The sequence below is a fragment of the Strongylocentrotus purpuratus genome, unplaced genomic scaffold (genome assembly GCF_000002235.5).
Source record: "Strongylocentrotus purpuratus isolate Spur 01 unplaced genomic scaffold, Spur_5.0 spur5_scaffold_19, whole genome shotgun sequence".
NCBI lineage: Eukaryota > Metazoa > Echinodermata > Echinoidea > Camarodonta > Strongylocentrotidae > Strongylocentrotus > Strongylocentrotus purpuratus.
The window spans coordinates 10951793-11023881 of record NW_022145604.1 but is presented as its reverse complement, the minus strand read 5'-3'; the positions used below and the strand labels follow the sequence as shown (position 1 = coordinate 11023881).

The 72089-nt window shown below is 37.9% G+C and overlaps 3 protein-coding genes and 1 long non-coding RNA gene across 4 annotated transcripts; all 4 read left to right on the top strand.

Annotated features, from left to right (window-relative positions):
• The first annotated feature begins 3062 nt into the window (after window positions 1-3062).
• LOC105439468 (E-selectin-like) lies at window positions 3063-16520 on the top strand. Its single transcript, XM_030990928.1, has 11 exons — window positions 3063-3141; window positions 4456-4692; window positions 7650-7844; window positions 8399-8593; window positions 8960-9228; window positions 9828-10026; window positions 10854-10957; window positions 11348-11519; window positions 14341-14565; window positions 14969-15157; window positions 16300-16520. The coding sequence occupies exons 1-11, from the start codon at window positions 3063-3065 to the stop codon at window positions 16518-16520; spliced, it is 2085 nt and encodes a 694-aa protein (XP_030846788.1).
• Window positions 16521-36138: 19618 nt separating this feature from the next.
• On the top strand, window positions 36139-42122 carry LOC115926235 (fibropellin-1-like). The gene is made up of 8 exons (XM_030990927.1): window positions 36139-36297; window positions 36958-37225; window positions 37543-37842; window positions 38242-38386; window positions 39739-39859; window positions 40426-40559; window positions 40918-41137; window positions 41819-42122. The coding sequence occupies exons 1-8, from the start codon at window positions 36185-36187 to the stop codon at window positions 42120-42122; spliced, it is 1605 nt and encodes a 534-aa protein (XP_030846787.1). The 5' UTR covers window positions 36139-36184.
• A 2696-nt stretch (window positions 42123-44818) lies between these two features.
• On the top strand, window positions 44819-47280 carry LOC115925912. The gene is made up of 3 exons (XR_004064851.1): window positions 44819-44975; window positions 45941-46116; window positions 47181-47280. It is a non-coding gene; the product is annotated as an uncharacterized LOC115925912 (long non-coding RNA).
• Window positions 47281-47730: 450 nt separating this feature from the next.
• On the top strand, window positions 47731-51661 carry LOC115926234. The gene is made up of 5 exons (XM_030990926.1): window positions 47731-47737; window positions 48005-48193; window positions 48758-48931; window positions 49691-49826; window positions 50866-51661. The coding sequence occupies exons 1-5, from the start codon at window positions 47731-47733 to the stop codon at window positions 51074-51076; spliced, it is 717 nt and encodes a 238-aa protein (XP_030846786.1). The 3' UTR covers window positions 51077-51661.
• Window positions 51662-72089: the final 20428 nt, after the last annotated feature.

The window sequence follows — 72089 nt, the reverse complement described above, 5'->3', positions numbered from 1 at the left end:
CTTTGCCACTGAATCATGACTGTACGCAGCGAGGGCTAGGGTAGGGGGCAGCCCCCACAAATAAAAAATGCCAAGAAAATGCATGAATTATCAATAATTCATTGCATATTCCCCGGTCCCCAACAGAGAAAAGTTACTCTTTGCGGCCATGCTTTAACCATAATACATGACCGGGGGATTTAATTTTTAAAAAAAATAATTTGTTGCATTTTCTTGGATTTTTTGTGGGGGCTGCCCCTATCCTAGCCCCCGCTGCGAACAGTCATCATTCAGTGGCAAAGCAATGGCCTCGTAAAATTGAGGCCCCAGGATCAAAATTGTGTCGATGTGCTATATAAGTGCCCTTTTATGAAGCATTAATCCTCCTTACTGTCACTTATGACTTAAGGACGTAGGTCCCCTAGTTGATAAGCTCGCAACTTGTTATTCAATAAAATCTGAGAATGGATACTATTATCTAGATCTATTAGGAATAAATCATGGTCGAAATCATCCAATAAACTGGGGTAAAAAATATTATTCCACCTTTATGACCAACCGTGTATATAATAATTTTTAAAAAAATGAGATTAAAAAAGCATAATAATTACATTATGAAAACATACCAAATAAACATTGGTAGGACCCCTAAGAAAGCAAATCTTATTAGGAGGGGCCCTATACAAATATAAAACAAAATAAATTAACATAAATGATATTTTGATTAAAATTGATCAACAAGCGTTAGTTATAAAAAACAAAAACTTACACCCATTCATCATAATACATGTACTACACCCGTTTTCACACACACACGAACACACACCAAAAAATAAAACACTCAGCATTTATTGCATGTGAATTACACAGTGAATCAATATTCAATCAATAATGTTTAAATATAACGATTTAAAATAGTCCTATGAGCCCTTCATTTAGTCTTCTGACTCTTGCTCATTTCGCCATCTTTTATTTGTATCCTCTTCTAATTCGTTGTAATGATACGTAGACGATGTGATAAAGACCCAATGTCCCAATAACCCGGTATTCCACAATTTCACACGCATACAGTCTCAACTCAATATGTGTATACCGTTTATATATATCGTCATATTAATTATATTTATATTGGCCGCTATAAACTTGTATTATGTGTTTAGAAACAGCGAAGTGATAGGTATCAATGATGTTTATAAAGATACAATATTTGTCATTCAAAGTCCGGTGACCATTATTATGTGATGAAATTGGTCACAATAATATTTGGGAGTTACAAGTGTCCGTGTGCCCACACAATTCATCTTCCCCTCTTTGTATTTTCCATTTAGATACGGTTGCTCCATCATTCATAAAATGCCCGCATGATCTTGGGACGTATACTATAACAACACCAACAACACGCGTGACGTGGGATGTACCAACTGCTTATGATGACTTCCAAGGGGGAAATACTGTGGTAGAGTAAGTCACAATTATGATGTTGTTGCTGTTGTTTGAAGGCCAAGGGCGAATTAATTCTTCGACAATAATTTCACCTTTATCTCTTATCTCTCTATGGGTGGCTTCTCAATATATGTGGTGTTATACTTTAATATCTAAAGAACAATTTGAACAATGTACTCCTATTCTTAATCTTTATGATGGTGAAAAGGGTTTTTAAGGTCTTCTGAATCTCGTGCAGAATAGTACTATCATTTTTATAACTACCCTACTAGATGGTGACAGAGCTCGAACAAATCGTTAAGTAACAATTATTTTGATACTGAAAACTATAATCTAGAATGTGTTTTTAAGACTGTGCGTATTCCTGATATCTTGAGAAAACAACTTGTTTTCTCCATTTTAGTCCTCCTCATGGGCCAGGTCCTGGTTCTGTTTTTGGCGAAGGATATCACTACACTACATATACTACGCGTGATAATGCCGGAAATCAAGCGAACTGCTTTGTCAGTTTGAATGTTCAAGGTAAGGAGAGCACCAATCAGTTCATTTACAAACAGTATCTCGGTATCTCAAGAAGTATCAGGGAGCTACGCCAGTTTTCGTACATTTTCTATAGGCTTCTAACTTAAAGGCTAAATCTACTCCAAAAATATATTGCTTTTAATAGATGCAGAAGAAAAAGAGCAAACAAATTTGAGTTTAATCGGATAACTAATAAGGAAGTTATGAATTTTTGACAAAGTATGAAAAAGCATGGAACAATGGAAATCACTACACAAATTGCCAATTCCATTATAAGTTTGTGACGTCATTGCCTCACTATTTACCAATTGCTTTATATGTTTTTATTCTTTTAATTTCCCTCTTTAACCCCCAAAACTTGATTTCCCCCATGCTTTTGCCCAGGTTACATGATTTCTATCATATTCGTGCATGACATTTCACAATATCTCTTATAACCTTTGAAGAATTGATACTTTTATCTGATTTTTCTGCTTCTATTAAAAGTAAGTTATTTATGGCGTGGACTTGCCCTTTAAGTGTCGAGTTATTTGGACCCAACACTATAGGGAGAGATGGGGTGCATTTCACGAATGACCCTCTTCCTTTCCTGTCCTTCATTAATTACGACTTGATAATTTACGAAATCTGTGTTACTCGACCCGACACAAAGATCCTATGCAACGAAATAATACCGCAGTTAAGAATACACACGTTCAACGCATGAACTCGACGGCGCTGAATTCCTTAAACGATTTTCCCCTTTTATTAAGGGCATGACTAACCTGCAGGGTAACTATTCATATGAATACAGGTATAATTTAAATTTCCTCTTGACACGTCTATGTACAGCATTATCAAGATGAACATCTTCTTGAACTATATATTAATGTTGATGATAACGATGAGGATAAGAAATGTAATCATAATATTATTGATATGAAGAAATAATGCCCGTACACCAAGTTGTCATTCTTGAAGAAAATAATCACGTTCATATTTCATTGTTCATTTTGATAGTTGTGAGATGTAGAGCTCTCTCGCATCCGAGCAACGGTTATGTAATATGCACTAATGGTTTAGCCGTGGGCTCCAATTGCAGTTACTACTGTATCGATGGCTACGGTTTGAACAAAGAAATGCTTCGTGAATGTAGGAGAAGTGACCAGAATGAACAGTTGCTTGGACAGTGGTCTGGGGAAGAGGCTTATTGTGAAGGTATGACACACTCGCAGGTATATTTGACTGTCTATATCTTTAAAGTTGATATCCTGTGGGGTCGAACAGGTATAAGAGGAAACATTCAACCAGTAAAGCTTTCAGATTTTGTTTTGTTAATCTACTCTTTAGTGCCTTTCATTGCAGTTACAAAAAGCTAATTCCCAATAATGCTCCACATCTATTTGAGCCATTCACACAAGGATATATAGGACTTGGCAAAAGAATCTTTGGTATATTTGAGGGGATCCCTTGTTAATACTTTTTTATACTGTCAGTTTCCAACTTGTTCACCTTTGGAATGTGTGAACACTGTTTTCCGGTGTCTGAATCATTCAAAATGCGTTTATTAAATTCTAGGCAAACATGTCAGCATAGTGTACGCTGCCCATTGGAAATGTGTAGACTATATGTTCTCACTATTTTTTTCACAAACAATAATTTGCCGATCAACAAATTACAATGACAGTCAGTATTACATTTCATCTAAATAAAAAAAAAACTTCAAATTAATACTTCTTTTTTTGATAGTGATACTCTGTCCTGACGTCATTGAAGTGCCCCCTGACGGTGACGTAACATGTACAAATGGTAATTACCAACAGAGTGTGTGCACTTACTCATGTCAGGCTGGATACGCGATACCACCCAGTCAAAGCCAGTATCGTATTTGTACCTCGACAGGATGGACTGGAACTCAATCATCATGCGAAGGTAAGCGGGACCTTTGAACTTTGACAAGACATATGTTAGGTATATACTGTCGTTGGTGCGCTTCATCGATTCTTCACGGTGCAATAAGCTTGTAGGCCTATTCCATCTGATGTTGAGGCACCTTGCAACATAGACCTATTTAACGGGGAAGTGATCCAATCCAATCCAGCCCCATACAAAAGGAATATGGCGCCCTTTCCTTACAGCTACAGAGTGCTGCACGTCGCACACTGTGATTGGGCCACTACAGTGTTTAATAATGTGAGAAGTAAATAGGGGTCGTAATCATTGGCCTGTCACTGAATTGACAAAGGGAAGCCTACGACCTGGGGTTGCCGATATATACGTGTATGGCGAGCAACACGTGACGTACGTTGACTCACTGCAACTTTTAATTAGTTTTGGGGGTGGGGGGGGGGGTAGGGGCGTAAGAAAGAATCGGAGTCTATGGCACATTGGCTACCCCAAACGGTGGGTATAACGTTGCTGATGGTCCATTGATTATCATGAGTCAAGATACATAAAATATTTTACGACCATCTTTTTTCTTACCTTTAACTAATTCGCACAATCATAACTTTTAAGATTCATCGGCTCCAGTGTTCGACTCCTGTCCTCCGTCGCAGATCATTTACGCGGACGAGCTAGAGGATACAGCAGTAGTGACCTGGGTGGAGCCAACAGCATCCGACAATTCTGGCGAGACTGTGATTCCCGTACAAACACAGGGCTATCCGTCTGGTTCAAGATTCAGCCAGAACTACCATGTCATTAAGTACACGGTATCTGATAGCTCTGGATTATCCTCCACTTGCACCTTTACCTTTACCGTGCAAGGTACTTCCTCAACTCAGTTAATATCAATACTCCTTATTTTTACCTTTTCGAGATTTCTGCCTTTGTGCAAGTATCGCTTGAATTAAGTTTGACAATTTGATTTTTCTTCAACTGAGGAGGTCACCCCCCCCCACCCCCACTCAGACAGCCCCATCCACGTAAGCGAAGAACGCGCTGCTTCTGTCTGTCTTTCATTGTGCCCCCCCCCCCACCCCCCCCCCCATTTTCAAAATGCCTTGTGCACATGTTTGTATGGGTGTGTGTGTGTTACAGCCTAATGTAAATCACTTGCTGATACTATACAGCTCCTCTTAAAGTGTTGGAAGCCCAAAATTCATTGAAAATTTTATGGCAAACTTTCACTGAAATTGTATCATACTGTGCAAAGATTTCCCCAAAACAAAATTCTTTGAAGACAAATAATGATAAAATAATACAAAATTTGGGTATTCTGTTGTACGCAGAAAACCTCATCAATGTATTCTTTCATTGCAGAAATGTGTCTTAAATGACATCCTCGATCTTTCACATTATTTCAGGGAAATTTTACCATCAAATTTGTAGGGCTCCCAACACTGTAGAGGGCTTTAAACTTCATTAAACAATAATACTTTTCGATGAATCGAACGTAAAAATTTACCAACACGGTTCAACGATTGCTTTTCCATACAGTGATTATGTGTCGAAGCATTCCGATCTACCCGGGTCTTCTAGTCAGCTGTCCCAATGGAAATATTCGAGGGTCTGTATGCACGTTTACCTGCACGACTGGGTATCGTCTTGATGGGACCGATTCCATAACCTGCGAGAAAATTGTTAATGCTGGAAAATGGACAGACAGCGCATCACAGTGTCAGAGTAAGTATTAATTGGTGACGAGAGAGGGTCTGCCTCCAAATTCGCAAAATAATCGAAGATTTTTCGCACGAAATAAACCATTTTTAATACAGGAACTACTTTCTGTTTACATATTGCTTCGGTTGTCTCATTTTCGTTCGCTGGACCATTGCCAGCACAAACGTAGCTAGTTCGACGGCACTACCAAACTAGAATGTTCCACTGTGTTGCCGGGTGTTTGCCATTAGGTGAAGCGGGTGTGCGGAAATAGTGTGTTGGGGAAGGGAAGTGAGAGTGTTCGTGTGTGTGGTAATTGTATGTATATGAACAGATAAAGACTAAAAATGACAGATGGCTAATCATAAGTCTACAATGACGAGTAAACTGTCGATCTACATCACAGTCCACAGATAAATGTGTCTTGAGCGTATATAGCAGACGGCAATCGGCGGATTAGACGACACTTGGTAGTGATTTTGTATGTGAGATTGCTTTGCTAAATATAAAATACAAGAACATTATCCATAACTTTAAACTATCATTGATAACTGATAATTAAACAGTTATTAAAATAAACCTACCAAACTTCATAATACAATGATATACCTAACTTAAAGTAGGGGAGTTTAATGTGGTGCACAATTGCACCCCTCTGTAAATAATCGAATAGTCTATGGCGATCATGAATATTCATGTTTTTGCTTACCTCGGCAAAATGCTTGCCTATACTAAATGGAAAAGTTACGGTGGGGGTTGGCTGATAATCATAATGAACCGATCAGAACTGATCTATGATAATTCATGCTTGTTATCCTTCTTGTGCTTGACCTATAACCTCACAATCGCGTGGCAAATTGCGTCCAAAGTTCGACTTGTTTCACATGTGTTATATAGGCAATGGCGAGCTAGCGACTTATTTTGACCAAATTACGGTGGCTGAACTTTCAAAATTCAATGGGACATGAGGGTTCCCATGAAAGAGCTAGTGTCAACGTACGTCGGGGTGGATGTGCTTTTCGTTTAAACAAAAAATGGATTTTTTACGATTTTTTTGTTGGTAAAAGTCCGTAGGCTAACATGTTAGGCATCTGACTCTGACAATAGGGGGCGTTGTCCAGTGAGACTATTCGGAGCCATATGTTTATATTGGAGTTATATAACGTAGTGCAGTCAATTATGGTAGGGTCCTTACATAAAGAAAATTACTGAGCGGGCCCTCTGCCCCCCCCCCCACTCTGTGTTATTTAGGGTACGCATATGCGTGTTCCCAGCGACCCCCCCCCCCCCCCCCCTTTCAGCAAAAGTCCGATGTTTGAAGTCAATAAGGGTCGACCTTTTTCTTGAGCCTTTATCAACACCCCCACCCCCCCCCCCCCCCCTTTCAGCAAAAGTCCGGTGTGTAAAGTCAATACGGGTAGACCTTTTTTCTTTTGTTACGAGCCGGAGAGTTTGGGAACACGCATGGTATCCATCATTTCACGGCGTGGGGGCCGGGGCGCGAAATTTTTATTCCCAAACAGGTTTGCAATTTCTTATATTTCCGTTCTTCTCAATGGCTGATATGTTCTACGTCATTAGCAGCTTGGAAAGAGATTAGACTTTGATTTTTTTATTGCCTTGCCTCACTATTTATAAAGGCATAAAAAACTGAATAAACTGAGACTTGAACCACAACTCTAAAATGGTATTACGCTGACCTTACCGATTGAGCCAACGATGGGTTAATGAAAGGTGATTCTGCATGATCTCTATAACCCTATCACTCACCCTAACGGTTACGTCATTGCTAATGACGTAACATATCAGCCAATCGGATGACCAGAAATATTAGCATTGGCAAACCTGTTTGGGAAAAAAAACGGCCGGGGCCCCGTGCTCGTGGTCAAGTCTGCATAACAAGAAGAAGCCAATCTGAATCACTTTATGTGATACATCAATAGGAAAAGATTTGTTCTAATTATGGGCTTATCTAGGCAGGTATTGTCAAGGAACGTGATTGAGCCTCTAGTTATCTTTTCACTATATTTCAACATATAAATTTTTAGTACGACAAAATACAATCAAACTACACTTAAAGCGAGTAGATATTAATCTAGATTTACCTTTTGTCATAATTCTAGTTTTGGAGTGCCCAGTGCTTGATGCCCCTGACAATGGAGATTACGTTGGCGGTCAACCATGTCAACGGAGTTACGGATCATCCTGTTACTTCATGTGTAACGCTGGGTACTTCATCGATAACAACGTCTTGAGATGCGAAGCTCAACCCGGAAGTGAAGAGGCATTGTGGATGGGTACTCCACCTACTTGCACAGGTATACGGCGTTGCTTACCAATTATTTAAAAATATTGATTGCATTCTTACTGCCATATTAAGTAAAATTACTCATTACTTGCGTTTATCATCCAATCTCAACAGCGCATTGCATTAGACTAATTCATAATCACCGAACAATATACTACAACATATTTTTGTCTTTCTTGAAACGTTTTAATGTCACTTATCCTTTTCAAGTTCTAAACATGTAACGCGTTTACGTTATGTTTTAAATCAATGTATTACATCAAGATCAGGCTAGACTCAATAAGCTTCGCTTTTTCAAACCCCATCTACATTACTTACCTTTTTATGTTTCAATGTTGATGTTTGTTAACTGATGTAGATTTTCATTGCTCTTTTATGCTTATGTATCTGTTTTCATTTGCTCTATGTGTCAAATGTGTCCAATGTATTCTGTTACCTTGTATATTTTTCTGGTTTTTAATGTGAAAAATAAATGAAATGAAATGAAATGAAAAGAAATGAAATGAAATTAAATTAAATTAAATTAAAACTGTCCCATTTTTACCATTGAAACTCTGACATCAGTTGAGACGTGTGAAGTACCTCCATTGGACAACGGAATGCAATACGTTATCAACACGACATGCACAGAGCAGAGTCAATTGGAGCTGGGAGAGGAGTGCGAGTTCGAATGTGGTAATGGGTTCAACCTGCATGGATCTGAAATCTTGACTTGTGGGATAGACGGGGAGTGGCAACAGCAGGCTCCTGTTTGTGAAGGTAAATATGAATATCTTGATTAAACATAGAGTAGAGACAAAGCCAACGTTAATAAGTTACAGTAGACGTTTCGAATATCAATCATGAAGCCAATTTTGATGAGGTAGTAAGTTTTCTCAGGGTTTCTTTCCCAATATCTCTTCTTTCTTTATCTGCATTTTGAACTTACGATGGGGCAAGTGTCCTCATTTCTACAATAATAATATGATACTGATATAATTGAACCAAGGCAGCCTCATCAACTCTTTGTACAATGAGTTTACAGCTAAGGATTATATAATTCGTGACAAACATATAAAGTTCAGTCCCATTTTGCCGACTGGTGATAATTTGTTCTTTTTTTAATCTCTGCAATCTGTTTATCAGTTGTGACATGTATCAACAGCGATATACCCAAACCTCTGCACGGTATAAAGAGCGGATGTCCATATGATGATGAGAAATATGGAACAGTGTGCCGATTTACTTGTGATATCGGCTATCTCCCTTCTGGGTCGGTACCTCGAACTTGCTTGGATGATGGCGACGGTAATGGAGTGTGGAGTGGCGGACCGGTCTCATGTACAGGTGAAAATAAAGTTCTTGGAATCGCCAGTAGCTTAGATTCCCGACTATTTTACTGTGGACGTTGGACAGTAAACAGACTGAAAAAGAGACCGACAGCCCAGTAGACCGACAATGTCTGTCCTGTAACCTTCCGAACAGTTGCAAGAATGTTTATGGCTATGTGGGCTTTAAAAATGTTGAAGGTTCACACCATAGACCCGTATTGTGGATCTACTGGGATGTTACGTCCAGGCATGAACAGTGATTTAAAAACTTGAATCTCTGACAGATAAATCTCATTCATTGTCTCTCTGTACTGCTTTTCATTTCTTTGATTTTGTTTTACGTTTCAAGTAAATTTATAAATGCCTACTACAGGTAAATCAATATATACTCTCAAAAATTCATCACAAAGATTCTTTTTTTCATTTCATAAGGAAAATATGACCTTTAGTTTTCTTTTTGTTTTCATGCTGTTAAAAGAAATTGAAAAGGTTATAGAACTGACCGTAAATTGCTTTCTGTTTTAAATCATCAATGAATAAATGATAACATATCAAATCAAAATAAGCATAACTCTCAACGATCAATTTATTTTAGTGAAAGAACGAAATGAAATGCCTTTTGATACCGTAGGATGGTGATGACATGTATTATTCTTTTTTCATACTGACAACCAGTTGTTCAGTGCAATCCCCTCGAGGTACCTGTGAACGGGTTTATTGAATCCTGTCGACTAGGCGGAGAAGAGACGGATGTTTCCACGAAGCAGGATTATGGAACTACGTGCAATGTTCTGTGTAACTCTGGCTACACAGCTCAGGGTGCAACATCGAGACGTTGTCTGGCAGACGAAGGGTGGGATGGCATTGCTCAAAGCTGCCTCGGTAAGGATATATTTTATAATCCATTAACAAGAGAAATTATATCTATGTCTCTGTAGGAATGATATATTTTGTGAGCTGTATGATGTTGTAGAATGAATGCTGCATATTCTCCTTTTGGGGGGGGAGGGGGGGGGTTGTTCCAATCCGCGGAAGGGAAGAACATACATGTCCTAATCTAACAGTCCAACCATGACTGTTTTTAAGTTTTGGCCCCATCGCATACATTTTTCAAAATGGGGAGCTATTAACGAACTTGACCAAGTTTGATTTCGAAACACGTTTAGGGTTAAATAGTGTCAGTATGATTAATGATCCATCCTCTTCAGAAGCATGATTATTTGTTAGTTTTATCTGATTGCTAAGAACGCATGTGCATGAGAATAAGTAAACGATCGGGGGCCGACGGTTTTAACTCCTCTCCGAGTGAATTGATAATGAGGATTAATGCCCTACGAAAGGGCATAATGTTATCGACTTGGTTTCGAACCCGGGACCTCCCAGTTACGACTTCTACCACTTAGCCATTGCACCTCCTGTAGGGAACTATGCATCAACAAATAACAAATTCGAACTACAGATATGAGGAATAATTGTCCTCACAAAATTCACTTGCAAAGTTAGCTGTATTTTATGAAACATTCGATACCGAACCTGTTCAATAAATGCAAACGAAATGCTCATTTGTGGCGTTACTATAGTTTAATATTGCATATCGTTGGACATGTTAGAAGACAGTCATTGATAAACAAATAACGATTAAATTGGCCATTGTTATATTCCGTTTGATGCTCATGTGTAGTTGTTTTTTTCATTTGTTACCGTATCAGACCTTACTCCTCCCGTCTTAAATTGTCCACCTGACCGAGTGATATTTGCTCTGGCTGGTCAATCAAAAGCTGAACTACACTGGGAAGACTGGGAACCTGTTAAGGTAAAGATCTATCTTAGTCTATCACCTCGAACTTGATTGATTTGAAATTTGATTTAATGAGCAAGGAACGATAATCATTGCAGATTAGATGTTGACACACAACCCAAAAAGCTTTTACTAAAATGACTTTAGGAGCAGTAATATCTTTACTTACAGGTTAAAGTCAAATGATCACTCTCATTATCGATCTGACCCAGATCTGATCTGACCATACGACCCGCAAAATATCTTCTTCGAGTACTCCATTTGAGCGATGTCCCATTTTACGGCACTGTATGTTGGGTTCTTTCCGACATTCATATTCGGAAACGGAATAAATCTTTTCAGATAATCCTAACATAAGTCATGAGATTAACTACATTGCATGCGTTTACTTTTCAATAATACCAGGCAATTGATGGTAGTATCCAAATAACGGCAACTCTAGTCTCAATAGACTCTGTCCCAGTCTCTGGTAACAACAGGCCTGCTTTTTCCGATGAAGGATCTCACATTATTTCCTATCGTGCGACTGACATGGCTGGCTTCATGGCTACATGTTCTTTTGAAGTAGAGGTCAAAGGTAAAACTCTTTGTGGTACTGGTGTTACTTTTATATAGCAATCGTCAATGCAAATTTTAAAAGTCAAGGTAAATGCCAGCTTAATCTCATAGGATGCTTTACCTGTATCCAAGTATTTATAACCGTTATTCATAATTACATATCGGATATTTATAAAGATATTAAAATGTTTTTTCAAGCAAATGTGTAGTCCATGCCTTTGAATGTTTGAAACAGATAAAATATGGAGCCATACAAGTGCTGTGAATCTGTAAGTGGTACGCTCGAAAAAGGAAGACAGGGCTAGGTTTCCGCTTAGTTGCATAAACTCAACGATATGCCAGTTGAGCAATTTTATTCAACCTGAAAGTAGAATAAAAATAAACATCCTCAGTATACATGTCTATAACACACAAAATATACTGCACTAAATCAGTATGCATTTATCCGGTAATGTATAATCAAAAGCCTTAAATAGCATTCATTAAAAGTCTTGACTCTATATCCCAAAACTCTCTAAAAGGCCTAAACCCCCATTAATCTCTATGTCAAAATAACATATCTTGACAGAAATACTGCTCTCATAAAAACCCAAGTAACCAAGGTCCCTAGCCCAAATAAATTCCTAGTCAAGACTACCTTTAAATATATGCTTAATAAATAAATCATATCTTACTCAAAGTATGTCAATCTTGTCATTCTTATTTAGACTCATTGAAACTTTCATCATAAATTCCAAAAACCTGACTATACCTCAGTCTTTTTCTTTCATATCTCTTATTTATCTGACACTTATTTCAATACCAACATTTGTCAACTAAAACAACCTTAAATCAACCTCTGAGTAATGTCATTATTACTCGGTGATTTCAAAAGCACAAAATTCCTCTTTATAAATGTGTGAATTAAACAGTAACTAAATACGGCACGTACTTTCAATGTAAACGTACACATTACGCTGCACACTTATATACACATTAACATGCACATTACTAACACATCTTCATACTCGAATGTGACACCAAATAATCATTAATTTCCACCAATTCATTATCATACACTTCATAATATCTTATCCAAGCTTTACTCACTTCTTTTGCGGAAATTGCTAGCGACTCTGAAATACCGTTGCCATTTTCCTAAACCTGGAATTCTGGCCTTTAAATAAGCGTAAAAAATGATATGTCAGATCACATCCATGGAAAAATGTGCTCTGCAACGTATACACTTACATGACCCTAGAAGTAGGTCAGGGTCAATACGGTATCTTACAAAAATCTTGGAAAAAGCAAATAACTTTCATGTTTCACTGAAACAGTAAATAACATTTGATATTTCATTCGGTCATTCGCCTGATAAAAAGGGTTGATGATTGCGGAAAATTGAAAGGGCAATCCCTTGTAACAATTAATTTGTATGAAATCAGAAATATAAGATAAATAAATAGGCGAAATTTTGAAATAACTTGGACCTATAAATATACAAAAATATATATATGAATGTTTGAAATATGATATCGCTAAGTCTATGCAAACCTCAAAATAAAAGTTTGGTCAGTAGATTGTAACGTAGTCGATGCAAAGCTCTCCCGTTTGTCGTGTACACAAATATCACTGACTTATGTTTGTATCCTACGTGCTTTCTCCCTTGTAGCACTATTCAAATACACTGTCGCTTATAAAGTTGGAATATTTGATTTACCCAAATTTATGGAATTATTTTGACAATGATTTATTCCTAATAGATCTAAATAATAGTTTACATCCTCCAATTTAATTGAATAATAATTTGCCAGTGTTACGTTTTGCGCAAGCGCGTACGCAGGGGGGGGGGGGGGGTTGAACACCCCCCCCCCCCCTCCCTTGGTATTTTTATGTGTGTAAACCCCCCTAAAAAATGACCTGACCCCCCCCCCCCCCCCAACGAAGAAAAATGTCAAATTTTCAAATTTCGAGACCTAAAAAAAAAAAAAAGTGTCCTCTTACCCCCGTATATTTGCATAGTTGAATGGCTGTACCTTTCCTGCGTTCTGATTGGTTTACACTTTACGCCCATTCGATGGCTTTATACACTGTAGGTCATAAGGGTGGAATAATTATTTTTACCCCAATTTATGGAATGTTTTTGACAATGATTTATTCCTAATAGATCTAGATAATAGTATACATTTTATTGAATAATATTTTGCGAGTAATTGTTTTGCGAGACTGCTAAAGCATGTGTGTGCTACTATGCTAATCAACGAGGGGACGTACGTCTATAAGTCATAACTGACAGTAATGAGGATCAATGCATCACAAAAGGGCACTAATATAGCTGATCGACACTGTTTTGATCCTGGGGCCTCACAGTAACGAGGCCATTGCTTAGCCACTAAATCATAACTATACGCAGCGGGGGCTAGGGTACGTCGCCGCCCCCACAAATACAAAAAACAAAGAAATTGCAATAAATTATCAATAATTCATTGTATTTTGCCCCAATCCCCAACAGAAAAAAATCCTCTGTGTGACCATGCCTTGGCCATAATGTATGGCCCTACAGATGAACTTATGGACGTAGGTCTTTTAGTTGAGTAGCAATGTATGCTCTAGCAGTCACGCAAAACAAACACTCACAAATTATTATTCAATAAAATCTGAGAAAGTATACTATAATCTAGATCTATTAGGAATAAATCATTGTCAAAATCATTCCATAAATTGGGGTAAAAATAATAATTCCACCATTATGACCAACGGTGTAGTTGTATCGTAAGTTGTAAGAATAATCGCCTGTAATTCCCGTGATACCCCTACAACTTTATTATAATATTGGGGATATCTTCTTTTCTTTTTAAAAGTTACTCGCTGTGCCCCACTTTACCCACCCTCAAATGGCGACGTCACACTCTACCTGGGTCAAGGGTCATGCGAGGGTGGCGCAGTCTATGGATCTGGCTGTCTGATCAAGTGTGACAAGGGGTATATAATATCAGACGGCAATTTAACAACTGAGCGATATTGCTTAAGAATGTCTGACACAACCACAGTTGGGTACTGGAACGGAACGCAGCCAGAATGCGATGGTAAGTTCTATGACTAACGATTGAAATTATCAAAAAAGTATATATTACATATAATGATAATCAATATTACTAAAAAGAAGATAATTTGTCCTTTGATTTGGTCTGCACTTGAATACGCAATTCGTAATAACGTGTGAGAGATATTCTGTTGAAAACTTGGTGACGTAGCTTTATGACTTTAACGTTATCCAAGAAAAACGAATAAATATAAAAATAACTATTTGTTAATAGTTTTCCGATCTTAAGTCGTTGCACTATCGGAATCAATGAATATAAACGTACAAATTAGTAACAAAACAGGAGAATAGAATGCCGTTTCCAGCTACATATCTTGAGTATTTACCATCAAGTAGGCCCTAATAGGCTAATGAGGCATTTTCAATTTCTTTCTGTTCTGTTCCAGCTGTGACATGCGCAGTACCCGATATCATGAACGGTCACGTGACAGGCTGTCCGCCCATAGAAGCACAGTATCAAGACCAGTGCGAATTTGAATGTGATGACGGCTATCGATCAAGTACCACTGATAAGGTCATATTAAGGTCATGTCAAGCCAATGCAACCTGGGGCAACATCGAACTACTTTGTGACAGTATGTTAAAGGAACAGTTGGGTGTTGGTATAGAGGGCGCTATACAAATATTTTTTTGTGAAATAATGAAAGACTGAGTGTCAAATTTGAAAAAACATACAATTTAAATGACAAAATCTGAATGAATATTTGTGGGGCTCCTAAAATATTCAATAATTTTGAACCAGGCTTTAACAGGCTTATCGCTAAGTCGTTTGTAATTTGTGTAAACCTTTCGAGCATCGTGCAGTTATAACTATTAGTTTGTAATGTAATGGCGCAGGTTATGGTTACTAATTTCGGTTTGACCAAAACTGTTCTCTTTATAGAAAAACTAAAATATTCTTACAAAAATTGGCTGTTGTTGTCCTCCAAAGGTGTTGGGGGAATTGCCCAACAAGAACATTTTCAAATGAAAATTGGATAGATATAGACCTTCTTATATTTAGTGAAACCCCAATGGCAATGCCTGGTCTGGACAAAATTGACAAAGATGTTAGAAAAGTAAATATTTTCAATACCCGAAACCACTTTATGTACTGACATTACATGCTCTTTGGCATACCTGTCATGTCGAAAAGTTTAAACGTGTAAGACACACAATAGGGGCGTTCACACCTACATGCACAAGTGAGATTTAAAAATCGATTTTTGCATCGACATAAGAAAAATCCTAGATTTTGTTTGCGTGTATGGACAGAATAATTTCACTAATTTTCGCGATGCGCATCACGATCCAATTTGCAGTAAGTCTTGCGATTTTTCAGAATAATCGCGATAGTTTGCCGGGCGTTGTGTGTATGAATGAAATCGAGAATCAAATATCGATTTATTTGATTCCAGGATTCAAAGCGTGCAAACATCGTCGAGATTCACGCATGCGCAGTTCAGACGTTCTAGTCGTCGAGCGAGAATTCTCTCTGTGTGTGAATGGTCGCCAACAAAAATATTTGCATCGCGATTCGATTTGCACTAAATTGACATGTGTACACGGTGGCCCAAAAAAATTGATCTTTGCATCGCGATCCAAATCGCACAAACTATAATTTGTAAACGGGCCTAATGGCTAACTAGTCCGTGTTTAAAGAACATCGCTTGAGGCACTCTATAATTTACATTTATTTATTTACTTGTCTTTGAATTCATTCTTTTCTTTTGTGCAGTCATCGTGAGTTGTCCCGCCAATATCAGCCTTAAGTACGGAAGTGTTACCCCTGACATCTGCACCAAGCCTGACCCCGTGCCCTTTGACACTGAATGTAACTTCCAATGTGAGAGTGGATTCCGTATGTATGGTCCCTATTCCCAGATATGCACTTCAGATGGATCTTGGAACAATCAAAGAAGTGTCAGATGCGAGGGTAAATATTGGGTTTATGAATAGATTATTGATTGTGAGATCTGTAAATTAATCATATTGCTCCGGTTGTCTCATATTCGCCAGCACAAACGTAGCTAGTTCGCGTATATAGCAGACGGCAATCGGCGGATCAGACGACACTTGATAGTGATTTTTATGTGAGATTGCTTTGCTAAATATAAAATACAAGAACTTTTTTCCATATCTTTAAACTATCATTGATATCTGATAATTAAACAGTTATTAAAAAAAACCTACCAAACTACATAATATAATGAAATACTTGACTGAAAATAGGGGAGTTTGGTGTGGTGCACAATTCAATTGCACCCCTCTGTTAAAATAGTCGAATAGTCCATGGTGTTCATGAATATTCATGTTTTTTGCTCACCTCAGCAACATATTGCTCCGTTTATTCTCATTTCACAACGCAAATGCTTGCCTATAGTAAATGGAAAAATTACGGTGGGGGGGGGGGGGGTTGGCTGAACTGAACATAATGAACAAATCAGAACTGATCTATGATAATTCATGCTTGTTACCGTTCGTGTTCTTGACTTATAACTTTACAATCGAGTGGTAAATAGCGTCCAAAGTTCGACTTGTTGCACATGTGTTATAGGCAATGGCGAGCTGGCGACCTATTTTGACCAAATTACGGTGAGTAAACTCTCAAAAGTCAATAGGACATGAGGGTTCCAATGGAAGAGCTAGTGATAACGTACGTCGGGGTGGATGTGCTTTTCGTTTAAACAAAAAATGAATTTTTAACGATTTTTGTTTTTTGTTTTTGGTAAAAGTCCATAGGCTAACATGTTAATAGGCTGCTGGACTCTGACGATAAGGGGCGTTGTCAAATGAGACTAAACGGAGCTATGTGCAAATCTATGGAGAAAAGGAATTGAATAAAAATAGAGAATGTTTGAGAAAAATGTCCATTATTAAGAAAAGAAGGATTCGTTTGACTTGTTTTAAACTATTAGATGATAACATTGATACATTTGAATAAAGCTTCAGTCATCCTTGGTTGGTAAATCCTATCAGTCTTGTACTACAACAGTGATCATTTAATCAGATAGGCCTGAGTTTATATTTCACTTTTGATCAAAACACCAGTGTGTTTTGTTTAAATGAAAACATATTGTTGGAGTTAATAGTGGCAACAGTTCATATTTCTGGAAATTAAACCTCGAAAGAAAATTACAGCGCACTTGTAGATATTTTTCAAAAGTAATTCCGTTATTTTGCATATTTTGCTAATTTTTTACCTTTGCAGACGTGCAGTCTCCTGTGTTTGATCATACATGTCCGATTTATGTTTACGAAAACGCTGAGAGAAAGACAACTCACGCAACAGTTTGGTACGATGATATTACAGCCATCGATAACTCTGGATTCGTTACTATTGTAAAGTAAGAGTGCTGTTATTTTCATATATTAGTACAGTTATTACTCTACATGTTACAAGCCACACCCACTTCGTGTACTAAGCACTTGTTAATTTGTTTCTACTTAAAATCCTCTTAAATGTTATCTTTCACGGTAAATTAGGTCGTGCTACTGAGCATTATGTTACAGTTCCATTGAAATTCCATTAAAGAGCATAAATGCAACAGTTATTTCCATGTATTTCTTTCAAGGCAAGTAAGTTGATTTATGAAGTTTGAAATCATAAGCAGTAAATGCTGCTATTTTTATTCTTCATTGTCTAGAAAATGTTTAACCAATATTAACATTTGATCATCATCCATATATAACGTCAGTGGGATGGGAGGTCGGTGAGATATTGGCCACAACTTCCGTGAAAATTGCTAATGTTATATTTAAACAAATTTGGTTTAAAGTTGAGTCTAACATACATTTTCAATTTGGCATAGGGCCTGTGTAGTTTAACCCCACCTCGCCCATACCAAAATGATGTTTAAAATTGCTTATTATAATCACATAGTATAAAGTGAAAAATCTATATAAAAAAAAACGAAAGATAATATTCATATACATGAAGGAATAGTTAAATGTTGAAGAGTGTCTACTTTTTCTCAATATTTTAGAGTTATCGATCATTTAGGTCCAGGGAGTAATTTCAGTGAAGGTTCCACGACAATTCCTTATATCGCTACAGACATGTCTGGAAATTCCGGGAAATGTGAAGTTATTGTGACAGTTCAAGGTAAATTTGATTTCTGTACATACGAACGATAATGTGATTTCTCCTGAACATAAGAACGATAATGAGATATCTCCTGACCATAAGAACGGTAATGGGATATCTCCTGTACATAAGAACGATAATGGGATATCTCCTGTACATAAGAATGATAATGGGATATCTTGTTTACATAAGAACGATTATGAGATATCTTCTTTACATAATAACGATAATGGTTTATCTTATGTGCATACAAAATACAGAATTATTACTGTACAATTTAAATTTTAGTTTTTCTATATTTTGATTCTTCAAATCATTATTATTTGCAGGTGTAATATTTGAAATCCATACTTAATAAAAACGTATAAAACAAACAACAACTTTTTCTCCTAACAATTTTATCAGTAACAACATAAGTTAGAACAAAATACTTTTATACAATATAGATTAATTCCTGTATCCCAATTCAGCTGTAAAAAAATAAAGGTAGGGCAGAAATGGTGAGGAAATTGTTGTAAAAGCTTCCTCTGTCGGCAGATACACATTCCTTCAGTATTCATTTTTTTCAATTATGGTTAAGCGTATGCTCATATGAATCTTTGACATAAAATATGAAAAGTAAATAATGCCTTTTACATTGATTATGTTGAGCAGTTTTCCGATGTCCCAGACTGCAAGCACCGTCAAGGGGTTCGATAGCAAACTGCAGCGATCCAGTGTACGGCGCCGAGTGCACCTTCAGTTGTAACAAGGGTTATGAGTTAATTGGCTCATCGTCACGTGAGTGCGTTCTCCAGAACGGTCTGGCTCCTGCTTCCTGGGATGGTACCCAACCAGTCTGTCAAGGTATATGATAATCCATAGCTTAACAATCAACAATTCCAAATTGCAATTTATAATGGGAATGTGTCATTCCCAACCTAAAACCTTACACATTATATAGCGTATCCGGACACCTACCCCCTGGAAATCCACCCCCCGGATAACCACCCCCAGTCAACTACCCCTCGGACAACTACCCCCTAAGATAGTTGTCCTAGAGGGGGGTTGTCGTAGGGGGTAGTTGTCTGGGGGTAGTAGTCCGGAGGGTAGTTGTCCAAAGGGTAGTTGTCCTAGGGGGTAGTTGTCCGGGGGTAGTTGTCCTAGAGGGTGGTTGCCCTAGGGGGTAGTTGTCCTATTGGGGGTTGTTGTCCTAGGGGGTAGTTGCCTGGGGTGGTCATCCGGGGGATGGATGTCCAGGGGGTAGGTGTCCTGGAACCATTATATACATACATAACCGCTCGATATTGAACAAGATCGCAAGGACTTTCAAGAAAATGTTATTTCCCGATTATATTGAATGCCTAGGGCTATATAATGCATGTTCGAATCATGTAACAGGTCACTGCCATGCTCAAGAATGTAAAGCGGTGACGCACAAGGCTGTTAGAATTGCCTTAGGTTGATTTCTTAAAGGTCTTGATCGTGATATTGCCGAAATATCAGTAATTTCATAATTCTACCTGCACGACTTTGCTTCTACGAATGCTTAATAAATTATTTGTATTCTATAATAATCATACATTATATCTATATTCTGTTTACAAACTAACAAAGAACAATGTTTAGTACAAGTATTTCTCGCACATAATATTCTATGTATATTCCTCCTGGCACACACTTTACGAGTATCCGTCGATTCAATTGCTTGCATAAAGTTTTTTGGAATGAACCTCAGAATCTTTATTGTCCACTGTCCCGCCTCTCTTCTAATTTCCCTGAGCACACATTCTCGTCTCTCCTTCTTTGATTTATATTGATGTTTTGACTACCTAACACTACAACAGTCAAATCTTGCGAGGCTTTGTCTACCGCGCCCCTCGTCATAAAATCCGGCTGCAGTGCCGTCCCGCCGGACACAGAACCCTACGGTACTCTCTGTTCCTTATACTGCCCCTATGGCTATGGCGGCGTGGGAGATAGCCAGAAAAGATGTCAGGACGACAGAACGTGGAGTAGCACCAACTTCATTTGTGAAGGTAAGGACTAGTCGATAATTGACACATGTATCCATTAATCCAACATTTATCAGAAGAAAATAATTTGACAATATCAAACATTATTCTACTTTTGATGAAGAGCGAAAAAAATCCTCTATGTGGGCACGCCTTGAACCATAATGCATAGCCCTACAAAGGAATTTTTCCTGTTGTGGAGGGGGAAAATGCAATGAATTATTGATGATTTAATGCATTTTCTTTGTGTTTTTGTTTTGTCTTTGTGGGGGCGGCAACGTATACTAGCCCCCGCTGCGTACAGTAATGATTCAGTGGCTAAGCAATGGCCTCGTTACTGTGAGGCCCCAGAATAAGAACCGTGTCGATCAGCTATATTAGTGCCCTTTTGTGAAGCATTAATCCTCATTACTGTCAGTTATGACTTACGGACGCAGGTCTCCTAGATGATTAGCATAGTAGCACACATATGCTTTTAATAGCAGTCACGCAAAACAAACACTCGCAAATTATTATTCAATAAAATCTGAGAATGTTTACTATCATTCAGATATATTATGAATAACTCATTGTCAAAATCATTCCATAAATTGGGGTAAAAATAATTATTCCACCTTTATGACCAACAGTGTATGGTACATTTATGAAAACAAGCTGACAGGTGATTGATGACAATTACTAATAACAGAGGTCCAAGTATTGAACCTTGAGGTATACCATGTGTTATTTTCATTTCCTTCAAAGCAGTGACTATTGTTCTTTCAGTTAGGTAACTTTCAAACCAGAGAGTTTCACATTGCACCAATGGAAGGCAGCTTTTCAAAAGGCTATTATGATCTACCAATAAACCCCTCAGTGGTGATAGGAAAAAAACTGATATATGTTCTACTATCAAAAGTGTCAAAAGGGACGTATTGTAACATCCTATTATATGTATTTGATATTATGTAGTATCATTAATTGATTTCCAATCGTGCAGTTAACGGTAGACACTCTCATTGCATGATAAATGTGTATTGATATTATATATTATGTTGTTTCTTTTGTCAGTAGGGATATTTAATGTGTGTGTGTGTGTATTTATTTTTTTTAATGCGGATCAATAAATTACATATCTTGATCTTACCAAGATCAACCTAATTTTTGTAATGGTCTTAAATAAATGTCCTTTGTTATCCAGCAACGAGATGCGAACCACTGGTTCTCTCAGCTCGAATGCAAGTCACCCCCTCGGAGTGCACAGACGATCCTGCTTTCGGAGAGACATGTCTGATCAGCTGTGATGCGGGAGGCTACACTGTAGACCCACAACACTTTTCCTATACAACATGCCTCGGGAATGGCCAGTGGTCGCGTGACATATCGCAGGCATCGTGCAAAGGTCTGTTTAAAACATATGGAGTGAAGGGGTATATTTACACGTTTGTGGGTCTTCTAAACATCTAAAGCCGTTCTTATTACCCAAAACAAGAAAATATGTAGCTTTACAAATTGAGAAATGGCTAATGGGTTCGTATATCACATGCATAACAAAACGACAAGAAAAACTATATGTTAAGGAAACCGATGGAAGGCATTTCCGCATAATTAATGCTTGTCATCTGCGCTTGTGAAGATGTCTGTACGCAGTCAGCTTCGTTCATAAATTACCCAATAAATTGTCCTTAGTTTGATATTTCATGGCAAATAACATTGCTTTTTAGAACATAATAGAAAACTTGTATAAACATCACCATCCCAGTATCATTTTGATCAGCCTTTAATGTGATTATATGTACAGATGGTTTTGAGAGGTAATATAATTCATCCTTTGGATTGCTTTCTCGATTTACCTCTTGACTTCAGACTTCAAGCCGCCTACATTTACATATTGCCCATATGACTTCATAGTATACGCATCGCGAGGGGAAATCGAAGCTGATGTCACCTGGAATGTTACGGCGTATGATAACGAAGGACTATCCCCATCGATCAGTTGCAATTTACAACAAGGCATGATGATAGAAGGTGACTACTCAGTCACGTGTGTCGCCATTGATACATCTGGGAATTCCGCGAGATGCTCATTCGACGTATCAGTGAAAAGTAAGGAAGTGATAGTGTAATAATCACCTTCCATGTTTGAAGTCATTGTTTCTGTGCCCCGTAATGGTAATATAAAAATTGTCAAACGATTTGAAAATGAAGTACAAACTCACACCAGCACACTTCCATGCACAGAATTGTTTTACTTGGTCTATATGTACAAAGATTTCATGTTTGATTAGGAAAGTCCGCAGCAAGGCTCATGAACATTTCAAAGGAATATATAACTTTCTATACTGAAAAGGCCTATTTATTGTTGTCATTGAAAATTGGATGTCATTTGTTATTCCTTCTCTAGTCCGACGCTGCACTTCTCTGTCGCCTCCCATTTTCGGGGAGTTTAAGGGATCTACTCCTTGTGACAACGTTTGGGGCAGCCTCTGTTCTGTGACCTGCTCTGTAGGACACACCCTAGTCGGTCCATCTGAAACTACTTGCGAGTACGATGGCACCAGGATGAAATGGGATCGCCCATCGATACCATACTGTGACGGTAACTTTCTTGAATTGTTTAAAATCGGAAACCAATGCACATTCACTTTGAAACGTTATTATGTAATGCTTATAAGTTCACTATAGTTCCTGCCTTAAATTCCATATCTTGCTTTCCAACTATGAAACAAAGAATAAATATGTCACATAATTTCTTACGATCAAATATTATGAATAGCTTCAAATTCCATTTTATCCCTTTCTTCCGTTAAGCATTGAAATCCTGTTTTAAGCCCCTCACGATCAATTCCAAACGCTCTTCATCACTTCTGCCTATTCTCTACGTAAATTTCATATGATTTGTTTTTGTGAATGTTGGGCTCTATTGCTCTGCCGGACCTCCTCGGCTCTGCACTGTTTGTCTATCATGGATTCAAATGTTATTACCATGCAGTGTAAAAAGGGTGGAATTCTGGTAGTGACATATCCTCCACTTCTTTCTCTGGTTTGTTTATTACTCTGTTATCGTATGTTTCAGTCCAAAACTGCAAGGAAGATGTCATTTATTATCAGTTGCATCGTAAGTTTGATATAGTTGTGTGAGAATGTATTTTCGTTTCTCATTCCGTCACACATTATAACATTTCCTTATTGTTTTCTTTTTAGAAACGCAATGTCCAGCTCTAACCATTCCTGAAAACGTTTACGTCTACCCCACGATGTGCACCGGTACGGGAAAGCTGTACTATGGCACAACCTGTTCCTTCTTCTGCAACGATGGGTTAACCTTAGAGGGCGCTGTTGCACCTGTCAGCTGCCTCAGTAATGGCACCTGGGATCGGACAGTGAATGAAAACACAAAGATTGCGTGCGTCGGTAAGAACAAAAAGAGCCACCTATCTAGACATAGTTTGGCATACTTGCATGGATCACTTCGTCACAACATAACTTTTTTTTTTTGAAGCAGTATGCGCCATATTGTGTTCGATTCCAACCGGGTTATCAAAACCCGCCTAATCAAAATCTCTGAGAACGAGAAGACTTGAGGATGAGACTATACGGAAGTCAGTCAGACGTTTTTTTTTAAATCTCTAAATACCTCTTACAGGACATTTATCTGCACAGAACACGAAATCGTAAAAATGTGTCGCGCTTTCACATGTTCCCTATAACATTTCACTTTCGATCAGTTAAAAACATGTAAAAATATCATTCATCCGAATATCGTGTACCATATATCATGCATGTCTAGTATTCAAAATATATGTTTTGCTTCATATTTTTGTTGCGTGGATAGATCGAATTTCTCCCACCCTCCTTTCCTGTCCTGGACCAATTTCAGCAATGCGCACAGAGATTTTTGGAGTGGAAGTCGTCTTCGATGTCCCTGTGGCAACTGACAACTATGACGGCAATCTGGAGATCGTGACAACTCCTAAGAATCTTTCTTCTCCATTCAACTTTACAATCGACACGTTGTGTATTTACGAGTTCTATGACGACAATGGCAATAGTGTATTCTGTGCTTTTCAAATCTACGTCGAAGGTATTCTTCTTTTTACCGCTATGGTTGGATATTGCGCTCAGTGATGTAATTATGGGCGTGCTAATTCTTTAACCCCATCGATGTATTTCAGCTATTATTTTGTTTCGCCCTTAATGATAATTTTCTTTCGCATGTACCGTGTTTTTTAAAACGTTTGAAGCTAAATTGACCCTATTGAAGAAAATGCATCAGTCATGCTCTGTGCACACAAGATATTATATATCCCATATCTCTGTGCAGCTGGTATCGTTCCACCACTGTGTATTGTGGACCGCGACGAGACTATAGGCAACACAGTTCTCAAACTGAATCATCTCACTAAAAAACTTGCGCTCGGCAAAGATGTAATTGTCTTACATCTTGGATACGCGGGAGATAACATTGATCAATCTAAACGAGCCTCATATAGTTGGAAAGATAAAATTACATCGACAAATGAATTTTTCAAACTAAAAAAATAGAAGAAGGCGGTATGCCAAATTGTGACATGGTAATAAAGCTCTGCCGCCCGACCCATTGATTTTACACAAATAACGAGCTAAAAATAACACTAAATTGACTATTTTAACAAATAATACGCGATAGTATAAATGAAATTGTGATTTTATTTTGCTTTATCCAAAAGAACATAGTCTTTGTCTTATTATACTAATCAAACTAGGCAAAATATGTGGTACTACTTTTAGCAGAATTAAGATGGATGTAAAAAAAGAAGAGAGACGTGTTTTTCACGTCATTTTCCATAGAACTTTTTTAGTAATAAAACAAGCACTGTTTAGTGACTCAAACGTTTAGATATGAGAGGAATATGAACGCTAAAGGAGCTGAATGAAATAGGGCTATTCTAAAGTATGAAATCATGTTAAATTGCTTTCATTCAAAATGGATCAATCAGACTTTTGCACTTAGTCTTTAGGAATACCTTCAAGACCCTTCAAAATACCCCTGCTGGAACTTAACATTATTTGTTCTAAAAATCTCCTAATTTGCTTATATTAATGTAGATGCCTTGGAACCTATCGTTGAATTTTGTCCTGTTAACATGAACGTCACTTCGAGTCAACGCCTGACTGAAGTAAATTGGGAAGAGCCCGAGTTCTATGAAGTGACTGGTGACCCTCTAGAAATCACCAGTAACTATGACAACCCGTCTGAGCTATCTTGGGGAACCGTAGTTGTTGTCTATACGGCTATCAATACCGATAACGGAAAGGTTGCCATATGCCAGTTTAGCGTAGATGTCAAACGTGAGTGAAAATTTGGTTAGATGGAATTTTAAATTTAGAACTTACGCATGATGGGAAGACTACGTGCAATTGATCTGCATATATAAGGAACCCTTTCTGCAAGGTGTTCTAAATAGGTAATAATCACATCTAATTTAAAGAATTTCTTTTCTTTTTATATCAAACCGCTGTGTTTTTTCTGTTCGTATGTTAAAATTTAACTGGAATTGACATTTTACCTTTAATTACTGAAATGTCTCGTAGTTGTAAGATCTCCAGGTAGTTTACACACAAAATTCAGATTCAGGTCTAGTACGAGGCAACACGACCCAGCCAACAATGATTTTGAGACCATACCTTTTATCAGGAGAATTTCTCCCTGGACAATCACCCCCGTAAAGTTCCCCCCCCCCCCTCCCCCCCCCCCCCCGGAAATGAATACAGATTTTTGAAGTTTTTAGTTAAGGGCAAATGGGAGGGGAACTCGCATTATACGTCACAGCGTTGCAAATTTGAGTTTCAATTAAAAAATTCTTAACTCGCTCATTTATAATTGGATTTTTCTCAAACTTTCACTAGCTTGTTTATCTGGGTATTTCCCCTGCTTTATTGAAACCAATTTATTATGAACAGGTCTGGGGTAAATTTTCCGGGGGTAGTTTTCCGGGGGGGTAATTGTCCCACTGGTAATTTGACGGGAGTGATCGTCCAGGGAGTAATTGTCCTGGAGCCCTTGTAATGGTCCTCCATTGACCGGACTATATCTTTCAGATGTTTGATCCGACCAGCGAGTATATCAATTAAAAAGAACATTGTCATTGATTCAACATAATCATATATTTTTGACGAAATAAACCTGGAACAAAATGATGCGTATTCCCTCAACATTACCTGTTTGTCTAATTTGGAGTGGACTATTAGGCTATTATTATTATTATTATTATTATTAATATCTTATTTAATCAGCTGTACCTTGTAGAAGGCTGGACCCACCCGAACAAGGAGCGTTAGTCTGCGACACGTGGGAGTACGGCCGATTTTGTGATATGTTTTGCAACCAGAACTACGATATACCCCGTCAAAATAGTATTGATGACCCACCCGAAGTTTATGTATGCGGAGCTTCGGGGATGTGGTCTCCTCATGCCAATGTACCAGATTGCTCAGGTAATAAAGGAAATTAACCCTGCAACTTAAAGTTATAAACATTTTAATCAGACTTCACTGTTTCTCTTAAATCTCTTTTGACAGCCATATATGGGATATCAGTTACTTCGAATACAATGTGCAATCATCAATGAATGATGTGTAATGGTAATCACTGAAGAACTAGCGGACTGAATGTATAATCAACCATACGTTCAGTCCCTTAGTTCTTGAGTGATTTGATATCGAAAAAAACTGTTAAAGCTAATACACAGTGCTGGTAAAGGTTGTACTTTCTGACTATTTATACGCGTAAGAGAAAATTATAAGCCCTAAAATTTTCGCTCTGGAAAAATTTGAATTTTCAAGAAACCTTTAGTTTGATTTCGTGAAAGTGTATGCGTTAACATTAGTCGCGCATGTGTGTGCGTATGCATATGTGGGTTACGGCGGATTTAGTCAAAGATGGTATTGTCTCCTAACTTGAACTTTACAGGCAAGGTTCTTTGTTGATGAATTTAAGACCAAGGAACATTTGAGAATTCCAAAAGGAGAACAGTGAATATGTTGCCCAACTGGAAGAACCCTAACCTATGTTATCTCCGTATAGCATTCAATGCTTACTGAGGAATATTGATTACTGATTATGGCAGATCAGCTCGATATAACATAAAAAATATTGAATGTTAATCAAATTAATTATCCTGAATTACACTAAGCGTTATCTTTAACCAATAAGAAATATTTAAAAAATAAAAAGTTAAAAAAAAAAAAAAAAATTGGATGATTCTCGGGGAGTGTTTCACAAAGACTAAGATGGCCTAAGGACAAGATGGACAAACATGGCAGGTTGTTTATGCCAATAGTTCCCCTAACCATTACTGGCATTGGTTTCTCAAGGGACCTACAAATCTTTGTCACAAATCTACAGAATTTCTATTTTTTGATTGTTCATTATTGAATGACAAAATATTATCTAAAGATCATAATATCTAAGATTTTTCCCTCTAATTTTACATCTGGTTCAAGACTTTTTAAGTGCATATGTCACAAACCGCAGTATAAGTCAAAGTCTTAAATATAACGTAGGTGTACAATGTAAGTAACCTTTTTTCTTCAACTATGAACTTTCAAAAATGTAAATTTTGTAGATTTGGGACTTCCGTGTTGAGCGACCGATGGTGAGAGCAACTAGTGTCAGGTATGGCCTGCCATAGTTCAAATCCAACTTAGTCGATCTTAGTCTTTGTGAAACACCCCCAAAGTCAGATAGGAACATTCATTTTCATTTGGATACCAATTTGTATCTTTTGCAGTGGCCAGACGTGCAGGCCGAAGCAATTTACCAAGTGAGCTGCTGTACTACGCAGGAACCTGTGGAGGCGAGACAACAAACAAGGAGATTGCCGAAAACTTTATAATCATCATTAGAAACTCCCAGTACAACGATATTTGCAAAGATGAGCAGGAGTGTTCTGTTCAAAACGTAGAAATTACATGCGGTCCAACCATCATGTCCACATCCCGCATCGGAATCCGTTCGCGGAGACGCAAGCGGGATCAACGAAAGCACGTTGAAGAAACGATCTCACGAGGAAGTGTTAAAGAAACACCTAGCGCCAATATTCAGCAGCAGTTTGAATATGCCATCTCCTGGGAATTCGCCGCTAATGTGGACCAGGATCCTTCCCTCAGCAACTTCGACGCCGCACTCAACGCCGAAGATTCCATGATCCTGATGGTTGATGCCATGCAAGCGGATATCGATAACGGCACCTTCCCGCCACCATCAGTACCGGGGGTCGATCTTGAAGTACAAAATGATTCGTTGGCATATGGGTATATACAGGTTGAGTGCCCCAGTGGTTACATCTCTGACAACAGTGATCTGCATTGTTGTGAGTATACAGCCAAATGTAAATTGATCATTTTATTTCTAAGAACATGTATGATTTTCACCTGATTAAATGCAATGAGTCTATCAGTAACTCATTTTTACCCGTGTGAAATTATAATACAATTTAGATTGCCCACGAGTGAAGAACTAGAGAAAAGGGATATCGCAAAGGATTACTAATCAGATGACCATGAAAAAACGACTGCAAATATTTTGACTCTTATAAATCTAGGTTGTGAACTCCTATTATTAATGCATTATGAATTGTTGGTTCCTGTTATTGCAGTTTGTGTATATATATAGGCAGACAACGTTGTGCAAAGGCTGTAAACGGTGTATGAAAATAATCCTCGTAGGCCTAGTTAAGGCTCGTCTACACGTACATAATGCGACAAAACACCTGCGTCTTGACGTAAAGTGTTATACGTTTCACATTTCTCTAACACAGAGCTTAAAGATAGACTTGAGTTCGGGTAAAAAAGAAAAGAAAATTAGAATCACAGAATCAAACCAAACTTACACTTAATGTTCAAGATTACAAATAAATGACATGTGCCAACAATTTTGAAAGAAAATGTGTACTGGCTGAGTAATGAGCATAAAAAGACAGTGCTTGTTACTTTACCAAGACTGGGCCAAGTTTCTTATCATTTTGATGACTCCAGAACCTTGCAGTGCACACCAGTACTTACATGCTACATGATCAACTGTTTCTGATCCATTCCACACCTTTTCTTTCACAATGCAATCGCATTACCAGAACTCACCTTTATCTTTAATGAATAAGCTCAAGTCCTCAGCTGCGCGCAGCAAAACCGAGGCATGTTTTTTTTTGCGGCGGTTTACCTCACCTTATATGAACAAGCCTCAATATAACATATTAACAACCTTGGCCACTGCTGGACGTCTGTAGTCTTGCCAACGTCATTTATATTTTGCTGGTCCACAGCCTTCAAACCTCCCTGAATTGTATGGAAATTGCAGTTATTTTTTTTTCATATGATTAGTAGTAGCAATACTGTATTCTCACCTGAATCAATGCCATTGGTTTTCCGATCACATGAAATTTCTCCACACAGCTGCATGCACCACTGGGACCTACTTTAGCAACTCCACAAAGGAATGTCTTTCATGCCCGCGAGGGACTTTCCAGGATGAGCAAGCTACGATGTCCTGCAAGGCATGTCCTGAAGATCAATGGACGGCCGACGAGGGCGCCACAAACACCACTGAGTGCAAAGGTTGGCTATTGAATTATTATAAATGAAAAGAAATGAAATGGTATCTAAATGGAAAAATGAAAAGTTTCAAGAGGCAAATTTAAAAATATTGTTACCAGGATGAAGCACTAAAAGGAGCGGAACTGAACATTATATTCCAAGTTATTGAGGCAATGGTCAATTGTAGCTTTGTTAATCTTAAAGGGATAGTTGAGTTTGGGTGAAGAGAGTACAGTTTTGATCGAACTGAATTTAAGTAACCAAAACCTGCACCATTACATTACAAACTAATAGTTTTAACTGTACCATGCCCGAAAGGTGTACAAAAATTACAAACGACTTAATAATAAACCTGTTAACAATTAAAAAGAGCCGTTAAACCACAAGAGGGCATTCTCTATAAAGAGTTTTTGGTTTCAAACATTTGTAATAATAAAATTGTGCATTTTAGGTTTTGTTAAAGTCATCAACCACTATTTAAAAACATCTTTTTGAAAAGTGTAAGCATGTTTTAGTCTTTCAACTGCTCGTTCAAAATTATCGAATATTTGTGGGGCCCTACAAATATTAGAAATTGTATATTTTATGGATATTTCAGCCGTCTTTGAACCGATTTTGATCAAACAAAGATGATTTGTTTTGTTTTTATTTAAATGATATGCTCTTTCAAATTTGACACTCAATTTTCTCATTGTCTCACCAAAAAAAAAATGTGTAACGCCCTCTATACTAAAACTCAACTATCCCTTTAAGAAGATAATCACTGCAGGTACGATAATTGGCATTTCATTAATCTGATTCTGGTCCAACCTTGTACAATATTAGACTGTCACTGTGAGGTTATTCTAAATAGTTTTAGGGTTAATTGCCACAATGGGGTTAGGGTAAACCTACAGTCTATGATTTTCACTTATTTTTTTCTGGGATATCTTAACGTTAACGTTAATACCAAATACCTGTTATTCAGAATTGGAACGCCTTGTCGTTTTATAGGTGTCTTAATATAACTTGGAAAAATTTCTCTCATTCGTACAGATAAATGTTTGCCCGGTACATTTTCCAGTACGGGCGTTGTACCTTGTTACCGCTGTGACTTCGGATTCTATGAAAGCAAGCCATTGAGTATCAACTGTACCATATGCCCAAATGAAACAACAACACTCCAGAGAGGTTCAAACTCGTCTGGCCAGTGTAAAGGTAATAGCACTTTCGTGTAAATCTGACTTATAGCAGACAAAGTGAAGTGGAGTGGAGTTTGAGATAAACATGTTTATTTTATAACTTTGTTTAATATATCATGATATTGACTAGGCCTTTTACTTCTATTCAAATTTAATGCAAGCGTTTGTTTTAAGTGCATCGTTAAGAAATATTTCATTCAAGTATTATTTCAACAACAACAATGTTTACTTTTAAACTTCTGGGTGTGTGTCTCGGTTGATTGTGTGAGAATTATAATTGTCGTTGCGAGAACTCACACTAACATCTAACTCTTCCTATATCAAATTTCCATAGCCGCCTGTGAGCCAGGACATTATTCCGAGTCAGGTGTTGCACCCTGTGTAAGATGTCCAATGGGAAGCTACCAACCGTCCCAACAAACGACATTCTGTGTAGACTGTCCCGGAAATACAACCACTCTTACAGAGGGCGCCACGCTGAGTGAACAGTGTCGAGGTGTGTATGACTGCAAAGAAGGTCATTACAATTGTTGCAAAAACAAATATTGCATGAAAAGGTTTTGGTTAGTGTGATATCACTGACGTAGATCAGAGTTGAAAACAGCTGTTCTGAAAACTTGTTTTTCAATTACAAGTTACAATAACTGTTATAAGCTACCTAAATCCTGGCATTCGATTATTTATAATACAAAATTTGCATTTGTTATTGATGAAACAGAGCTCAGGTGGTATTATAGAAAAATCTTTAAATGATAACTTTCGGCTTATTTGTATTACTAATTATTCTTCGCCTCGGGTCCTTTACAAATGTTTGACAGTTAAACACGCCTTACAAATACATATACCTATCAGGGTCTCAACTGTCAAGGGGGCCAGGCCATTTTCCTAGTTTAGAGGGGCACAAAGCCTCCCACCCAGAATTGCACGACAGCTTAAAATTCATTCCGTAACTTGACACAGTACCATTTTTGTTTGTTTTTTCGTTAGTTTAATAGTCCGTTTCATTTTGAAGAAATAAAACAACATACAATCCCTCTACATGAAATATGTCGAGCATTTAGAGAAAGGGTACTGAGAAGTTTCTTTCCTACGATAACTTAGAGATATATATGTTCCCAATTAAGAAACATGGGAATGACATATTCCCCGATATGATTCAGATTTATAAGCTGATCTTAACTTCCAACCAATCCTATTTCTCTTTCAAAACCATGTTTCCCCAAATCATTCTATTTTCCCAGATCTTTTCCTTTTTTCCTTCTTTTGTTTACCCAAATAAATTCGCTACAAAGGTCGAATTTTCAATTAAATGATATTTGTATGGTTCCTTCTGTAAACCATGATTGACTTAATGCATTACAAATCGGACTTTTCGACTCATCGTTTCAATCTAAAAACAAGCCAACATGTAAATTACAAAGTATAATATATGGTTTCTTCTAGATATTGATGAATGCAACAGTCAACCGTGCCAGAACAACGCTACCTGTCTGGATAGACTGGAGAGATACTCCTGTCTTTGTGTTCCAGGTTTTACTGGAGAAAACTGCGAAGAAAACATTAATGAATGTGGATCTAGCCCTTGCCTTAATGGAGCAACTTGCAAGGATAATATTGACTCCTATGCATGTCAGTGTGCGTCGGGATACGAAGGTAATCAAAAATTCTCGATTCAGGTGAAGCCAAGAAACAATATAAATGGAAGCAATTAGGCACTTCGCTGCCTGAAATTATAATGTTTAAGGATATTGTGAGACACTGAAGCGAGCGAGAAAATAAGACACTCAATCATCTTTCAAGTGTATCAAAGACGCCGACCTAAATTATAAAGAAAAACCGGGTGGGATGCATATATATGGGGCCATTTATGTGATCGAAACTTTCAATAATGGTAATTCCCGAGTCAGATTTATTAAATTTGTCGGTGTGTAGTAGAATCTAGTTCATTATTAGGCACAATATTAATCAAGTCAGGTATAAAATTAATCACAGACGTTAGGACACATTATTGGTCACAGATTGAGAATTTTTGGACCCATTAATTTTTACTAAATGACACTCTCTCGGTATCTTTTTTGATCAAGTGAAAAATTACGTAAGTTTTTTTTTGCTGTTACGAATTGCCTTTTTTTGTTGTTATTGCTTTCTACAGGGGCTGGATGCGACCTAGACATCGATGAATGTCAGTTGACACCCTGTCAGAACAACGGTACCTGTGTGAACTATGCTGGTTTCTATGAATGCCGATGTCCTGATGAGTTTCACGGGCAGAACTGCGAGTATGATATCAACGCCTGTTCTCCGAATGCCTGCCAGAATGGAGCGACTTGTGAAAGTGTTCCTGATGACGTGTTCGGTTACAAGTGCATTTGCCCGACAGGTTATTCCAACCTAAACTGCTCTCGCGACATTAATGAATGCAACAGTGACCCCTGTCTCAATGGAGGGTCGTGTACTGATGAAGTGGCTCGCTACACTTGCGATTGTCCGAGCGGATACGAAGGGGATAGGTGCGAGATTGACATCGATCTATGTGCAGATGTTGCATGCGAAAACAATGCCACATGCATCGACTTTGGTACTTCTTGGGCCTGTCTTTGTACCTCTAGTTATGCCGGCACATTCTGCGAGAAAAACAAAACTATTTGCGATGATGACCCCTGCCAGCATGGTGGCAACTGCACAAACTTAGCGGGAAATGAGTTCAGCTGCGAATGTCGTGCAGGATTTGTAGGTCAGAATTGTGCAGTTGTCATAGACGGGTGTTTGTCTAGTCCATGTTCCAACGATGCATCGTGCAGTACCGATCCGAATGGACACTCTCTATGTCTATGCACACCGGGTTACACAGGTAAGCCAAACTGAATGACACCAATGGTAATCTTGAAATTAATGGAAATCCTCGTCTCTTTCTTTTACAAGTATTAAGGGTAAAATAAATAATATTCGTGTCTGGTAACCATTGATCTTCAAAGGTGCCATTAAATGGGGATGTACTTTATTAAAACCGTCTCACATTTCTCTCGACAGCAGGCACGTAGCCACAGGAGGGGGGGGCACGGGGGGGGGGGGGGGGCACGGGGGGGGGCACGTGCCCCCCCAAAAAATTCCAAGATCGGTTGAACTTTTTTAGACCCCTTTTTTTTTTACCTCGATCAATTACATGTATGTGCCCCTCCCCCCCCCCCCCCCCAAAAAAAAAAAAAAAAAAAAAAAACCAAACTTTGGCTACGTGCCTGCTCGACAGGTCTTCAATCTTTTTTGGCTGGTTAGTTGGTTGGTTTATGTTGGGGGGTAATAAAAGCTGTGCTGTACTCGAGGTGCACATTAAACAGTTCAGTCCCTTATTACGTTACACCAGGTTGCCTGTGTGAAAACTACAGAAACAAATACAAGACAGACACAGAGGGCAAACCAAGGTTGGAATGTCAATTATATCGAAACTTGAAAATTACTTGCATATCATTTCAATTACCATACCAGGGTCTTTTTGCGAAGATGATGTCAACGAATGCATATCAGAGCCTTGCGGTGTTAATGGAACATGCATCGACAAGGTCGCCTCTTATGAATGCCACTGTCCGGATGGCTGGGAAGGACCTAACTGTGAAGTGAAAACGAACTTCTGTGTGGAAAACCCCTGTGACAATGGAGGCACTTGCAGTAATGTGGGAGATAGCTATGTTTGTATTTGCCCTGCAGGCTACAAAGGTTATTATTATTGTTATTATATAGATTTAAAGCTAACTCCATGTTAGCTTAAGTAACATTTACTTATTAAAAGGGTCCTGTTCCTGTAGATCTTTTGCCTTTTATATTAATTTTTTAAATTTATTTTTTGCACTGTGGAAATGAGAGAGGAAGTTAAAACTAAATGAAAGATGACACGTGAATGTAAAAACAATGTCGCAGAAGCAAACCTGCACAGGAAAAACGTAAGAATAGTAAGAAAGTTATAAATATCATAAACAAAACAGCTCTTGTTAGAAACATGATACACTTCTGATATTCCTTATACCCTTATGTAAAGGCCTATATTTACAAATGTATTGGAAGTAACAAAAATATCGCTAGTGATATCATTTTCGATACTACATCCGCAAGAAGTAATATACTTAGCATTATATTGGAACTTCTTTTGTTTTTTTCTCGTTTTTCTTAGGAGTTGAATGTGAAGTAGGGGTTGAGCGATGCTCTTCTGAACCATGTTACAACGGAGGTACTTGTCAAGAGAATCTCAATGTTCTTCATTGCCAATGTCCTCAAGGGTTTACCGGTGACTACTGTGAAGTCAACATAAACGAATGCCACTCAGTGTTAGTACTTTTTTCAAAAAGTCTTGCCTCCTTTCATTTTATTGGCATATTTTATCCACAAAAAAACATGCCAATTACTCATCTTTTCTGTAATACGTCCTCATTAAAAATGCTAACAAAGAACCCTATCTTTGGCTTATTTCTGATTTCCTTTTTTTTTTAACGTAATAGTGAATATCCATTTGATTTATGAAGATATAATCATTGTTATAATTCCTAGTTTTTAAACGCATTGTTTAAAGGTATAGTATTTTACCGACATTGCTACCTCTGTTGTAATTTATTTTCAATTGCGCCATCTTTCGGTAAAGGCGTACATAGAGCAGTTTCCCGTTCCTGCACCCAAGCATCAACATGCAAGCTTCATGCAGTTGGTGATGCGATGAGAGACATGGCTGTCGACACATCTGTGCTAATTTGTAATTTCAATGACAATTTCAGGCCTTGTTTTAACAATGGAACATGTATTGATGAGGTGTCGTTCTATCGCTGCATGTGCCTGACGGGATACACTGGCTACCAATGTGAACAGACCATCTATCCTTGCCTTGATTCACCATGTGAAAACGGTGGAACCTGTTCACATCTAGCACCTGGCTCACACAGGTAATGTATTTTTTATCTTTGCATTAATTTGTACATACAGTTCAGTTATTGTATGAAAATAAATTTACAAATTAAAATCTTCGTTTAAAATTAGTTCTAATTTGTCAAATTAAACGGTACACATCAATCCGAGAGAGAGAGACATCAATACAGCTCTGCAAAACCAAATTAGCAAGTAGTCTTTAAAAGTTATCAGCACACCAAAGAAAGCAAATACTTGTAGGAGACAAGTTTATATCATGAAATTATATTTGTTGACATGTCATGAAATGTTTATTCCAATGCTGGAACCAGTTTTGTGACGCTGTCCGCCAAGTCCTTGATGTTCATGGTACGATGGACTTCATTTTTTGTAAATTAATAGGTTTACAATTTTTACATTAAATAGATAAGCTTTGCATGTCATGATAGAAGGCATTGTTTAGCCATTGTGTACAAATTTGTCTCTCTCCACCCGGGTGGCGTTTCGAAACTTCATATGATGTTGGGGCCTAATGCTTTTAATGCATTGTGTATGAATAATGGGCGTTGTATCGAACTGAAAAGCTGGCGTTATATATTTAATATGACTTGGAAGCGCCTAGAAACGTTACATCATAATCGGGATTTATATTGTAACCGTTACTTCCTACTGGTTTTGTCTTTTTCAAACTATTTTAGGTGTTATTGTCCTGAAGGTTTTACCGGTGACAGCTGCGAAACAGACATCAATGAATGCAGTAGCTTTCCCTGCTTCAATTATGAGGAGTGTGTGGATGAACGTAATGGTTATTCATGTGTCTGCAAGGCTGGTTTTAGTGGCACCCACTGTGAGGTTGATATTAATGAGTGTGCATCCTCACTCTGCCAGAATAACGCAATTTGTGTCGATCTTCCCGGTGACTTCTCTTGCGAATGCTTGCTTGGATACGAAGGGGTATTTTGCGAGGTAAATTATATGTTTAAATGGTTTAGCCCTATGCTAAAATGTTATGGGGTACTGTATACTCGTTCCTCAATCGAAGTGTGAATGAACAGCTACTTTACTTAGATTGAGACTTGTACTCCTGTGCCATTGAGCTCAGTTATCGGCAATCTCTCTCCAATATCTTCGATCAGCAGCAGTAATCATCTAGTTGGAAAACAAAATATACTAAACCCTTATAAGAATCATTAGGGTGTTTTAATTTGTAAACCATATTCATTTTGTAATACAGGTCTAAACATTTATGAGCCATTTTCATACTCTTCGTCACTTTTTATTAGACCGATATCGATGAGTGCATGCAGCAGCCCTGTAAGAATGGAGCGACCTGCCTGGATGACGTGAATGCTTTCAAATGCATCTGTGCTCCAGGATTTATAGGGACTACATGTCAGGTGGTAGAGGCTCCGCAGTGCTATCCGGCGAATCCTTGTATGAATGGTGCCACGTGTTTGGGGAGAAGTGACAGTGCAGAGTATACGTGCCATTGTTTGGCGGGATTCACAGGAACCCTTTGCGAAGAGAGCATCAATGAGTGCATCGGGATTCAATGCCTAAATGGAGCCACATGCATTGATATTGTAAGAAACGGATGAAAAAACGCCAAAAGACATACAATTAACAATAAAATTGTTCATACCCCTTGTTCATTTTATGTTTTTGTGTTTTTCGTAACTCATGAATGAAAGGTGGAATGGTTGAATAAGGGCCTTTGTTGAATACATTTAGATGTAAGCTTTAATATCAAGTGGGACAAATTAATTTTTCACATTCATAAATTATTACAAAACTTGGTAAGGGTATGAATAATGTAGTTGTTCACTCTATGGTCTAGCGCAAGCCGCACAAAAATTGATATTGATAATATTCTATCCGTTATATTATCTGGTGACATCTATCTTAGTTATGCACCCAACTGCTACAATCGTTTCGTCTTCTCTTCATATTTTGCGTTTCTCTGTTCATCCCTTGCTTCTTAGGTGAATGGATATGTTTGTCGCTGTCCACCAGGGTACGAGGGTGTCATCTGTGATGAGAACTCTGATGACTGTACACCAAACCAGTGCGAGAATAATGGTGTATGCATTGATCTTATCGATGGTTTCATTTGTGATTGTCCAGAAGGTACATTTTTTTTATTAACCTTATCATGCTTATTAAGCCTTTGAATACTCATGTTTTACCACATTTTATGTAATAAAGGCCCATGAAGATTGCTTTACAACCACACATATAATACATAGAGTTTCAATTTTTTTTTTTTTTTTGTTCTGCAAGAGCCGGAATGACTATAACTATGTCATTACGAACAGGGTTGTAATTCACTTTTGCTCCTTGTCAAATCCAATTTCACCTTTAGTAATTATTTCAAATTTATCACATCTGTTTGAAACCAATTAAACAACAAACAGTTTCATCCTCCGGGCTGCATTTATTTTGTTGGTATACCAATATACCAATATACCAACGACATCAATCCGTATTAAATCCTTCTACAATCTTGGAAGGTTTTAAAGAGTATGGATACTACACCGTTTATATATTATCTTTCTTTCTTGTAAGCCGCATATTTGAATTCGTTTACAACTTGTGACTGGACGTCTGGGGCTCTGGGCCCCTGCTCAATTCGAAGTTATGTCTTCAGTGGCGTTTCCAAAATTATCCTACCTTAATTGAGCAACCATGTTATTAATTTACTACAAAAATGATATAAGTAGTCTATATCTATATAGTCTATATCTGTCCGAACCTTGAGAGTCTTCTCATTCTATTGTATCCCAAGTTGGCCACTCAGTATTCAAATTTGCATTTCTTTTCTTATTTAAAATCTTTATATATCAATTTGAAATCCAACTACCACATAAGTCTGTGAATATTGATGTGCATCCCCTCTTTCTTTTCTCTTCTTTTTTCTGTCTTTTCCCCCTTTTTACCAATATTTTGTTCTACCATATTTGTATTATTATGTATCCTTTGAGGGTAGTCATACTATCAAGCTTTGCTTATTTTGTCAACCCTCCTGTTTGATGTTCTCGATTAGTTACACCCAGCCTTACCTTATTCTACATATATTCTTTTGTCATGTGTAAATTTGCAATATTTGTTTGTTATATATTTGTAAAAATGCAAAAGAAAAAGAAAATCAAACAGAAATAAATAAATCAAATCAAATCAAATCAAATCAAATATCTACCAAAGTATATGCACCGTGCGCCTCCTCCCCCTCCATACGCCAGTTATCTCATTTCTACCCTTAATATTGATTTTTCAGAAATAATTTAACATGGGCAAGACAAGTTTTGTCAGAATTCTGGCAACTAAATACATCCATCACCACAATTCCGTCTCCTCGTTTTTAGCACGCCGCTATTCTTTTTTAGAAATGTTGGCCAACAGACATAGCTAAGTTTTATTTGTTCGCTTAACTGAAATAGAGAACCATGATACGTGTTTCATTCTCTCTACAAACATTCCAGGGTTCGATGGAACTTTGTGTCAGGTCAACATCAATGAATGCGAGTCTTCACCATGCGAACACGGAGGAACGTGTACAGATCATGAAGGATTCTTTACATGTGAATGCCTGCTTGGCTATGGGTAATTCTTAAGAGGAACCTGAAACGTTCTTACTCTCCATTCTTGTAAATGTGACATCATGAATATCATGAAATACCTGTAATAATTATGTATTTCATCATGTCAATTTATAGTTACACACGTAATTCTTTAAACTAGTTATATCACAGGATATTGCCGATGTATTAAGCGCTATATAAGCACAAATGTTATTATTATTATATTGTCTCTCCGGGGAAACGATTCAATTCGACCTGCGCTGGGAATCGAACCACAAAAGCATTTTGAAAATGAAATCACAACTTTTTTGTTAAATGCGGTTAAGAAAATTATGTATTAATGATTTAAAATGCGAATTATTGATCGAAAATTTACAATTATCAATCCCGAAAAAAAGGATCAATTAATTGGAAATTGAACCACAAAATGATTTCGACAAAAGACATATAATTGACAAAAGAAATAACAACTTTGTTGTGTTATATACAATTGAGAAATTGTTAAATGCTGTTGGGAAAAGTATATGTTAATCATTTAAGATTCTAATTATTAAATTATTTTTCGCAAATTTACAATTTGTCTTACAGCGGAGACATGTGTGAAACCAACATAGATGATTGTGCCGGGGATCCCTGTCACAATGGGGCGTATTGCCTGGATGGACTGAACAGCTTCACGTGTACGTGTGCACCAGGATTTACTGGGGAACTTTGTGAGAATGGTAAATATTGATCACCATTGTTTTCACTGTTTCTTCGAAATTTATTTATTGCGCATGTCCAAAAAGTATTTGTATATGACATATCAGATTTTGTGGTATTTCATAGTGTTTTATGGAATGGCAACGCAGGACATGTAGGAAAGTAGTCCACACCTCGACCATGTTAACATGCCTTAAGATATTTGATTTGGGTCATCAACGGAAAGACAGAAACTTGTATTGTAAATGAAAAGGAGAATGTTAAACATGTTAAAACATGGATCATTTGTTAACAATTGTTGTTGTTACCAGTGATATTGCTGCATTTACCGGTATAATTAACGCCAATAGTCTTCCTTCCCTGATTCCCTTTTTTCAGTTCTTCCGTCAAATTATGATTTCATCTTCGTTCAAAGTCGCCCTCTTCTTGTGCGTGATGACATATTTTCCAGTGTACAACCACAACTGCTTACATTGTCGCTATGGTTACGGACAAGCTCCTCGCCAGCATCTTTCAGCCTTCTTCATCTTAAGAGAGCTTCAGCTATTCTGTTGATGGCGATTGAAAACCCTTGCTCATTAAGGGTAGTAATGGACAGGTATCTTTATCCCGTGCTAAGAATTGTTGGTTAAAAAAAGTATTCAATACCTACCATGTCTACTCGACACCTTACCTTGACCTAAATCGCAAACCATACACCCCAAAATCTGGCACGATTAACCCTCCACCTGCTACTTAGGGACGTTCTGACGTAGGGAAAATTTTCAGCAGGTAGTAGTCCGGAGTATTTTTCCGAGGATGTACTTATCGGCTGTTAGTTGCATGTTTGGGGGAAATGCTGGAGGTAGCCGAGTTGTTCTTGAACGAGTGAAATATTTCTGTGACAAAATAAATTCGTCTTGATTAACTATGTCATTGAGCCAAACTTATACCTTTCCCGGATAATGTGGTTCATGGTGTGAAGCATTATTCTGATGCAACGTTACTCTTGAGAGTTATACAGAGTCTGTATTCCTTGGGATTTAAAAAACACCTGAAGTGAGTCCTGAAAATCAACATAATCGACAGTCATCTTTTTATGAATGTTAAGTGATGTATTCAAGCATATTTGCTTGCTTCATTTTTCTGTAAAATACCAGTGGATGAACCTATTACCTACCTATCATTTCAAAAATATGTATGTTGTACGTACTGAACTTTAATTCTTTTTTTTACCTCGCTTATGACACACTCCACAAAATGTTCTCCTTTATAATGTTTGACTTGTTGCTCCATACAGCCTACTCATTGATACACATTCAAACCTCTGCGACAATGTGTGGCATCACATATTCTTTACATGGGACTTGGAGGACACTGGAAATTGGGAGTTGCGAGTTAATGCTAGTCTTCTAGAAAGTGGAAGTCATCTGGCTTCCATAACGCCTGAAGATATATTATCAATCGGGGTATTGCACATGGAAACTGAGGGTAAGAGGACCTTACGAGCTCATAGATTTTGTTTAAGTCGTCGGGGTTGGGGGACTTACCACAACTCTCACATGATACGACTCTTCCAAACTGTCTTGATTTTACCCGGATAGTATTATATAAGCAAAACTACATATCATTCATTTACGTAAACTGTTGGGATTTCTTGAATGTTTTGGGGGTTTATATTTTATAGCGCCAGGTTGTTTTATTCTTATAATGATGCGTTTAATATACTTACTTTCAAATTATTGTATGGTACGAGAGGAGATTAATTGTGTGTATTGTGGCCTCCTTATGCTTTCGGACCTCTTGTAATTACGACTGAACTTTTCCATATCCTCACTCTTTTTGGTCCTCTTTTTCTTCTCATTCTTCATCCTCTTTTTCTTCTTTACTTCTTCTTTTTTCTTTATCCTGTGTTTTTATCTTCAGAAGTGGTGTTCTTAAGTAGCTACAATCTTTGGAGTACAGAAGTTAGTGACGACATCAAATCTGAACTGTCCACAAATTGCATAAGTGGATATTTTGGTGAACTCTTATCCTGGACTGAACTTGTAGTTGAAGTCACTGAGTCCAATGAACTATTATTGACATCCCCGTCGGTTTGTGACTGTAAGTAAAATATCAAAAGTAATGGTAGTAAGAACGAAAAGAGAAAATTAAATAAGAACACTAACAATAATAACAAAAAAACATTTCCTATTTAGATTTTGGATCCAAAAGTATCATGATCATCGTGATTAGGTCTTCGCCAGAATGCGAAGACCATTATGACGAGTAACTTTTTATTACAACAGATTATACGCCCGACAGGCAGTTTATAGGGTTACATTTTAAGTAAGGTACTTTGTTTTATTGAAACTATTAAACTTTACTCGTTTTGTACTAAAATATCAATGAACCTTTTCATTATAGATGTAACGGTCAAACGAAAAAGATTACATGAAAGGTACACAAATAAACATTTTGCTTTGTTGCTAGTCCTCATTCTTCTTCTTTTTCCACCTCCTCCAACTTTGTATGGGCGCATCGTCGACCATTTTGTTCTTCTCCTCCTTTTGTAACGCAACTTAATTATCACGAATATTCTCATCACGGCGAACCTCCTATTACAAATATAGTAAATATACTCCTAAAATTGCCTGTCTTGATATTAATCACACGCTCTGGAACATAAACATTGATTTTAAAATACACATTAGTTATTAACATGATGTATCCTAATTTTGCAGCTTTTGATGAATGTGTCAGCAACCCATGTAAATTCGAGGGCACGTGCATCAATCTGCCAAATGAATTCACCTGTGCGTGCCGGGATGGCTTTACTGGACCGACCTGTGAGGGGTTCGTAGATATCTGCAAGGAGAACTACTGTCAACATGGCGGGACCTGCTCAACCATTGAAGGACAATTAGTTTGTACCTGTGAAGTAGGACTCTCCGGAGATCATTGCGAACTTGAAATAAGTAAGAGCCGAAAAGAAAACAAAATTAAATATAGTAAAACTTAAATTACCATATCGTGGCACATTTCCTTTGCGTGCGCCAGCTAAAATGTAAGTGTATTAGGTCTGACATTTAAACCTAGACTTTCTTGTTGATGACCGTAGGCTAAAAAACATACTGGTCAGACATCCAATTTTGGCAACATAAAAATATAACGTTAATATTTGAATTGTTTATTGCTATGTCTCAAAATGAAATTAAAACATCAAAGTTTGAAAGACAATTACCAAATATGAGTTAGGAGAAATTAATGTTGACTTCCGAATGGTAACAATGTATATCATTTCATGACAATTATGAAAAAAATATGAAATAATAAATATATCTGGACATAGAGAATTCCTTACCATTGTCATCGCCTATATAATCTTGCTTTTCTTCACCGCAAACGAATTTTGCAACATTTAATTTCAAAAGCACCATGTTCTTGAACACTTTTTCTGTGACGGGTTTGTCTTCTGTGATTAGAAAAAGTTCGAAATAGTACAGAGCGTCGTCTTTCTGCAAAAAGAACATTTCAACCATGCAATGCTATTTATATAACTATCCTTTTTGCGGTCAGGTGACCGAGGGAATCATCATTGGCAACTGCGGTGAAACATCTGCATAAAGGTGCTGTGAATCACGAGAGCGACTGTATCAATTGCTTTCCTTTAATTTCTTAATATCGTCATAGTCGATGGAGGTTGGAATGGATGGAGTTCATGGACAGAGTGTCCTGTCACGTGTGGAGGTGGAGTCCATTCTAGGACTCGGAACTGTGACAACCCAGAACTACAAAATGGCGGCCAACCATGCGAGGGAGAGGGTGAGCAGGAGGAGCCGTGTAACACGCAGGAATGCCCAGGTATGTGATCGATTTTTAATTTGATTTGCTTCCGAATTTAATACCTATACCAGATGTTTAAAAGGTAAGCTTTATTTTGAATGAAACATAATAATAATAATAATAATTTTCCCACTGAAAGACATTTTCAATCCCTTTCGTTTTGAGGGAAATTCTGAATTAGTATTGTCTTTCAAATGCGGTTAGAATTTATCCTTTTCATTTGTTTGACCTGCAAATGGGACATTTATATTTTTGAATTTTTTTGAATAGGGGATTTACACAATAGTGTGGCATTCCAAATTTCCAACCTCTGATATTTCAAAAGTAATCAATATGTTTTACAGGATACAGAAAAAATACACATTTTACATGTAACAGAAGTATCTATTATATTCCACTTTTTCCCCCTTTTTTACCAGGTTGTATTAATCTGAGGCGCCCTTTGAATGGATATGTGGTTTGCGGTGAAACCCCGACGCTCATCACTTGCACAGTGAAATGCCGAACCGGATACGAGTCCGAGAATTCCAAGTTCGAGCGCGACGAGTTCTCCTGCGGAGAGGGCACGAACTACCGATGGAACCACCAGACGCCTGAGAATCCATATGCAAGACTGCCCAGTTGTGTTGGTAGGTTAAATAAACTTTAGCCGGAATTCGCGAAAGTGGCCATTTGGACAGTTAACTTTAAACCCCCACAAGCGTAGCATACGCGTGTCCCCATGGCCAACGAAAGAGCAATATACGCTTCTGTACGCATATTCAAAAGTGTAACGATCACCACAACATGTTTTGCTCTTAATGTAAGGAGTTCCATTCGGCTTTACTGTATTGAAAATATAAGTTTAAAATATTAATTCTGCACAAAAAAAAGATATAACAATTCAAACACCTTCTCAGTGAAAACGTCTTCGCATAGAATAGCTAAGGGTGCTCATGGAACCCAAGTCAAATTTGGGTTACGTGCGAGCCCTATACGCGGGGTCTTTATGGTATCCTATATTTTCCTCACACCCGTTATTTGTTAACCTGTACAATTCCAGATAAAGTTGTTGTTTTTGGTTGATTTTATACATTCTAGCTATATATAATTTGTTCTTTCTTCACATGACTGGTATACTTTAAGTTCAGCGGGAGTTTTATACCATAATTGTTTACACCGTATGGCATGGTATAAACCGCTGTTGTGAATTCGCCTAAAAGAAAACACTCTCTTGAGATTTTCGTCGTTGTTTAGGTAGATAGTTAATTAATTAGTTGCTTTCGAAATACAATTAATGAGTTTGAAAAACATCAATTACTTTTTTCGGATGAAAGAAAGGAGAATATATCTCGTTTATTTTGAAGAGGAGCTTGGTGTTTAACAAAATTTACCGACAAGTCAGCTGAAAAGATTTTAACAAGCAAAAGTCGAGGGTTTCTCAAACTTTCAAAGCTGTTAGTGAGTGTAGAACCTAGTCGCCAAATTCATTATATTTTCATATTTGACGACAGATGTTACTTCTCCAACGGTTTTTTGTATAATGATTTGCTGACAGCTTATAGGAATGCCGTTGCTGGGTTGATTTTACATCCTTTTCAATAAAATAACACAGAGTTGCAGGAAGCTACGGAAGCGAACGGTTTCTCTAGCGTGGACTACCCCGCAGCTCTTTGCCAATCTTCGGCAGAACAGAAAGCCATTGAAGATGGGTTTAGAAATCTACTTCTCGGACATGAGGAGCTGTTTGCGTGTTTAATTCGGGGTACCTGTCAGATTGAAAGTGTGGAAGTAAGGAACGCGTTCTTTTCGCAATGTTTACTGTTATTTCTCATGTATACACACCTGAGTCGTTCTTCTAAAGAATTTTCCCAACTATCATGGCAATTTGCACAATGGTAGCTGTGTATTGTATAATTCATAATATAGAAAGCTCATGGGATTTCATCGGAGTTTACCCTACCGACCATATTTATTCTGTTGTGCTAAATGATTTACACTTTGGCAATTAATAAAAGGGGGCATGGATCGAAATAGGTCGCTCAGCGTTATTAAAGGTTGAGACCAGTTCTGGTCATGCGATTGCATTGTGAAAGAAACGCTGTGGAATCGATTAGAAAAGGTTGATCATCTAGCATATAAGTATTGGTGTGCACTGCAAGGTTCTGGAATCATCAACATGCTAAGAAATTTGGCCCAGTCTTGGTAAAGTTACAAGCACTGTACACAGAAAGATGTACATGGGACTACCCTATATCTATCCAGTCCGGATAGATATAATAATTTACCAAATATATCAATTAGTAGGCGGTTTCCCGGCAAAATTTGTATCATCACGTAATAGTCAAAACATATTCTTTCATATGATTGGTAATAAGAGCTTCCATTGCATTTTTTAAAAGGGGGCGTTTCCACAACCGATCTTTACCTTTAACAACAACAGCTTAATTTTATCGTTTCCATTTTTTTTCTGTTCCTCTCTCTCTCTCTTTACCTCTGTATCGAATGTTCCATAAACCCTTTTAGGGGGAGTTAAGAAGGAATTCCATTTGAGATATTCCCATCACTTTGAAAATACCCAGTCCATTATCAAAAATTAAAATTATACATCAGACTTTTTTTGATCAATCGTTTCATTTTTATTGACCTATCATATATATATATGTATATATCCATAGTGAATATCAAGAACAACCCTTTAAGCAAACGGTTGCTTTTGGAATGTCTCTCTACAATTTTCCCAAAACGAAATACAAGTCTAACAGCTTGTCAATTTAAGTGTATCATGACACTATAAATTCAGCAAATACGATGGGGATCATAGTGCAATTCTTCTTTATACCCTCAACATCTAGGCAGTGAATTGTGAGTCCGTCGGTGTCAGCAGACGGGCAAAAAGGGCGGCAGACACCGGGGTTACTGTCATAGTTACCACGATACAGAATATAACACATGAGCAAAGTAAGTGTATATTATGCATTTTTAATTTAAACTATATTTTTACATTAATATTTAAATGTAAGTCCTTATTCAAAAGAGCTGTCAGTTCCATGTGCCGTACAAATACATGTCTTCGTTATCTCGGTTATAGGATGAGATAGAAACAAAGTGAATTTAGGGAAAGATTTCGTAATCGACTTCTCCTTTTTAGGAATATAGGTAATTGCACAATTAAACAGAACTTGTCGTGAGCGGAAACGTCATTGTCCTTCATGAACGCATGGTATGTGTAATTATTTTGGTAAACGCTCAGGATAGCATTATTTATTTTGTTTTTATACATGGCTACATAAACCATAAAGCACGTCTATACCCAACATTTAAAACGTTCTATAACACAATATATACCTAACATTCAATATGCTCCTGAAAATGTTCAATGACTTTGGATCATAATTATCTAGCATGAGAGGTTGGTCCGTGGCACACGCCGTGGCAACAACTGCTCTGCTTTCAATTTCCTTAACTAATCCAATTCATAACATCAATTCTCGACCAAACACTTCTAAACCTTAACCCCAACTTGTAACTCTGGTCGTAGCCCGAGACGAAATAAGGCCCCGAGTAGTTGTCACAGAAACAAGGGTCGGTCACCGGCAGACTCTGCGCATTTTTGTCAGATATTCAAGAAAACAATAGTCATCAAAGTTAATTAAGCATTTTTCTTTTAATTTCACAGATGGGGATGAACCAGATTCACAGCCTTTGGATTCCTTCTCGCAAACCTTTGACAGACTAGTCCAGCAGGATTCTTTGGTCCTAACCGTTGATGATGTGGTCCTAGAACCGAACAAGAGTTCTGTCTATCTGTGGGCTAATATGAAGTGTCCACCAGGGTTGTTGACTGCAGATCAGTTTGGATATTGTGGTAAGTAATATTTGTTTGTTCGTTATCCTGCTTATTGGGAGGGAGTAACCTTATATGCGAGCAGTATTTTACGTCTCCTCCGATAAAACTGGAACATGCATTTGGTCATGCTAATTTCAGTTAAAATTAAATTAAAAGTAGAATTCATTTTGGCCAATCACCTTATGGATATTTAGAAATATGTTTACGCACAGAGGGTTACCTGATGTCCCTTTTTCAGATTATATAGTTTTTTTTCAAATGATCGAAATTCTTACGGGTTCAAATCAATGAGTAACTGTTTATATCATCCCTAAATTGTGTAATCATTATGCTATAGTATGTGTCGTTCGTTCATGTGACTCTCAGTCTTTTGATTGAGGGCTCGAATTCTTGCCCGGCACTAACGTCCTTGGGCAAGATATTATTCCACATTTACCACTCTTTCCCCAGGTGTAAATGGGTATACCTGTCAACAATAATATATAAGTGGAGCAATAATAGTTGCGTTACCCTCAGAAGTACAAGCTTTGAAGTTGGTAAGGCTTCCATGGGTAAACACAATTATTGTATTATTATTTAAAGTGCCCTGTGGACCAGGAACATATTACTCCTTTCTACCAGACGACATTGAGCATGAGTGCAACCCCTGTCCGCTAAACACATATCAAGAAGACTCTGGACAGACCGATTGCATCCCTTGCCCGAATGATACCGTGACAGCGGAGCCCTTCTCAACCAATATCTCAGATTGTTTTGGTGAGCTGTCTTACAGAAATTATACCATATCTGCGAATTTCAAGGCTAAAGCTGGTATTTGCGAAAACGTGATCTCATAATATGCCAAATTTGGAGTTGGACTATATGTACAAAATTTTGATAAGATATAACTGGTTTTGAAATGAATTGAAGATGGTATAAAGAATGATCAATAATGGGGTGGTGTGACTGACTGACTGAGGGTTCACACACTATGAACATGACGGACAAAGAAAGCGGACAAAATATACAGTTCCTCATTCTATCCTGTTCTACACATTTTTACATAATAGCAGCGAAGGGATGTTCCTTTGTCTACGATAGCCACTGTTGAGGGTAGAATGAGTAACTGTATATTTTGTCCGCTTTCTTTGTCGGTCATGTTCATAGTGACAAGAGATTCCACTTTATCACCCTTTTTCCTCTTTATAATATTCAATGTCTTCCTCCTCGCTTTTTCTCTCTATCTCTCTCCCAATCACTTTCTTTTTATATCTTATATCTTTAATATATGGGAGGCTTCCCCCCCCCCCCCCCCCCATCGTTTTCTGCCTGTGCCAATGCCATAAGTATTCAGAATAAATGTCCTACTTTTCGGCACATCATTCATTTACAGATAATTATTGAATAATGTAACTGCTGGAATATTTCTTTTCCTGATAAGAGAATTAACTGAATCATTTGGGACTAAATGTCCTCTTTTCACTTAATCAGACATGTTCTGTATGTCGTCAATAAACTGTGGTCCTTTTCTTATAGCTTCAGAAGCTATTCTACCAGTTACATCAGAACCAGGTTTAGAGGAGAGAACCAAGATCATTATCTCTGTGACAAGTGTCATAGCAGGACTTCTAGTGATTGCAGTTGCCATAGCCTGGTACTTCATGTGGTACAGGTGAGATAAGATGTTTCATATAGAAACGGGTTAGATGTGTGTGTGTGTGTGTGTGTGTGTGTGCGTGTGTGTTGTTTTTTCTTCTTCCTCAAACATCATTATGGACTTCACAAAATTCAAACAAAGAGAAATGTAGCAAGTGTCGATAGTGAGTTTGCAATTTTCAAAATTATAATGTAAGATGTAAACATAATGACCCGAATTCACAAAGGAGCTGTTGGTCGACACACCTAGGTTTGAAACGCATCAAAACGCGTCATATGACGCACATAAACCTAGGTTTGTCGACAAACCTCCTTTGTGAATTCGGGCCTATATATTTTAGGGAAAGACGTTTATTTTGATGTTACATTCAAAGCTCATCCGTTTGTTAGATATCCTATATACGGTTAACAGCTAGATAATCCATACTTCTTGTAATTGATGTGTTTTGAGTTTTTCATAACTTAAGTATGAGAGGTGGGGCCTTCGTTGAATAATTTGAGATGTAATATTCAATACTTCACATTCTCAAGAAATTTAAATTGGGCCAAACTAAGTTATTCACATTCTTCAACAATTACAAAACTTGTTAAAGGAATTATGCCTAAATTAGTTTTTAACTGTATATTTGACATTTCACGTTCTCATCACATGACTTAAAAGTAATAGAAAACGAGGAGGGAAAGGGAGGGGGTATATGGAGGCAGGGGAGGAAGAGAGGATAAGGAGGGTAAGGGCAGGTAGAGAAATTAGAAAGTGAGAAAGGACAGCAAAATGGAAAGATGGTAGTGGTTATAGGTGAAAATATGAGGACTGTCCTTCATTCACATAAGTGAAAATGTTTCCGCAAAGCGACTTGTCAAATCATTAGAGTGCTCAATATAGTTATAGGCTCATACAAAATGTGAAAAGCAGTTTCATGTTGGACAAACATCGTCTTGCTTCCAAAAACAAATCATCGCTCTTGCATCAAGCACTGCTTTAATAATAATAATGTTTTGGCATGATGAATAAAATCAATAAATATTCTCTAAACATTATTTAACTTTTTTTTCAGACCAAGGGCCAAGGTTTCTGGCATCGCAAAAGGCGATGCTAACTCTCAAGCACATGATTCGTATGCTCTACAACGGCGTGGAGAGGCTTCTGTTGATCAACCCTTTAAGGATTCGAACCGTGTTGATGCTCAGTCATCATCAGCACTTCCTCCCTACCGTATACCCCGTCCGAAGATAGCTTTTAATGTCAACAAGCCCCTGGAACAGTAAAACCCTGATACAGACCTCATGCAGTGACCCAGGGGCGTCTGCAGATGTTGAAGCCTTTTTATCGATGGCGACACCATTGCATTCGCCTTTACCACCACCACCACCCTCACGACCATCATCACTTCCACCATCGCCACCTCCAATAATTTTCACCACTAACATAATCACCACGGACCGCCACCATTATGGTTCTGAGAGCATGGCGGGTGGTGTCACCGGGACCGATGCATTTCAAACTGCAGAGGTCTTACAATGATACAAATGAAGATGATGGCGTTTTGCCCCCTCTGTTCTTTGATCCAAGCGTACTTCATAAGGTAGATGTTTGACGTAGTTCCTGTTAATACTCAGATCAGAAGGAATACATGCCTTCTCTGTTGAATTTCATAGTTTTTAATTTATAATTCGAATTCATTTTCAAACAAATAATAGGTGTGATACCTTTCAAAATCTTCAAAACTTAATTATGTTATCTTAAAAATACTATGTCTCTTTTGCAGCCAACATAAAAATTATACTTTGCAGGAATTATGAATATGTAATGTATGTCCTAGTATGAAATTTGAACGTCAGCAGTGTCCTAGTATTGAAGGAAACCCGTTTACCTTCTAGGATTCACTGTTAGACACTATTGAATGACTGACAGACATCTTTTTTCTTCGGTAATAACATACATAAAATGAGCTGTAACATTTACATGGGCATTTGCTATATACATCAATAACCAAATAGCTTGTAATGGTCAAATTTAAACTGATTGAATCATTGTGCAAAAAACGTACGACGATTCGGTAAAAGGGTCTGTAAATCAGACTATACTTAGGTGACTGCAATCACTTAAGTCGACTCGACAACTAATTGTCGTTATTTCCCACTAAAAGACACTTTCAAGCCCCTTCGTTTTGAGGAAAGTTCTAAATTAGTATTGTCTTTCAAATGCCGTTGGAATATAACCTGTTCATATTTTGTTTGGCCTTAAAATGGGACATAGTACTTTTAAATCAGCGCTGTACATTGAATTACCGGTTGGAGAATGTTTTATTATACGGATACTTTATTTTCTAAACTATATGGAAATCTTTATAAGAAGTCGTTGTACTTTTTTTCTTAAAATAAGAATCTGCGATCTATGTAGTACTTCACCTTAAAAACAATTATTTTGTGTGTGAGATTATTTTGTTCATATCTGTTTGTAGGAACATTGCATATTTCTTTCCCTGTACATTATTCATTCAAGTGTGGGGAAATGGGTTTGAAAAGGAAAACAAGGAAAAGGGACTATCAAGAAGAATACGCAGTTCAACAAGAATGTGACGAAAGCATTATTTACATGCTTTTAGTTACGGATAATTATGTATTTTGTTCATCTTTACAACTTGCTTGTATAATAAAGCTTTCTTTATCATTTTCGCATGAGTCGCATCAAACAGGTTGTCCGGACGTTGTGTGTGCAAACTATAGTTGTAGAAAGTTAAGTGCTTTTGCCTTCATGTCCCTTTAAAAAAAATGGCTTTAAAGGAACTTGGCTGTATCTTAAACACTCGTGTAACTCCATGACCTATATAGATACTGTATTTAAACGGAAAGTAGCAGAGATTATGGGCCAATGACAAAGAAACAATTTTGATTATATATAATCAGGGTCCATGCTTTAATATTGAAATGACACGTCTTATCATTTTTCTTATTGACCTTTATACATACAAGGCTTTGTGATCATTACAACAACAACAAATTACAGTATTGATTGATTGGTTGATTTTTATTCGACAAGCTTCCAACATACAACAATATACAATAATAACAGATCAAAAATAAGTCAGCTTGAACAGGATAACCCACGAAAGCACGAGAGCTTATTTCCAGTGGGGTCCAGAGCCTTACAGACATGGATCAAATTAATAAGGTAATCAGTTATCATTCAGACAATATCATCGCGTTGAACACAGAAAAGTATTGAAATGTAGTTAGACCCACATCGTATTCTATATGGTTTTATTGGGTATTGTAGGCTATGCATATTCTAGTATCTAGTCCGACTGTGGGCAGAAACGAAATGTAAAACAACAATGTCTAAAATCACAATTTGCGTAACGGATTCGTCTGGAGACAAGCTGAATGGGGTAGAGGAGTGAGAAGGGGTATGGCACAGTACATACATGTTTGATTATCGTTCGGGTATTTATATTTATATTATACCATTAATTTTATTTTGAAATGAATTCTTTCAAATGTTTATTGAAATTTATATTTCCCATTATTATTAACTTAAAAATGAATTATTTCAAATGTTTATTTATAATTTTCAGTATGTTTTATTTCTGTCTCATATAATAATCCTTTTTTATGGCCTGCACTTACCAAAATGTGGTTTTGTCCTGGGCTTTTATGACTTTGCTGTGCAACTTTGATCAATAAAAATTTCCTAAATTGTCTTGCAATTTCAGCATTCTTCGTCAGTTGTATTCTTATCTTTCCTCAAAAACGCTATACAGTGCGTCCCAGAAAAAACGAAACCGAGAAGTATCGATGTTCTATCATAACTTAATCACAACTATAAATAATAAATGATACATATTTGGAAAGCTTAGAGTCTCCTCTTTCATGTGATGCTACTCAGATAATGAAATATTTCACGCATGAGTGATTAAAAGCAATTTGAAGGAAGGAAACCAAAAAGACATTTGGCGGGCGGTATCTGAATTTCGAAAAAAAAATCTTATTTCTAGAAAGTTGAGTTTCTGCCCTTTCATATGAAACCTCAATCAGGAAAAATGAGGAAGGAATGACAAAGTTCTGTTTGTTTAAAGTAGTGCTTGCATTTCCATAATTTTATTAAACGAATTCGTTTTCACTGGCTGCCTGCCGTATCAATAAACGACATTAACAAAAGACTTAACTCCGTTTCGTTTACAACCAGCCGTAGACGAGAGTCTTCATGCATGGCTGATTGTCAACGAAACGGAGTTAAGTCTTTTGTCAAATCTGCTTTTTGCTACGGCAGGCACCCAGTGAAAACGAATTCGTTTGTTAAAATTATGAAAATGTAAGGGCTACTTTAAACAAACATAACTTTGTTATTCCTCGCTCATTTTTCTTGATTGAGGTATCATATGAAAGAGCAGAAAATGAACTTTCAAGAAATATGAATTTTTCTTTGAAATTCAGATACCGCCCGCCAAATTACTTTTTGGTTTCCTTCCTTCAAACTGCTTTTAATCACTCATGCGTGAAATATGCATTATCTGAGTAGCATCAACTGAAAGAGGAGACTGAAAGAGAAGCTTTCCAAATATGTATCATTCATTAATTATAGTTGTGATTAAGTTATGATAAAACATCGATACTTCTCGGTTTCGTTTTTTCTGGGACGCACTGTATGGTATATGCATGTATTTCGTTACTTTGTATACTATCTTAAGAAATCATTTATGGACTTCGAATCATGTAGCATTTCACATTCATCGACTTTGTTTTTAAGTATACTGCAAAACCTCATTGATTGAATTCTTTTATTCTATTCGTCCCTCTTTCGACCCCCCCCCCCCCGTTGTTTTATCTTGTTCTACTTTCCCTTGTCTTCATGTACCCCCTTCCCTCTCTATTATGTACTCAACTCTACAATGTACATGTCTTAGAATTAGTTCTCTAATGAACCGACCCACCACCCCCCCCCCCCCCCCCTGGGCCCATTCTACCTGCAGCATATTTCGGCCTTCTTGATTTCGCATCATATAATTATAGCGAGAAAAAAAGTACGACTGGCAGAAAGTATCCGAGACATGATTGACAATTATTGGTAGATGAGATAACTATTATCTGAGCATCCAAATAGGAATACTTTATATAAAAAGAATGAGCTTCTTACATATAGCAACCTTGAGAGAAAATAATGTGTGTAAGTGAGGGGGAGACAGAGAGTTGGTTGGCGGGAGAGAGTGCAGAAAGAAAAGTTAGGAGTCGGTTTCTTCTATTTTTCTCATAAGTTTCAATTTAAAATATAAAGTACGAGACGAAATATAGACAAGCCCAAATCAAGTCAAATGAAATGAAATGAAAAGGAAACAACTTAAAACGTGAATTTTTGATATTGAACAAAGACATTTTGCAAGAGTGTACTTTGTCATCTTTGTAAAACAAAAAGTACGGTGCGTTTACACACACACACACACACACACAAACAAAAATACTTGATGAGAAGCAAAATTTACTGTATGGACTGGCACCAGGGGACAGGCGGGGATCCAGGATTTCTTAGGGGGGGGGGCCCAAATTTGAAATTTTGCGAGCCAAATATTGGTACGTAATGGTGACCAACAGTGACGTAATGCGGGGGGGGGGAGTCGGTGCAGGGAGGGGCGAGTTTCCCCCTCCCTTCTCCGCGAAACGCGGAAGCTTTGACGTTTCATCAAATTATTAGAGAAAGAAGATGATTCGTTGTACCATTCTCGAAAAAAAAATTCGTGTGAATTAAGTTTTTCACCTCCCGCGCGAAGCGCGAAAAATTTTACGATTAATTTAACTATTAGAGAAAGAAGACGGTTCGTTGTAGAGTTTTCGACTCTTAATCCTCGTCTGAATTCAGGTTCCCCCCCCCCCCTCCGCGCGAAGCGCGGAAGCTTTTAAGTTTCATTAAATCATTCGAGAAACAAGACGATTCGTTGTACGGTTCTCGACTCTTAATCCTCGTCTGAATTCAGTTTACCCCCTTCCGCGCGAAGCGTGGAAGCTTTTATGATTCATTAAATCATTAGAGAAAGAAGACGATTCGTTGTACCGTTCTCGACTCTTAATCCTTGTCTAAATTCAGTCCCCCCCCCCCCCCCCTCCCCCTCCTGCGCGAAGCGCGGAAGCTTTGAAGTTTCATTAAAATATTGAAGAAAGAAGACGATTCGTTGTACCGTTTTCGAAAATAATCCTCGTGTGAATTTAGATTTTTCCCCTCCCGCACGAAGCGCGGAAGCTTTTACGTTTCATTAAATCATTCGAGAAAGAAGACGATTCGTTGTACAGCTCTCGACTCTTAATCCTCGTCTGAATTCAGTTTACCCCCTTCCGCGCGAAGCGTGGAAGCTTTTATGATTCATTAAATCATTAGAGAAAGAAGACGATTCGTTGTACCGTTCTCGACTCTTAATCCTTGTCTAAATTCAGTGTCCCCCCCCCTCTCCCTCTCCTGCGCGAAGCGCGGAAGCTTTGACGTTTCATTAAATTTTTAAAGAAAGAAGACGATTCGTTGTACCGTTCTCGACTCTTAATCCTCGTCTGAATTCAGGTCCCCCCCTCTCGCGGAAGCTTTTAATTTTCATTAAATCATGAGAGAAAGAAGACGATTCGTTGTACCGTTTTCGAAAATAATCCTCGTCTGAATTTAGATTTTTCCCCTCCCGCGCGAAGCGCGGAAGCTTTTACGTTTCATTAAATCATTCGAGAAAAAAGACGATTCGTTGTACAGTTCTCGACTCTTAATCCTCGTCCTCATCCTCGTCTGAATTCAGTTTTTTCCCCATCCGCGCGAAGCGTGGACGCTTTAACGATTCATTAAATCATTCGAGAAACAAGACGATTCGTTGTACCGTTCTCGACTCTTAATCCTTGTCTGAATTCAGGTCCCCCCCTCCCGCGGAAGCTTTTAATTTTCATTAAATAATTAGAGAAAGAAGACGATTCGTTGTACCGTTCTCGAAAATAATCTACGTCGGAATTTAGTTCCCCCTCTATCCCGCGCGAAGCGCGGAAGCTTTTATGTTTCATTAAATCATTAAAGATTCGTATTATAGTTCTCGCCTCTGAATCCTCGTTTGAATTCAGGTTTCCCCCCCCCCCCCCCTCCCGCGCGCAAAGCGCGGAAGCTTTGACGTTTCATAAGATTAAGAGAGAAAGAAGACGATTGCTGTACCGTTCTTGATTCTTAATCCTCGTCTGAATTTCAAAGATATCCTTTGTCTGCTCCTTTTTCTTCCTACGCCCCCCCCCCCACCCTCCTGGCTACGTGCCTGCGGTCCGATAAACACATTTTGATACCTTGTCCGACCCCGCAAGCTCAGGGGTTTAAGGCAATAACTTACGGTCAGATAAGCATTCAGGGGCTCGCCTTAGGGCCCCTGGTGGGGTCGAGACGGCGGAGCCGGCCCCGGAAGCTCAGTGGTTTTAGGCGTTTAACTAAGGTCAGATGAGCATTTTTTTTGTATACCTTATTATTTTGTGACACTGGCAGGACACTATTGGCGTGGGGTACAGGGGGCAGAGCCCCCCAAAATCAGGGGTTTTAGGCATTAAATTACCGTCAGACAAGCATTTATGGGCCCGCCGTAGGGCCCTATAGGTGGAGTCCATGGGGGCAGAGCCCCCGGAAGCTTAGGGGTTTTAGGCATTTAATCCCGGTCAGATGAGCATATTTTGATGCCTCATTATTTTTTAACACGGGCAGTTAACTATTCTCTCTTTCTTGCTCCCATTCTATTTTATTTCTCTTTAATATACTTTTTCAAAAAAGTGTAGGGGGGGAGGGAGCTCGAGGCTCCCGATCCCTGCCGTACCTCGGGCCCTGACATGTAGGAATCTCAAGAATCATATTTCTTGCCTGGCTGTAAATTTAGGAATTTGTCATTTTCCAACAAACACATACAAACGTATAATTTACTAAAAAGCGAGGAAAAATCTCGGAAATTAAGTAATTTCAGCATTATTTGTAATCCACCGTTGTGGAATTAGAAATAAACCACGTTTGAATTTGATTTCCCCCAAGCCCTCCTCCCCCCCCCCCCCCCCCTCCTATCCGTACGCCAGTATATCCTCTTTTCCTTTTTTCTTTCCCTTTCCTTCCTTCTCTCTTATTTTTTTGATTAGGGGGGTCAACAGCCTTGGAGGCAAGGCTCTTTCGGCCCCCCCCCCCCCGATCTCCTTCTTTCCCCTTTTCTTTTTTCTTCCTCTTTTTTCTTTCCCTTTCTCTCCTCTTTCCCTTTCCCTTCTTTTCCTTTCTTCTCTTTTTTTTTTTTTTTTTTTTTTTTGGGGGGGGGCCAAGGCCCGCTCGCCCCCCCCCTTGATCCGCGCCTGTCAGGGGACTCTTTTGACGTATTTCATCTGTTTTCTTAATAATTCATGTCATATACTCCATCTTTTCGTCTGTTTTTGCACGGGAGTAATGTGGGATAGTTTGCAATACATTTTTTTAACGGTTGATTTTTAAGAAATGCTGTCAATAATCTCTTGGACTTAGCATTCTGTTACACTTTTAAATGGGAAAGTCTACCCTGATAAAGTAGCAAAGAGTGAGAGAAACAGGTTAGTGAAAGTTTGAGCAAAAAACGATGAAACATAAGAAAGTTATGAATATTTAAAGGTGCGATCAATCAAACACGAATCAGTAACTATGTGACGTATCTTGCGATGCCCCCCCCCCCCCCCCATTTACCCTGAACGAAAACCTTCAACGATGTCCCTTGTTTTTATACAACCCCTGTATGAAACTTATTCTGTTATCAATGACTAAGGAAATCACTAGTTTATGAAAGTTTCTGTACAGACCAAATCGGAGCTCGCAAAATAAGTCACAGCGTTGCAAATTTATGTTTCACTGATGACCACTTCAAAAATTCATAACATTTTAATTTGTACCACGAAAATATCAAAAGCTTAGCCGGGAAACTAGACGTTCTGGCGAAAGACGTGGAGAAACTTACATGTATTAAATGAAAATATCGGATATAACCACTAATATTGCACTTTCAATTATTTCAATCAGTGGCGGGTGCAGGGGAGGGGAGAGGGGGTCCTATAGCAACATTTTAGCATGATTACATACACACTCCCATCAAGAAAATGTGACCGCGCGTTCGTCCTCCAGGTAGGCTAAGTTTTGAGGGAATGCCACCCCTAAACATCGAATGACCCCCTCTCTTCTTTTTTGAAGAGGGAAGAGGGAGGGGGAGAGGAAGGTATGTCAGATTTCTCTTCTACTGAACAGTAATATTTCTTGCCCTCGCGCCGTGCGCTGCCTCGCAGCAGGTGAATCCCCCAAAATGTATGAGTCATGTAAAATAGTCCCATCTTCAATTCGTTAATTTATCTTTAAATAGTTTATTTAATCTTACTTGTTATCTCCAAATAGATAAAAAGTTAACAAAAAGGCATCCTTGGTGGTCGGATTCACGGAAATGTTTAGTAGAGATATAATAAAGAGTTTGTAGGTAGCTTTAATATAGTTTCATAATAAGCATATTCTGTAGTCTATCCTAATTCACACACAGCTACATTACTATCCTGGCTGTGTCCTTTGTATTGAACCTATATTCTCAACATTTCAAACACCACTGTACAAAACTCAACTGATTTCACTCAAAATCGGTAATTTAGTTTAGTGACAATTGATGACACCTAAAATTAAATAGCAATAATTATTGATACGTTAAATCTAAAGAGTATATTTACGAGGATAATGTACTTAGTTACAGAGTTTGAATACATAAGTCATTTATTATGGCAGGTACATTAGTATATAAAAGGACACATCATGCAGGCACAGGCGATGTCAGTTAATAATAATGGAAGGTTTATTTCTAACTAAGTCTCAATATCAGGCACTATAAAGTAATTATTCGGTGGTAATATATTATGCAGATAAGTGAGCATAGAGCTAATTTGCAGACTTTGTTTATTCTTACAAGGTATGAATGTAAACACGAGCACAGAAATTGTGTATGTATTTCATGTGCTAAAATTAATGTCTGTACGTAATGCAGGCTGAGTTCTTTGGAGTATTCCCTGGGTGTGTGAGCCGACCAGTAATGACAGCTTATCTGAGATAAGGGGGGGTTGGTCTGCATGTCCTGAGATAGGGGGGTTCATTGAGCAGTGTTCCGGATTCAGGGGGGTCTCCAAGGCAGGAAAAGCCCGCGAAAGGGGGGTCTAGAAATGTTGGCAGTCCTCAGATAGGGGGTGCTTTCAAAAAGAGGGAACAAGCATATGCGTATCCTAAATAACACTGAGTGGGGGGCCGGGGTGACATCTAAAACGGTAATGGCCAGAAATTACTTTTATTGTGTATGTATTTATAGGCTCATTGCACACGAAGCATCATTTGACTGACGTAGGACAGAGTGAGTGACTTGCACGGTCTTTGACGCGCCATGTGATGAGGAGATCGTACAAAAAATAAATATTTACAAAACGAAAAATGCACACTTAATGTTCTTTTACTGGCTTATGGGCTAATTCGCTTTACCGGTTTAATTGGCGCAGTTAATAACGCAATGGGGATAACGCTTCGTGTGCAATAAACCTTGGGTAACTACTGCTGATCTGTTTTTTTCAGAGTTGATATGAACTCTGTATCCTTTATTTATCAATGTCGACTAAATCGATGACGCAATACTCTTTACTGTGCAAACATTGTACAAACAGGCGTATAGGCGTAATAATAATAATGATGATATATAGCGCTCATGTCTGTCAGATTTGACACTCCTAGCGGTCCTCAACTATTACTCTAGTTTCAGCAAGGCGGCCAGAGGCGCTTAAGCATTTCAAGCATTTTAAGGAAGTTCTTATTCCTGCCAGGTAATAATTTACCAATTTACAGTATGTCAATAACGTGAAACACTTTTAAATAGGCTCTTAATCTTGAATGCAAATAAAACATGTGGACAATGGAACCATAAATAGGAGGTCATTTACTCGATTAAAGCGATCAAGAAAGAAAAATACCATATAAAGCAAATCCTCCGTTTCCAAATAATTAAACTAGTGAGTACTGTATTTCATAGAATGTCAATAAAACGCAACTCTTTCAAATTGGCTCTTAAGTTTGAATGCAAATAAAACATGTTGACAATGGAACCATATAAAGAGGTCATTCTTATATAATCTCAAACAACCACATACATAATACTTCTTTGTAAATTTGTATTGGATTTAATATCAATAATTATTATCTGTATAGCATTCAATCTTTTTGAGTCTATCTGTTATATTGTAATTGACTGAACTTTTGATGGGCGGGAATGTCAAAACCCTCTTTGCCATTTAATATTATTGTACTCCGAATTGACGTTATTGCTATTAAGCATCATCTCAGAGTCTGCTTTAACATGCATGAACCTTCTCCTCTGCACAAGAAATCTCTTTGTTTTGCAAAACTCCTGTGTCAATCACAGAATCCATTGTTATAGACTGAACTTGTTTTGATGAGCGGGAATGTCAAATTCCTCTGTGCCATTTAATAATCGTAATCCGATTTTTCATTATTACGGAAGCGTTAAAGTGCCATTCTACTTGACGACATGACGAGATATTTCATCTTGTCAAGTCGACTTAATATCCATATCATGTCGACATGTAAAGATATTTAACCTACCATGTCGACTTATCAACTTTTATTAGTCGACATGGCGAAATAAATTATCTTGCCAAGTCGGCTTCACAAAAAGTTCATGTTGTCATGGCGACATAAGTTATCTTACCAAGTCGACTTCTAAAAAAATACATGTCGTCATGGCGACATATATTATCTTACCAAGTCGACTACCCAAAAGTAATGTCGACATGGCGAAATAAATTATCTTGCCAAGTCGACTTCACAAAAAGTTCATGTCGTCATGGCGACATGTATTATCTTGCCAAGTCGACTTCACAAAAAAGTTCATCTCGTAATAGCGACATAAATTATCTCACCAAGTCGACTTCCCAAAAAGTATTTCATGCAGCGCGCGTATGACGGGCGGATCGTGCCATAAAGATGATTGGTTAAAGAGAAGGTTGAGTTCTGGGAAGAGGTGAAAAATAATTTGTGAGCGTTACTCATTATTATTATGCAAGTGTGGAAGAACATCAGATAAGACATGTTCCCTAAAAAGCATTGCTCTTCAAATGCCTTCATATTCTAAATATGCATGTAACATCGTAAAACTCGGGGGCCGGCTTTTTACGCCACGTGTTCGTGTAGTCCCATATACGTCTTTCTGTGTACAGTGTTTGTAACTTTACCAAGACTTGGCCAAATTTCTTATCATTTTGTTGATTCCAAAACCTTGCAATACCCACAAATTCTTATATGCGAGATGATCAACCTTTTCTGATCGGTTCCACACCGTTTCTTTCACAATGCAATCGCATGACCAGAACTCAACTTCATCTTTAAAACCGTACAGCCATAAAACTATACAGACATTCTCGCCGCCATGGCTGTATAGTTTCCTGCATTGTGATTGGTTAAATCCGTACAGCCATAGAGCTGAATGGATGTATGGTTGTTCGCAATTATGGCATTTCGGCCCGCAAACGTAACAACCGTACATGCGTTCTATAGCTGTATGGTTGCATAGTCGTATAGTTGTATAGTTGTATTGTTGTACAGTTTCCTGCGTTCTGATTGGTTAAAACCTTACATCCATTCGATGGAGTATAGTTGTATAGTTGTCATCTTTATGGCACGATCCGCCCTTCATACGCGCGCTGCATGAAATAATCGTCACACTACATATCTCGCCATGACGACATATACTTTTTGGGAAGTCGACTTGGTGAGATAATTTATGTCGCTATTACGAGATGAACTTTTTTGTGAAGTCGACTTGGCAAGATAATACATGTCGCCATGACGACATGAAATTTTTGTGAAGTCGACTTGGCAAGATAATTTATTTCGCCATGTCGACATTACTTTTTGGATAGTCGACTTGGTAAGATAATATATGTCGCCATGACGACATGTATTTTTTTAGAAGTCGACTTGGTAAGATAACTTATGTCGCCATGACAACATGAACTTTTTGTGAAGTCGACTTGGCAAGATAATTTATTTCGCCATGTCGACTAATAAAAGTTGATAAGTCGACATGGTAAGTTAAATATTTTTACATGTCGACATGATATGAATATTAAGTCAACTTGACAAGATGGAATATCTCGTCATGTCGTCAAGTAGAATGGCACTTTAACGCTTCCGTACATTATTGTTATCAAGCATTATGTTTCTTTCCAGCCCCTCTATTTTGTGTGTCAAAAATACACCCTTTACTCGGGCGGTCGGGCTCTGCTCTGTTACTCCTCCTAACTTGAGTAAGTGGCATGTAACTTTGCCAAAGTTGACCACCTGTTGCAATACCACAAACAGTACAACATATAAGTTTCTATGTCAGACATGTCAGACTAAACTAATATTCTAGAATAGACAATGGTATGTAATTTTCCCCAGCTTAGCACACGTTCATAATATAATTGCATGCTTCCATACATATGTACAATACATCATCATTGCCTTTGTTTTCCTGGTGATGCTATCTGACATCTTGTATGTTGCTTTTGTATTACGTATTGTAACAGGTGGTCGACTTTGGGAAAGATACATACCACTTTCTCAAGTTAGCTCATTGATGACTGACAGATGATGTGACAAGGGGAATGAGATCTGGAGGTTTTTGTGGTGTAGCTTAGCAAGTTTGAAAACAAATATTTCAAAAAAATATTTTAAAATCTATGAAACGAATTCAGAAGTTTACATATCAAAATATGGGATGAATGCAGGACTGCATACCAACAGGAATACACTTGTATTTCGATGTCATGGGCCCTTTAAATAACTATGATAATGGACCTGCTTGGTTTACTTAAAGGGATCGTTTAACAATGTTAAATCTGAGATGCACGGCCCTACGTGTTATCAGTGTCTGTGATGTGGCGTTATATTGAAGCCCTAAAAAAATTGCGCTTTAAAATGATCAAAAAGTGCCTCAAAAAATAAAAACCTTTGAGTGGCCGGTTTTTACCATACTCATTTTCCCCAATAGAGTGTAGTGTTATGAAAACCGTTTGGCAAACGCAAAATTTGATTTCGATTTTCAATCATAAATATCTTGATAATCAGACAGGCGATCGGCTTGTAAAAGTCATGGGGTTCCTGATTGACCTAAAGGTTTATAATTATCATTTCAGCATGAGCTAAATCAAGGATTTTTTTAAAGAATCTAAGACAAAGTAACCGGATCCCTTTAATGTCTCAGTGGCGTAGCCTGGATAAGATCAGTCTGTGGCAGGGTGGTTGGGCAAGATTTCCATCAAGGAGGACAAATTACGATAGGATTATGTGTGTGTTATGTTTTACTTCTTTTTTTCGTCACATGTCTTTATATAATTAACAAAGATAAAAGGTAAAATATAACTACTTTAAAAAGAGACACATATTCAGGGCCATGTGTCGCCCCTCCCACGGCTACGCCATGGCCCTGGGGGTGTCCTCCATCCGATATTTCCCCTTGTTATTATTATGAATAGCGACCCTAACTTTATATTATGAATAGCGACCCTCTTCTCATTTTATGAATAGCGATCCTCATTCGTCATTATGAATAGCGACCCCTACTCCCATTTTGAATAGCGACCCTCCGCTCATATTATGATTAGCGACTCTCATTTTTTATTATTAATAGCGACCCTCTACTCATATTATGAATAGCGACCCTCTTCTCGTGTTATAAATAGCAACCCTCATTTCGTATTATGAATAGCGTCCCTCTCCTCGTATTATGAATAGCGACCCTCCGCTCTTATTATGAATAGCAACTCTCATTATGTATTATTAATAGCGACCCTCTACTCATATTATGAATAACGACCCTCACATTGTATTATGAATAGCGACCCTCTTCTCCTATTATGAACAGCGACCCTCTTCTCGTTTTTTTGAACAGCGACCCTCATTTCGTGTTATGAATGGCGACCCCCTTTTCGTTTTGTGAATAGCGACCCTTATTTCGTATTATGAATATCGAACACCTCCTTGTATTGTGAATAGCGACTCTCTGCCCCTATTATGAATAGCAACCATCTCCTCGTATTATGAATAGAGACCCTAATTTCGTATTATGAATAGCGGTCCTTATGAGTAGTGACCCTCTACTTGAATTATGAACAGCGACCCTCATCTCACGTAATGAATAGCGGTCCTTATGATCAACGAACCCTATTTCTTTATGAATAGTGACCCTCTTCTCCCATTATGAATAATATGATGAAAAAACTTAACGTCGTTTCATTGAAGATCAGCCATGCATCAGGTCTTTCGTCTTCTGTATGCATGGCTGATCGTCAACGAAACGGAGTTAAGTCTTTTGTCAACTCTGTTTGTTGCTACGGCAGGTAGCCAGTGAAAACGAACTCGTTTGATCAAATTATGGAAATGCAAGCCTTACTTTAAACAAACAGAACTTTGTTATTCTTGGCTCATTTTTCCGGATTGAGGTGTTATTTGAAAGGGCAGAAATTGAACATTCAAGAAATGTGATTTTCTTTTTAAAATTCAGATACCGCCCGCCAAATGACATTTTGGTTTCCTCTCTTCAAATTGCTTTTAATCACTCATGCGTGAGATATGAATCATATGAGTTGCATCAAATGAAAGAGGAGGATCTAAGCTTTCCAAATATGTGTCACTTGTTAATTATAATTGTGATTAAGTTATGATAAAACATCGATAATGGTCGGTTTCGTTTTTTCTGGGACGCACTGTATATGTGTTTTAAAAATCTATTAATTAATCAAGCTTCTCGTGTTTTATAGATGATTTCATTTTACAAAAAATATTCGACATTGATTTAAAGGAAATATTATAAAGGGCAAATTTTGAAAAGTATTACCTCTGGAAAAAAGAGTTAATTATGTTTTTAAAAAGTATAATTAATTTTGTGAAATTAGTATAATTCATGTGTTTTTCTTTTCTTTTTAATCAATATAATCATGTGTTTTCATGTAAGTATTATTCAATTAATAAATGATGGAGAAAAAAAAACCGACAAAAAAAATTGTCCGAATTTTGCGATTACGCCTATTACGATCATATAAAATCATATTTGCTTATAATAAATCTCGACACAAGAGTACAAACACGCCAGAATTGATTCCCATTTTTGTTATTTTTTATGAGAGTCAATTTAAAATTAACATAAGAAGGCAGCCGTCCCTCCCTCTGGACACAGTAGTCATAAGTAATTATTCAATACGTCGTGTGCAAATTTGAGTTTTATGTTGATCATGCGATCTTTCCAACACTTCTATATTAGTTTTTCATGTATCAGTCTGTCTCCTAATCATACTTGTGCCGCTGATATCTATTGAACGTTTGAGGCAAAGGATCGGTGGAAATCTCCTGACGCACTGCTTTAAAGAAAATAGTAGCAACAATTTAAGATGGCAAAACTTGCCATTTTGGTTTTGACCTGCATAATAGTTGCTTCATTGTTAGACAATGCAGGTGAGTTTCCTAATATAATATCTCATTGTCATGATTGTTCGTGTGGGAGTTACATTGAATTAAGAATTTCGGCATCAAGCTTCGATCGTTTTGCAATAAGTAGAAGTGCATTTTTTTAAAGGAATTTTAACCACTATTATGCGTAACGAAGTTCATTTATATATATTATCTTAGAGAAAGATGTAAATTGCTTTGTACAGACTTAGCGTAATAGATTCCAATCGAATTTAGAAAAGTGTTTCTCTCAGTATTCATATTTTGGAAGTTTTGGTTTAGTATAGCTTTTTCTTCTTCTGAGCTTATAGGGCTATCAGCCAGAGACAAAGGCTTATGGGAAAATAAGAAAAATCACCGAACCAAAAACAAGAAACTCGAGGCCTAATTCGTGATTTCGTTTTCCTAGATTCAAAGAATTTGATATCAGTTGTTAATTAACATAAATTACTACGTTCAGACGAGGAGCATTATCATCATTACTATTATTATTATTGTTGTTATTATTATTAATATTATTAATTATAATGTTATCATTATTTTTGTTCTTGTTGTGCTTGTTGTAGTTTTTGTCGTTATTATTATTATTATCATTATTAATACTATTATTATTAAAACATATAATTTGCTAATGTTTTCATATAACCATACATATTAAATGAAAATCAATTAATCTATTTTCAGAAGGTGGCTGGTGGGGACGAAGACGACGCCGCAGAGCCCCGCCCCCAAAAGGTAGGTTTGAAACGAATTTTCCCTAATAATTCTAATTCAATGTGACAAAACGAGTTCAGGGTTAGTTTAATTCACTTCTCGTCTGGCAATTACTGAGAAATGTCATATATAGAGTGAAAGATGTACAAATTACGAGTGATAATTTTGGGAATTAGCTAGGTAAATGTGAACAAAGCAAGAGAGTCCTTAACATAATGTTAGGCAATTTATGTATTGTTTTGTTTGTATGTATGTTTTTTTGTTTGTGTGTATGTTAATTTGTTTTGTTCGCTGTTGTTTTTATTAGAATAAAATATACTTGTTGCGATACCGTAAGTATTTGCCAATCCGGGAATATTTTCGTCATGTATTTACAAGTACACAATTATTTTGTTAATGATAAATCAGATCTTTTAAATTTTCTGATTAACAATTTAAGCTTTGGCTTATTGGGCTTTCACATATACACTCCGGGGCCCATAGGGCGAGGAAAAACAAACATTTTGGGAATTTTCGGCCGGTGTCCGGGACAGTTTTTTTAAGCCGTACGGGCGCCGTGGTGCTGAGTTGGCTGCTCCGAATTCTCCCGGCGTTTTTATCTGACCGTTAGGCCGTAGAAAGCCCGTAAAGGGCCCGTAGGGCACCTTACGGGTCCCGTACGGGCTCCGGAAGTACGGGAACCGTCCGATTTTCATTTCTACGGCATATGTGGTCACATATTCTGCGGCGCCCGGGAGGTGCCCGGAGAAAATTGGTCGAGTGAAATGCAAGGCGACCGTAAGGGTGCCGGCAGGGCGCCGAGCGAGTGCCGGCCGGTGACCTTGCGGGCTCCGTCCGATGAGCAGGTGTACCGATAGCTCCCGGAAGGTGCCCTGCCGGGGCCCGCCCATGGTCCTCAAGGCGCCCGGCAGGGTGCCGTGCGGTGCACTGGACTACAGAGTGAGTCAGAAAAAATGTCCCACTTTTTAAAAGTTGTATTGTTTGAAGTATGAATATTTAATCATGGGTTTCACGATATATCTTGATAGAGTTATCCTCCCAGTAAATTTAGGTACCAATTTCATTTGAATCCCTGCATGCATCACTGAATACATTTTTAATCGTATAATGGGTGGGTTTCATCAAAATGAAGGTACGTGAAGATCTGCATGTGTACACGCTATAAGATGACATGAACAACACAAGGTTTTAAACATTTTTAATCGTTAGTGGGTGGGTTTTATGAATGTGTGTCTAGATATAGATAGATAGATAGATGGTTTATTGGTTTCCACAATATCTCATTTTACAAAGAGTGTAACAACATATTTAAAATGATTATTTTATACATGTACATACAATACCGGTACACACTATTATTATTAAGTTGTTACTTTTTTCTTTCACTCCCCCTCCCCCTCGACCCCCCCCCCCCCCTCAGTGTTGACAATATACCTGTCAATAGTCGAATTGACCCTTTTTCTGGGGGGGGGGGTCGTTGACATCATAAGGGTGAGAGAGAAACATTATAAGTTAATTTCCTGTTTAAAAAGTGCGCCCTCTATTGAGAAATATTGGTGGTTTTATGGCCCTTTGGATGCCATATTGGATTTCATGGTTTCCCGAACCACTGCTTAACGTTCTAACTTATACTAATGGATTCTTTGACCCCGAAAACCATAGCATAGACACCCCAATTATGTCTCTCAGATGGATGATAAGTGACTTATAGCCATTTTTATGTTATGGTGGCCATTTTGTACGCCATCTTGGATTCTGGGGTTTCCTAGACCATCACAAACCATTCTTACTTGTCTCAATGGATTTTCTGACCCCCGAAACCATGGGATAGACACCAAAATTATGCCTTTAGGACGGATAATAAGTGATTTATGGCCATTTGTTAGGTATCGACGGCCATCTTGAAAATAACAGCTTTCTGAACCTTCGATTTTGGTATACTTTTAGTATGTTATTCCTGAGGTCAAATACTACTAGAAACCGTTGACAAACCTTTTGTTGCAATTTTGTGGGTGTCAAACCATATCTTGCCCTGACTACTCAGATAATGTGGATCCTATTCGCTGTTAAGTGTTCAGCAACTTTTTCTTATCCTGAGATGATACCCCATTAAATATAAGCTCCATATGGCATTAGGCCAATATTGATTTTCCATTGAACCAATGAGCGTATAGAACTAAGGGGTTTTGTTGGGAATTAATCAGTTGGCTTATCTTTGAAACTGAAAATTATCAGATATTGATTTTAGAAACACGTCGAGTATCATAAAATATTGTAGTGAAATAAATATGGGCGTTTTTGTTATTAACAAATATTCTCAAGTCGAATACACTGATAATGACAAAAATGTTTTCTTCCCTTGCAGACGCATTTACAACTTAATCATGTTTACTAAAACGAAAATTTGGACCTTAGACTATTAAACTTCCTTGGTTTAACCCGATTTTAAAGCAATGCCTATAAACGCGACCCCGGGTAACGATTTCTAGTTCAGCACGGGACCTGTTCTTTATGATCTGGAGATCAAATAGACATTCTGAAAAAGATGGTTAATTTGCTTTTTCTATATAAATAATGTGATCAGCATAAACTGATCAGCACATTTTTGGGAGAAGCAAGAGTTCGAATCAGGTCAACAAACTTTGGGGTCAGAAGTATCAAAACATGCGCGTAAAGATCCGACTCATGTGGTGTGCATGTGAACATTTTCTAGTGCGGAAATAATTTGGCAAAGTTATGCGTGCAAATGAGCGCGCTTTGAATAGCCATTCTCGCTTCATTTTCCGTTCAAGGCAGTCGATTGTTTCCCCCCCCCCCCCCCCACCCATTCCCAAGTGACTATTTAGGGTTCACACGTTACGAGGTTGTGTAACAACGAATGAGGAATAGTTAGTGGGGGTTTGTTACTCAGACATGTTTGAAACAGTTAAAGACAATGATGTATTATGGTTGTTAAGGGGACATGATCTATGCACACATTCTGCTCCAAGGCCAAAGATTGGGGAGCGAGGTAGTTGCAAATTCTTGTACATTAAGGTGGATTTAATTGGGCATGTCTGAAAATAGGAAATAGTCATAACCTTCTCCATAAGTTGGTACAAAGTTCAAGCCTTAGTCCCGAGTCAAGAACCACAAAGGATTTAAGCTGGAGTTATGTTGGAGTGATATATATCAGGGCAGAGGTCACAGTGGTTATGTTGCCTGCACTGGCTATAGCCTGCCTTAAGGTTAGGTGGTTAGGAGAAAGGTATGGGGCAGGTACTTTGGCACAGGAATAGTATTAACATTACAAGGTGGCAAAGTTCAGATATGGAGATACTGGGCGTGGAGGTTATGCTGCATATTGTGTATTGTTTAGCTTTGATCATGCAGTTAGTTGGAGGGCCGGGCAGGAAGTGCCCAGGGTAGGATGTATGTGTATTTAGCACTATGTTAGTGTAAACACTTTGAGTAAGGTTCTGGTGGTCTTGAAGTCTTAAACTGAGTCTATTACATTTTATTAGTGACACCCTGTTAAGGTTGGGAGGTTGGGCTGCACGGGGAGTTAATCCTGTTCACAGGTCATTGTCACACATCGTTTTAAGGTTGGGAGGTTGGGCTGCACGGACAGTTAAATCTTGTAGTTATCTACAGGACTTTTTCACATGATTTACGGATGGGAGGTTGGGCTGCATGGACAGTTAAATCCTGTATTTATCTACAGGTCATTTTCACATGATTTACGGATGGGAGGTTGGGCTGCATGGAGAACTTAATCCTGTGTTTAATTACAGGCCATTATCACATGTCTTACGGTTGGGAGGCTGGGCCGCACGGAGATTTTAATCCTGTGTGTCAAGTTACAGGTCATTGTGACGTGTTGTTTTATGGTTGGGAGGTTGGGGTGATTGGAGAGATCGAGTCACGAGTATACATATCGTTATATGTATGTTTTTGTAGATGTTTTCAAGGTTAGAGAATACATATTTATTCAGAGAACAAGGATGGTAGTTTAAGTCAGTTACGGTATAGAGGTTTGAATTTTATATAATTTAATTTGAACACGCGGGACTGCCAATATCTTTGGCCAAGCAGGCCGGGATACGCGTCCGCGTTTAGGAGTGATGAGGGGGACAGGAACCCCAAGAAGAGGGGGATATCAGTGGGAATTACTATCCTGCTGGTGGATCACGTTCAGAGCCCCATGAATTGGGGGGCTACCGGGAGGAGCTACTATCCTTTCTGGTGATCACGTGACCAGAGATCCTCAGGATTATTCTGAAAAATTAATTCTCACAGTTTGATATTGCAGATAGGATTATATTACATGTATTTTGGTTTTGAGTTTCGCAGAATTATGTTCCTGAGTTTTCATGTTCGTACATAGCAATTTGCATCATGTATGTGTATTGGTATTACAGGCAGATATTGCCTATTTTAAATGTTAACGCCTTGAAGCGGAAATAAATGTCGAGCAATTGCAATTCATGTTCGTACAGTTGCTTTCTTCACAAAATTCAATATCAATACATAGTTAGGCAAGCACGGGTGTAGTGATTCTAAAATATCACGTGTATAGCGATCCGATGGAGTATAGTTTGCAGTTATACTGTACTCCGGTTCCTTACCAATTTGCTGTCAAAGCGTTATGCAAATACATATTAATATATTATGACACCTCACGATGTTATTTGCAGTGACTTAATATTTCAATCAAATATCATGTTTAAATATAACGATTTAAAATAAAACTATAAGCCCCTCATATTTTTTTTTATTTGTGTGTGTTCATTCTGAATCGTGCTAGTTTTACAATCATTTATTTTTGTCATCTTCTAAGTCTTTGCAAAGATACGGTAGAAGATACGACAAAGAGCCAATGTCTCAATAAACCGGTATTCCACATTTTCACACACTCACACACACATACACACACGCACACACTTACGCACACACAAACTCCGAGCCCAATTTTTATATACACTGTTGCTCATGAAGTTGGAATATTTTTTTTTACCCGAATTTATGGAATTATTTTGACAATGATTCATTCCTAATAAATCTAGATAATAGTATTCATTC

Bases quoted from the DNA above. Each gene is read 5' to 3' on its own strand.
- LOC115926235 (XM_030990927.1), top strand. From the start codon at position 36,185: ATGTGCCTGACGGGATACACTGGCTACCAATGTGAACAGACCATCTAT. The intron at 37,843-38,241 runs GTAAGAAACGGA...CTTGCTTCTTAG, and splicing joins GAGCCACATGCATTGATATT to GTGAATGGATATGTTTGTCG. The intron at 40,560-40,917 runs GTAAATATTGAT...CCCTTTTTTCAG, and splicing joins TGGGGAACTTTGTGAGAATG to TTCTTCCGTCAAATTATGAT.
- LOC115926234 (XM_030990926.1), top strand. The intron at 48,932-49,690 runs GTGAGCTGTCTT...CTTTTCTTATAG, and splicing joins CAATATCTCAGATTGTTTTG to CTTCAGAAGCTATTCTACCA. The intron at 49,827-50,865 runs GTGAGATAAGAT...CTTTTTTTTCAG, and splicing joins TGGTACTTCATGTGGTACAG to ACCAAGGGCCAAGGTTTCTG.
- LOC105439468 (XM_030990928.1), top strand. From the start codon at position 3,063: ATGCTTCGTGAATGTAGGAGAAGTGACCAGAATGAACAGTTGCTTGGA. The intron at 4,693-7,649 runs GTACTTCCTCAA...TCATAATTCTAG, and splicing joins CTTTACCTTTACCGTGCAAG to TTTTGGAGTGCCCAGTGCTT. The intron at 8,594-8,959 runs GTAAATATGAAT...TCTGTTTATCAG, and splicing joins GCAGGCTCCTGTTTGTGAAG to TTGTGACATGTATCAACAGC.